Source organism: Aulostomus chinensis, chromosome 6, assembly GCF_037954235.1.
Source record: "Aulostomus chinensis isolate RoL2024-O1b breed Wild chromosome 6, RoL_Achi_v1.0, whole genome shotgun sequence".
Taxonomy (NCBI): Eukaryota; Metazoa; Chordata; class Actinopteri; order Syngnathiformes; family Aulostomidae; genus Aulostomus; species Aulostomus chinensis.
In genome coordinates this window covers 19,865,302-19,934,817 of record NC_141325.1, presented here as the reverse complement: position 1 = coordinate 19,934,817, position 69,516 = coordinate 19,865,302, and the positions used below count along the sequence as shown (strand labels likewise).

Here is a 69,516-nt window from a genome sequence, read left to right as displayed (position 1 = left end):
AGGCTGAACGTTGATGCAAAGGGTGCTGATGGTCGGCGGAGTGATTGGTGAAATTTTCCAGTTGATTTGAGAGAAGAGGGCGGAGTTATTGGCCAATAATCCCCTATAAGGGTAAGGGTTTAGGGTTAGGGTTAGGGTTAGGGTTAGGGTTAAGAACTTTGCAACCGTAAGGTGAAGGAGGCTGAAAGTTCTTGCATAGGGTTCTGATGGTAGGTGGAGTGATTGGTGAATTTTTCAGGTTGATTGGAGAAAAGGGGGCGGAGTTATTGGCGAATACATCCCTATTAGGGTTAGGGTTAGGGTTAGGAACTTTGGAACCGTAAGGTGTAGGAGGGTGAAAGTTGTTACATAGAGTTCTGATGGTCGCCAGAGTGATTGGTGAAATTTTCAGGTTGATTGGAGAAAAGGGGGCGGAGTTATAAGCGAAAAAGCCCCTATTAGGGTTAGGATTTAGGGTTAGGGTTAGGGTTAGGGTTAGGAACTTTGGAACCGTAAGGTGTAGGGAGCTGTAAGTTAGTGCATAGGGTTCTGAAGGTCGACGGAGTGATTGGTAAAAATTTCCATTTGATTGGAGAAAAGGGGGGGGGGGGTTATTGGCGAATAAGCCCCTATTAGGGTTAGGTTTAGGGTTAGGAACTTTGGAACCGTAAGGTGTAGGAGGCTGAAAGTTTTTACATAGGGTTCTGATGGTAGGCGGAGTGATTGGTGAAATTTTCAGGTTGATTGGAAAAAAGGGGCGGAGTTATTGGCCAAAAAAACTCTATAAGGGTTAGGGTTTAGGATTAGGGTTAAGGTTAGGAACTTTGGAACCGTAAGGTGTAGGAGGGTGAAAGTTGGTGCATAGGGTTCTGATGGTCGGTGGAGTGATTGGTGAAATTTTCAGGTTGATTGGAGAAAAGGGGGTGGAATTATTGGCGAATAACCCCCTATTAGGGTTAGGGTTAGGGTTAGGGTTTAGGGTTAGGGTTAGGTTTACGGTTAGGGTTAAGAACTTTGGAACCGTAAGGTGTAGGAGGCTGAACGTTGGTGCATAGGGTTATGATTATTGCCAGAGAGATTGGTAAAATTTTCAGGTTGATTGGAGAAAAGGGGGTGGAGTTATAAGCGAAAAAGCCCCTATTAGGGTTAGGATTTAGGGTTAGGGTTAGGGTTAGGGTTAGGGTAGGAACCTTGGAACCGTAAGATGTAGGAAGCTGTAAGTTAGTGCATAGGGTTCTGATGGTCGACAGAGTGATTGGTAAAAATTTCCATTTGATTGGAGAAAAGGGGGCGGAGTTATTGGAGAATAAGCCCTTATTATGGTTAGGGTTTAGGGTTAGGGTTAGGGTTAGGTTTAGGGTTAGGAACTTTGGAACCGTAAGGTGTAGGAGGCTGAAAGTTGATGCATAGGGTGCTGATGGTCGGCGGACTGATTGGTGACATTTTTTCAGTTGATTGGAAAAAAGTGGGCGGAGTTATGGGCCTATCAGCCCCTATAAGGGTAAGGGTTTAGTGTTAGGGTTAGAGTTAGGGTTAGGGTTAAGAACTTTGGAACCGTAAGGTGTAGGAAGCTGAAAGTTTTTGCATAGGGTTCTGATAGTAGGTGGAGTGATTGGTGAATTTTTCAGGTTGATTGGAGAAATGGGGGCGGAGTTATTAGCGAATAAGCCCCTTTTAGGGTTAGGGTTAGGGTTAGGACCTTTGGAACCGTAAGGTGTAGGAGGGTGAAAGTTGTTGCACAGAGTTCTGATGGTCGCCAGAGTGATTGGTGAAATTTTCAGGTTGATTGGAGAAAATGGGGCGGAGCTATTGGTGAATAGGCCCCTATTAGGGTTAGGGTTTAGGGTTAGAGGAAGGGGAAGTTTCCATTCCGTTAAGGAGAGGAAAAGCACGGGCTCGTCACATACCGTAAAGGTCCTCTGTTTAATCCCTTTTTTTTAATATGAATAATAACAAGAGGAGGTCATATGGAATCCTTGATCATGTTAGGAACAGAGAAGATCTTTGATCATCCGTCTAGGCTGGCCTTGGAATCGATCCTACGATTCTTGAACTGGTGGCAAGAGTCATAACCTCTCTGCCACCAGTGGATCTCAAATAGTAGGTGAAAAGGTGTATTTTGTAACTCTATTAAAAAAAATTTAAAAATTAAGTGAACTTTCATGATTAAAAACAATACTAAAATAAGGGGGGTCGTCCCATCAACATTAAAATCAAATGTCCCGTCTTTCATTCAGACCGAGAGGATGGATGGTCTCTAGCTTTTGTATTAAAGCTGATTCCTTTGCTCTCCTCCCGCGGAGTGATAGGGATGCGGTGGACAGTGCCCCCAAGAGGACCAGGTTGGTAACCCCATGCACTCTGAAGTGGCAATGGAGGAGAGCTGTCTCGGTTTCTTTACGGATGCAGTATAAGTGTTGATAAAATCTGTCTTTCAGTTTATTTTTTGTTTGTCCCACATATAATTTTTGGCAATGTTTGCACAAAATGATGTATACCAAATTGGATGAATCTAATTGTAATGTGTCATCCAATGGGGTTCCTTTTTTACTATGTGGGTTGTAAATAAAATTGTATCTTCTAAAATGTATATGGTTTGTCTCCCTTTCGTTAGTCAATCCTGCATGGACGAGAAGGTCTTTAAGATTTTTGTTTCTACGGTAAGCATTGATCATAGAAAACTGTGCAAAAAAAGGCATGTCATCTTGGAGTTGAATAAAATTCCGTCTCATTTTATTGGTTAAAATCACAGAGGAGGAGGAAAAAGGAGTTACGAGGGGAATAATCCCATTTTCGGTAGGTTGGGAAGCAGGGGCAGTTATTCTACCTATTGTTTCCCTTTTTATTTCCCTCAGGAAGGACCTACTGTAGCCCCTCTGACGTAAAGCCTTAAAAAGAGTGGTTATGGCTTTTTCAACGTCCTCCTGGTCTGTGCACAAACGGCGGAATCTTATCAATTGGGACTTGACAATGCCTTTAAAAGTATGTCGGGGATGAAAACTGTGTTTATGTAAAAGTGCGTGTGTATCTGTAGCTTTAAAATATACTCGAGTTGCCAGATTCCAATGGTTGTTGTGCTTTTTAAAAAGAATCGTTGTATCTAAAAATTGGAGTTCCTCCGTCTGTATACTAGCCTTCAATTTAATCGTGTTGTGATGTTCATCGAGGATGTTAAAAAAATGATTAAACTCCTCACGCGAATGACTCCAGATCCCGAATATGTCATCCAAATATCTTAGGTAGGGGATGGGGAGTTTTGAGCATTTCAGGAATGCCGTCCTCTCCCATTCCGCCATGTATATATTGGCATAAGCGGGTGCAAACTTCTTCCCCATTGCTGTCCCATGGACCTGAAGGTAAGAGGAAGAGTTGAAAATGAAGTCATTTCTCTTAAGACTAATTTCCAGCAGTTCCAGGAGAGCATCATCTGGACGAGAGGGATCCGGGGATCTTGAAAGAACCTCCCTAACTGCATGGAGTCCTAGGGTGGTATCTATATTAGTATATAGTGAGTCAACATCAATTGAGAAGAGTAGTGTGTCAGGAGGAACTTCGATTGACCTGATTTTTTCTAAAAAGTCATATGTATCTTTAATGTAGCTGCCATGTTTCTGCGAAAGAGGATTTATGTGGGAGTCGATGTATTCCGCGATCCGGTAGGATTCGCTCCCACAGTCAGAGACGATGGGTCTGCCAGGTGGAATCTGATGTGGAACTGTCCAGGTCTCCGGGTCTTTATGTATTTTTGGTAGGAGGTAGAATTTCCTCGGACGTGGGAGGGCTGGACCTTTGAGGTAAGTTTTTTGTTTGTGTGAAATGAATTTCCGTTTATATAGGTCATCTATGATGCAGTGTAACTGATGTTGGGTTTCTGTTTGCAGGGGTTTCTCCAAAGGTTTATAATGCAGAGTGTTCTTAAGGTGTCTGTCAGCTTCAATGAGGTACTGTGTTTTGTCCTGTATTACTATCTTAGAACCCTTGTCCGCCGGTTTAATAATTAGGTCAAGGTTCTGTCGTAGTTGTTCGAGAGCTTCTTTTTCCAGAGATGTTAAATTGGATTCTGATTCTTCTTTTAGGTGGAATTTCTCCAGAATCAGATTATCTTGCTCTATCAACTTTTCCAGTTCCGGTGGACTGTTGGTACCAGAGGGTTCCCAGAATGAGGGCTCAGTAAACCTTGGTCCCTGACTGGAGACAGCATCTCTAAAATGATACCTTAATTTTAGTCGTCTATGGAAATCGTAGAGACTGCGGCGTAGGTCATTTTTATTAATGTGAGTTGGTGTCGGAATAAAAAAAAGACCTTTTTCTAGAATGCTGCGTTCAGCGTTGTTCAGGACATATGAGAGGGAGAGATTCAGGATATTGCTATCCACAGGGTCGGGAAATCCCGTACGCTCCCTCAGCAGTTTAACTGGTCTAGCCAGTTCATAAGGATAGCATCTGCTGTGGATGCTGTCCAATGTACCTGGTCTGACTTAACCTTAAAATCACTGTCTGGGATGCCGTGTAGAGTTCTGCATTTTTTCTTTAAAAACTGGTTTAATTGAGTTACCCTGTCATGAATTTTTCTATTTTGATTTTTAGAGATCTGGATCAACGGGAAGAATATTTCCGCATGTGGGAAGATGTCCTTTGCCGCTGAATAAAGCTGGTGAAATTGTTTTCTAATTGTGTCCAACAGTTGTTCCCTCAATATATTATTGAGACCTACAGCCAAGATGATTTTATGGGTGTTCGGGTGTGTTGGTAGTTTTCTAATGATGGCTGTTAAATGATGAGCCTGTGCCCCAGGAAAGCTGTCAATTTGAAGATCTGGATTGTTAAAATGGGGGATTCTCGAAAGATTTGAGTCCCCCACAATTAAAAAAGGTGACTCCACTTCCAAGTTCCATGTGGAGATTTTATGGAATGTTTTCTCGTGGTAAATGGGTCTTTTTCTGTGAGCGGAGTGGACCGGTGTCGCAGATGAGGACAGGTTGGAATTTTCCGAGCTATTTGTAGGGACCATGAACTCCCCTCGGTCAGAGAAGTTGGGGTTTAAATTGGATTTCCGATCTCCCGAAACCTGAGGCAGAAGGTTGACTGTCGTCTCCAAGGTAAGTAACCGTTCTTTATCTTCAACCCGTTCTTCGTATCTCATGTTTGTTCCAGAATTTGGATTTGTTTTAAGGGGAACGGAAGGAGGGTCCCCCGAGGTGAGGGCGTCGTCAATTACCGTCAATGGAGTGGTAATTAACGGTAAGTAAGTTCCTGTACAATCCTTATTCAGTTCGGTGTTAATTAGGTGAGAATTAAAAACAGGTTGTCGTATTTGGGGGGAACGGGAACCTTTGTCTTTCCGTCGGGTTTGTTCCGGTTCTATTCGCGTTGTGATAGTCTTTTCGGTATTCGGAGGGGTCGCAGGAGACACAGGTGTGGAGGAGGGGGGATGGTCCATGCGGTGTCACTGTATCTGAGCAGGAACAGGAAAGGACGTCTTCAAGCAAGACCGCGACATTAGAAAATGGCGTGGTTGGTGAGGGCTGTGTTATTTTGTTATTATTGTTGTTTCTCTCTCCTAGTGGGGTCCACGGAGATAGCCCTCTCCAAAACTTTCCTTCCTGTCCCCTGTGCAGACCCGGAGAGGTTGGACCTTGGTCCATGTGGACATCCGCCGTGATGGTCATCGTCCTTTTCGGGGTTCCATCCTGGTCTGGAAGAGGTGAGTGTTTTGTATACTCTTCCGCAAGACCCCCTAAATTAAGGGAGGGAATTCGGAGGGTTTCTCCTTTCCATCGAGCGATCTTCTGATGTCGGGGATCTCGTCGTGGTTTTGGAGAGCTGTCCTGTGGTAAGTGATGGATAGTATGAGGAAAGACTGTTAGGGGGTTAGGATCTGGTCGAGGAACAGGGGATTGATCCAGTCTTCTCTGAGGGTTAGGGTTAAGTGAAGGGGCCAGGGATTGATCCAGTCCTCTCTGGGGGTTAGGGTTAGGCTTGAAAGTAGGGGTAAGGTTAGGGTTAGAAACAGGTAAAGGGACAGGGGATTGGTCCAATCCTCCCTGAGGGTTAGGATTAGGTAAAGAATCGGGAATCAGGTTAAGGTTAGGGTTATATGAGGGGAAAGGGGGTTGATCCAGTCCTCTCTGATGGTTAAGATTAGATGAAAGGACGAAGGATTGACCCAGTTCTCTCCGAGGGTTAGGTTTAGGCAAGGGGTAAGGGTTAGGGTTAGGTAAAGGGACCAGGGATTGGTCCAGTCCTTCCTGAGGGTTAGGTTTAGGCAAGGGGTTAGGATTAGGGTTAGGGTCAGGTAAAGGGGTCAGGGGTTGACCCAGTCCTCCCTGAGGGTTAGGTTTAGGCAAGGGGTTAGGATTAGGGTTAGGGTTAGGAAAAGGGGTCAGGGGTTGATCCAGTCTTCCCTGAGGGTTAGGTTTAGGCAAGGGGTAGGGGTTAGGGTTAGGTACAGGGGTCAGGGGTTGATCCAGTTCTCCCTGAGGGTTAGGGTTAGGCAAGGGGTTAGGGTTAGGGTCACATAGAGGGGTCAGGGGTTGACCCAGTTCTCCCTGAGGGTTAGGGTTAGGGAAAGGGACCAGGGATTGGCCTAGTCTCCCCTGAGGGTTAGGGTTAGGCAAGGGGTCCGAGGTGAGGTTAGGGTTAGGGAAAAGGATAAGGATAGGTGGTAGGGTGGGAGATCCATGTCCTGTCCCATTACAGTTGGGGTTCGGGTTAGGTAAGAGGGTAGAGGGTTGTTCCGAGATCTGAGAGGAGGAGGCAGAAGAAGTCCTGGGTAAAGGATTTCTATGAGATCGCTGGGTTTCCCTGTTCTCCCTTCTGTAGGAGGGAGATTGGTCCGACAAGTGAAATTCTTTTCCATGTATCTTTGGATGGGTGAAAGCCGCCAAGACCCCTCCACAAGGTTGAGCCGCAGATGGTAACGGAGGCCAGTTCTCTCGGTCCAGGTCTGGGTTATTAGAGTGTGGAGGTTCCACTTGAATCAACTTATTGAACTCCACTCTTGTTTCAGGCCGCAGGCGTTTCTTATATCTTATAGTTCCAAAAAACCAAGCTTTCTCCGCTGATTGAAGATCGAAGTCAGGTGGCTTCGATAGTATATTTGAGATTATTGTGTCATAGTGATTTTGTAATATTTTCATGTTATTGAACATCCATTGGTTGGTGTTCTGTTTAATCTGTTGTGTTGTGTATTCATTTGGGGAAGCTGGTTTAATGAATGAGGTAAGTTTATTCACCTGTCTCATCATGCCTCTTGGAAAAGAATTATTTGTCAGGGATTCCTGGATGATGTGATTATGATGGATTGCCTGGATCAACTTGAAATATATCCTGGTAGTAGTATTGTCAGTAGGCTCATTGTGATCCATTCTTTGACCATTTTTTTCGGAAGTCCTATGACTCCGGGGTTTTTTTTTATTGTTATGTTTTGGTCTCATCCTAAAATATGAGGGAAAGGGAGATAAAAAGAGAAAACTCTATCTTAAAATATAAGGGAAAGGGAGATAAAAAAAGAAAACTCTGGGATAAAAATATGATAGAAAAAAATTAATTTTCAAATTTAACCCTCAGTCTTGTAGGTCCTTAATTAAAATCTCTCATCAAGGGGTAGATCTTCCTGGGAAAAACTGAAAGGAAGACTGAGAGGCAGACAAGTCGTTGTGAAAAACCCGGACTACCCTTGTGCTCTAAATGAATTTCACACACTGTGTTTCCAACTCAATAATCACACCACTGCAAATTGATAATTGCTTATGTGTTTCTTTCACTGCAAACCACACTTGTGTAATTTTCAAAATAAGAGGGCCAGAGAACTGCCCAGGCGTAAAGACGCTGTCCACTTCTGTCCAACTAAAAGATTTCTCGAATGTCTCCCCAAGAAGGAGTTAAAAATCAAGGGGTCTTTTTTTGATGAAAAAAAATGGCTACAGCAACAATAGTTGACCAAACTACTAGCCTTAAAAAAGGCTTTTTGTAGTTTTCTAGTCTTGAAAAAGACTTTGTTTTTGGTCAAAGTTAAAGTGCTGTTGTGTGAGGGTTAAAAAAAGAATTTTTTTTCTTTTTGTAGGGTTAAAAGAAAGAAATAAAATAAGTGCTAGTTTGTGCTCCTCCTAACGTTTCGCCTTACTTCAGGCTTCTTCAGAGGAAAAAGAGCAACAAAGTTGGGTTAGGGTTAGGGTTAGGGTTAGGGTTAGGGTTAGGAACTTTGGAACCGTAAGGTGTAGGAGGGTGAAAGTTGTTGCACAGAGTTCTGATGGTCGCCAGAGTGATTGGTGAAATTTTCAGGTTGATTGGAGAAAATGGGGCGGAGCTATTGGTGAAAAGGCCCCTATTAGGGTTAGGGTTTAGGGTTAGAGTTAGGGTTAGGGTTAGGGTTAGGAACTTTGGCACCGTAAGTTGTAAGAGGCTGAAAGTTGATGCAAAGGGTTCTGATTGTAGGCGGAGTGATTGGTGAATTTTTCAGGTTGATTGGAGAAATGGGGGCGGAGTTATAAGCGAAAAAGCCCCTATTAGGGTTAGGATTTAGGGTTAGGGTTAGGGTTAGGGTTAGGAACTTTGGAACCGTAAGGTGTAGGAGGCTGTAAGTAAGTGAATAGGGTTCTGATAGTAGGTGGAGTGATTGGTGAAATTTTCCAGTTGATTGGAGAAAAGGGGGCGGAGTTATTGGCAAATAAGCCCCTATTAGGGTTAGGGTTTAGGGTTAGGGTTACGGTAAGGAACTTTGGAACCGTAAGGTTTAGGAGGCTGAAAGCTGAGGCATAGGGTTCTGATGGTAGGCGGAGTGATTGGTGAAATTTTCAGGTTGATTGGAAAAAAGGGGCGGAGTTATTGGCCAAAAAAACTCTATAAGGGTTAGGGTTTAGGATTAGGGTTAAGGTTAGGAACTTTGGAACCGTAAGGTGTAGGAGGGTGAAAGTTGGTGCATAGGGTTCTGATGGTCGGTGGAGTGATTGGTGAAATTTTCAGGTTGATTGGAGAAAAGGGGGTGGAATTATTGGCGAATAACCCCCTATTAGGGTTAGGGTTAGGGTTAGGGTTTAGGGTTAGGGTTAGGTTTACGGTTAGGGTTAGGAACTTTGGGTTAGGGTTAGGCTGAAAGCTGAGGCATAGGGTTCTGATGGTCGGCAGAGTGATTGGTGAAATTTTCAGGTTAATTGGAGAAAAGGGGGCGGAGTTATAAGCGAATAAGACCCTATTAGGGTTAGGGTTTAGGGTTAGGGTTAGGGTTAGGAACTTTTGAACAGTAAGGTGTAGGAGGATGAAAATTGTTGCGTAGGGTTCTGATAGTAGGCTGAGTGATTGGTGAAATTTTCATGTTGATTGGAGAAAAGGGGGCGGAGTTAAAAGCGAATAAGTCCCTATTGGCGTTAGGGTTTGGGGTTAGGGTTTTGGGTTAGGGTTAGGGTTAGGGTTAGGAACTTTGGAACCGTAAGGTGTAGGAGGCTGAAAGTTGGTGCATAGGGTTCTGATGGTCCGCGGAGTGATTGTTGAAATTTTCCAGTTTATTGGAGAAAAGGGGGCGGAGTTATTTTGCGAATAGGCCCCTAAAAGGGTTAGGGTTTAGGGTTTAGGGTTAGGGTTAGGGTTAGGGTTAGGAACTTTTGAACAGTAAGGTGTAGGAGGATGAAAATTGTTGCGTAGGGTTCTGATAGTAGGCGGAGTGATTGATGAAATTTTCGGGTTGATTGGAGAAAAAGGCGCGAAGTTATTGGCGAATAAGCCCTTATTAGGGTTAGGTTTAGGTTTAGGAACTTTGGAACCGTAAGGTGTTGGAGGCTGAAAGTTGATGCATAGTTTTCTGACTGTCGCCAGAGAGATTGGTAAAATTTTCAGGTTGATTGGAGAAAAGGGGGCAAAGTTACAAGCGAAAAAGCCCCTATTAGGGTTAGGATATAGGGTTAGGGTTAGAGTTAGGGTTAGGGTTAGGAACTTTGGAACCGTAAGGTGTAGGAGACTGAAAGTTTGTGCATTGGGTTCTGATAGTCGGCGGAGTGATTGGTGAAATTTTTAGTTCATTGGAGAAAAGGGGGCGGAGTTATAAGGGAATAAGCCCCTATTAGGGTTAGGGTTTAGGGTTGGGGTTTTGGGTGAGGGTTAGGGTTAGGGTTACGAACTTTGGAACCGTAAGGTGTAGGAGGCTGAAAGTTGGTGCATAGGGTTATGATGGTGGGTGGAGTGATTTGTGAAATTTTCCAGTTGATTGGAGAAAAGTGGGAAGAGTTATTGGCGAATAAGCCCCTACTAGGGTTAGGGTTTAGGTTTAGGGTTAGGTTTAGGGTAAGGGTTAGGAACATTGGAACCGTAAGGTGTAGTAGGCTGAAAGTTGGTGCATAGGGTTCTGATGGTAGGCGGAGTGATTGGTGATATTTTCAAGTTGATTGGAAAAAAGGGGCGGAGTTATTGTTGAATAAGCAACTTTTAGGGTTGGGGTTAGGGTTAGGAACTTTGGAACTGTAAGGTGCAGGAGGCTGAAAGTTAGTGCATAGGGTTCTGGATGGTCGGTGGAGTGCTTGGTGAAATTTTCCAGTTGATTGGAGAAAAGGGGACGGAGTTATTGGCGAAAAAGCCCCTATTAGGGTTAGGGTTAGGTTTAGGGTTAGGGTTAGGAACTTTGGAACCGTGAGGTGTAGGAGGCTGAAAGATGGGGCATAGGTTTCTGATTGTCGCCAGTGAGATTGGTAAAATTTTCAGGTTGATTGGAGAAAAGGGGGCGGAGGTATAAGCAAAAAAGCCCCTATTAGGGTTAGGATTTAGGGTTAGGGTTAAGGTTAGGGTTAGGGTTAGGAACTTTGGAACCGTAAGGTGTAGGAAGCAATAAGTTAGTGCATAGGGTTCTGATGGTCGACGGAGTGATTGGTAAAAATTTCCATTTGATTGGAGAAAGGGGGCGGAGTCATTGGCGAATAAGCCCCTATTAGGGTTAGGATTTAGGGTTAGGGTTAGGGTTAGATTTAGGGTTAGGAACTTTGGAACCGTAAGGTGTAGGAGGCTGAACGTTGATGCATAGGGTGCTGATGGTCGGCGGAGTGATTGGTGAAATTTTCCAGTTGATTGGAGAGAAGAGGGCGGAGTTATTGGCCAATAAGCCCCTATAAGGGTAAGGTTTTAGGTTTAGGGTTAGGGTTAGGGTTAGGGTTTGCAACTTTGGAACCGTAAGGTGTAGGAATCTGAAAGTTCTTGCATATGGTTCTGATGATAGGTGGAGTGATTGGTGAAATTCTCAGGTTGATTGGAAAAAAGGGGGCGGAGTTATTAGCCAATAAGCCTCTATAAGGGTTAGGGTTTAGGATTAGGGTTAGGGTTAGGAACTTTGGAACCGTAAGGTGTAGGAGGGTGAAAGTTGTTGCATAGAGTTCTGATGGTCGGTGGAGTGATTGGTGAAATTTTCCACTTAATTAGAGAAAAGTGGGCAGAGTTATTGGCGAATAAGCCCCTATTAGGGTTAGGGTTTAGGGTTAGGGTTAGGGTAAGGGTTAGGGTTAGGTTTAGGGTCAGGGTTAGGAAGTTTGGAACCGTAAGGTGTAGGATGCTGAAAGTTGTTGCATAGGGTTCTGATGGTCGCCAGAATGATTGGTGAAATTTTCAGGTTGATTGGAGAAAATGGGGCGGAGTTATTGGTGAATAAGCCCCTATTAGGGTTATGGTTTAGGGTTAGGGTTAGGAACATTTGAACCGTAAGGTGTAGGAGGCTGTAAGGTAGTGCATAGGGTTCTGATGGTCGCCGGAGTGATTGGTGAAATTTTCCAGTTGATTGGAGAAAAGGGGGCGGAGTTATTGGTCTCTCAGCCTTTATAAGGGTTAGGGTTTAGGGTTAGGGTTAGGTTTAGGGTTAGAAACCTTAGAACCGTAAGGTGTAGGAGGCTGAAAGTTACTGCATAGGGTTCTGATGGTCGGCGGAGTGATTGGTAAAATTTTCCAGTTGATTGGAAAAAAGGGGGCGGAGTTATTTTGAGAATAGTCCCCTATAAGGGTTAGCGTTCAGGGTTTAGGGTTAGGGTTTGGGTTACGGTTAGGAACTTTTGAACAGTAAGGTGTAGGAGGATGAAAATTGTTGCGTAAGGTTCTGATAGTAGGCGGAGTGATTGGTGAAATTTTCAGGTTGATTGGAAAAAAAGGCGCGGAGTTATTGGCGAATAAGCCCTTATTAGGGTTAGGTTTAGGTTTAGGAACTTTGGAACCTTAAGGTGTAAGAGGATGAAAGCTGAGGCATAGGGTTCTGATGGTCGGCAGAGTGATTGGTGAAATTTTCAGGTTAATTGGAGAAAAGGGGGCGGAGTTATAAGCGAATAAGACCCTATTAGGGTTAGGGTTTAGGGTTAGGGTTTTGGGTTAGGGTTAGGGTTAGGAACTTTGGAACCGTAAGGTGTAGGAGGCTGAAAGTTGGTGCATAGGGTCTGATGGTCGGTGGAGTGATTGGTAAAAATTTCCAGTTGATTGGAGAAAAGGGGGTGGAGTTATTGGCGAATAAGCCCCTATTAGTGTGAGGGTGAAGATGAGGAACTTTGGAACCGTAAGATGTAGGAGGCTGAAAGTTGGTGCATAGGGTCTAATGGTCGGTGGAGTGATTGGTGATATTTTCCGGTTGATTGGAGAAAATGGGGCGGAGTTATTGGTGAATAAGCCCCTATTAGGGTTATGGTTTAGGGTTAGGGTTAGGAACATTGGAACCGTAAGGTGTAGGAGGCTGTAAGGTAGTGCATAGGGTTCTGATGGTCGGCGGAGTGATTGGTGAAATTTTCCAGTTGATTGGAGAAAAGGGGGCGGAGTTATTGGTCTCTCAGCCTTTATAAGGGTTAGGGTTTAGGGTTAGGGTTAGGTTTAGGGTTAGAAACTTTAGAACCGTAAGGTGTAGGAGGCTGAAAGTTACTGCATAGGGTTCTGATGGTCGGCGGAGTGATTGGTAAAATTTTCCAGTTGATTGGAAAAAAGGGGGCGGAGTTATTTTGCGAATAGTCCCCTATAAGGGAAAGCGTTCAGGGTTTAAGGTTAGGGTTTGGGTTACGGTTAGGAACTTTTGAACAGTAAGGTGTAGGAGGATGAAAATTGTTGCGTAGGGTTCTGATAGTAGGCGGAGTGATTGGTGAAATTTTCAGGTTGATTGGAAAAAAAGGCGCGGAGTTATTGGCGAATAAGCCCTTATTAGGGTTAGGTTTAGGTTTAGGAACTTTGGAACCTTAAGGTGTAAGAGGATGAAAGTTGGTGCATAGGGTTCTGATGATCGCCAGAGTGATTGGTTAAATTTTCAGGTTGATTGGAGAAAAGGGGGCGGAGTTATAAGCGAATAAGACCCTATTAGGGTGAGGGTTTAGGGTTAGGGTTTTGGGTTAGGGTTAGGGTTAGGAACTTTGGAACCGTAAGGTGTAGGAGGCTGAAAGTTGGTGCATAGGGTCTGATGGTCGGTGGAGTGATTGGTAAAAATTTCCAGTTGATTGGAGAAAAGGGGGTGGAGTAATTGGCGAATAAGCCCCTATTAGTGTGAGGGTGAAGATTAGGAACTTTGGAACCGTAAGATGTAGGAGGCTGAAAGTTGGTGCATAGGGTCTAATGGTTGGTGGAGTGATTGGTGATATTTTCCGGTTGATTGGAGAAAATGGGGTGGAGTTATTGGCCTATAAGCCTCTATAAGGGTTAGGGTTTAAGGTTAGGGTTAGTGTTAGGGTTGGGAACTTTGGGACCGTAAGGTGTAGGAGGCTGAAAGTTGGTGCATATAGTTCTGATTTTCGGCAGAGTGATTGGTGAAATTTTCAGGTTGATTGGAGAAAAGGGGGCGGAGTTATTTTCGAATAAGCCCCTTTTAGCGTTAGGGTTAGGGTTAGGAACTTTGGAACTGTAAGGTGTAGGAGGCTGAAAGTTGGTGCATAGGGTTCTGATGGTCGGTAGAGTGATTGGTTAAATTTTCAGGTTGATTGGAGAAAAGGGGGATGAGTTATAAGTGAATAAGACCCTAATAGGGTTAGGGTTTAGGGTTAGGGTTTTGGGTTTGGTTTATGGTTAGGAACTTTGGAACCGTAAGGTGTAGGAGGCTGAAAGTTGGAGCATAGGGTCTGATGGTCGGTGGTGTGATTGGTAAAAATTTCCAGTTGATTGGAGAAAAGGGGGTGGAGTTATTGGCGAATAAGCCCCTATTAGTGTTAGGGTGAGGATTAGGAACTGTGGAACCGTAAGATGTAGGAGGCTGAAAGTTGGTGCATAGGGTCTGATGGTCGGTGGAGTGATTGGTGATATTTTCCGGTTGATTGGAGAAAATGGGGTGGAGTTATTGGCCTATAAGCCTCTATAAGGGTTAGGGTTTATAGTGTTAGGGTTAGGAACTTTGGGACCGTAAGGTGTAGGAGGCTGAAAGTTGGTGCATAGGGTCTGATGGTCGGTGGAGTGATTGGTGATATTTTCCGGTTGATTGGAGAAAATGGGGTGGATTTATTGGCCTATAAGCCTCTATAAGGGTTAGGGTTTAGGGTTAGGTTTAGTGTTAGGGTTAGGAACTTTGGGACCGTAAGGTGTAGGAGGCTGAAATTTGGTGCATATAGTTCTGATTTTCGGCAGAGTGATTGGTGAAATTTTCAGGTTGATTGGAGAAAAGGGGGCGGAGTTATTTTCGAATAAGCCCCTTTTAGCGTTAGGGTTAGGATTAGGAACTTTGGAACTGTAAGGTGTAGGAGACTGAAAGTTGGTGCATAGGATTCTGATTGTTGGTGGAGTGATTGGTGAAATTTTCCAGTTGATTGGAGAAAAGGGGGCGGAGTGATTGGCCAATAAGCCCCTATAAGGGTTAGGGTTTAGTGTTAGGAACTTTGTAACCGTAAGGTGTAGGTGGATGAAATTTTGTGCATAGGGTTCTGATAGTCAGCGGAGTGATTGGTGAAAATTTCCAATTGATTGAGAAAAGGGGGCGGAGTTATTGGCGACTAAGCCCTGTTAGGGTTAGGGTTAGGAACTTTGAAACAGTAAGGTGTAGGAGAATGAAAGCTGGTGCATAGGGTTCTGATGGTCGCCAGAGTGATTGGTGAAACTTTCAGTTTAATTGGAGAAAAGGGGGCGGAGTTATAAGCGAATAAGCCCCTATTAGGGTTAGGGTTTAGGGTTGGGAAATTTAGAACCGTAATGTCTAGGACGCTGAAAGTTGGTGCATAGGGTTCTGATGGTCACCAGAGTGATTGGTGAAATTTTCAGGTTGATTGAAGAAAAGGGGACGGAGTTATAAGCTAATAAGCCCCTATTAGGGTTAGGCTTTAGGTTTAGGGTTTAGGGTTAGGGTTAGGGTAAGAAATAGGTTTTGAGTCAGGGTTAGGAAGTTTGGGACCGTAAGGTGTAGGAGGCTGAAAGTTGTTGCATAGGGTTCTGATGGTAGGCGGAGTGATTGGTGAAACTTTCAGGTTGATTGGAGAAAAGGGGGCGGAGAAATTAGCGAATAAGCCCTTATTAGGGTTAGGGTTAGGGTTAGGGTTTAGCGTTAGGGTTAGGTTTAGGGTTAGGGTTAGGAACTTTGGAACCGTAAGTTGTAGGAGGCTGAACGTTGGTGCATAGGGTTCTGATTATCACCAGAGAGATTGGTAAAATTTTCAGGTTGATTGGAGAAAAGGGGGTTGAGTTATCAGCGAAAAAGCCGCTATTAGGGTTAGGATTTAGGGTTAGGGTTAGGAACTTTGGAACCGTAAGGTGTAGGAAGCTGTAAGTTAGTGCATAGGGTTCTGATGGTCGACAGAGTGATTGGTAAAAATTTCCATTTGTTTGGAGAAAAGGGGGCGGAGTTATTGGCGAATAAGCCCCTATTAGGGTTAGGGTTTAGGATTAGGGTTAGGTTTAGGGTCAGGGTTAGGAAGTTTGGAACCGTAAGGTGTAGGATGCTGAAAGTTGTTGCATAGGGTTCTGATTGACGCCAGAGTGATTGGTGAAATTTTCAGGTTGATTGGAGAAAATGGGTCGGAGTTTTTGGTGAATAAGCCCCTATTAGGGTTATGGTTTAGGGTTAGGGTTTAGGGTTAGGGTTAGGTTTAGGGTTAGGGTTAGGAACTTTGGAACCGTAAGGTGTAGGAGGCTGACCGTTGGTGCATAGGGTTCTGATTATCGCCAGAGAGATTGGTAAAATTTTCAGGTTGATTGGAGAAAAGGGGGCGGAGTTATAAGCGAAAAAGCCCCTATTAGGGTTAGGATTTAGGGTTAGGGTTAGGGTTAGGGTTAGGGTTAGGAACTTTGGAACCGTAAGGTGTAGGAAGCTGTAAGTTAGTGCATAGGGTTCTGATGGTCAACAGAGTGATTGGTAAAAATTTCCATTTGATTGGAGAAAAGGGGGCGGAGTTATTGGCGAATAAGCCCCTATTAGGGTTTGGGTTTAGGGTTACGGTTACGGTTAGGTTTAGGGTTAAGAACTTTGGAACCGTAAGGTGTAGGAGGCTGTAAGGTAGTGCATAGGGTTCTGATGGTCGGCTGAGTGATTGGTGAAATTTTCCAGTTGATTGGAGAAAAGGGGGCGGAGTTATTGGCCTATAAGCCTCTATTAGGGTTAGGGTTTAGGGTTAGGGTTAGGGTTAGGGTTAGAAACTTTGGAACCGTAAGGTGTAGGAGGCTGAAAGTTAGTGCATAGGGTTCTGATGGTCGGCGAAGTGATTGGTAAAATTTTCCAGTTGATTGGAAAAAAGGGGGCGGAGTTATTTTGCGAATAGGCCCCTATCAGGGTTAGCGTTTAGGGTTTAGGGTTAGGGTTAGGGTTAGGGTTAGGAACTCTGGAACCGTAAGGTGTAGGAGGCTGAAAGTTGGTGCATAGGGTCTGATGGTCGGTGGAGTGATTGCTAAAAATTTCCAGTTGATTGGAGAAAAGGGGGTGGAGTTATTTTGCGAATAGGCCCCTATAAGGGTTAGCGTTTAGGGTTTAGGGTTAGGGTTAGGGTTAGGGTTAGGGTTAGGAACTCTGGAACCGTAAGGTGTAGGAGGCTGAAAGTTGGTGCACAGGGTCTGATGGTCGGTGGAGTGATTGCTAAAAATTTCCAGTTGATTGGAAAAAAGGGGGCGGAGTTATAAGCGAAAAAGTCCCTATTAGTGTAAGGATTTAGGGTTAGGGTTAGGGTTAGGGTTAGGGTTAGTGTTAGGAACTTTGGAACCGTAAGGTGTAGGAGGCTGTAAGTAATTGCATAGGGTTCTGATGGTCGGCGGAGTGATCGGTAAAAATTTCCATTTGATTGGAGAAAAGGTGGTGGAGTTATTGGCGAATAGGCCCCTATTAGGGTTAGGGTTTAGGGTTAGGGTTAGGGTTTAGGGTTAGGAACAGTAAGGTGTAGGAGGATGAAAATTGTTGCATAGGGTTCTGATGGTAGGCGGAGTGATTGGTAATATTTTCAGGTTGATTGGAGAAAAAGGCGAGGAGTTATGGGCGAATAAGCACCGATTAGGGTTAGGTTTAGGGTTAGGAACTTTGGAACCGTAAGGTGTAGGAGGCTGAAAGTTGGTACATAGGGTTCTGATTGTCTGCAGAGGGATTGGTGAAATTTTCAGGTTGATTAGAGAAAAGGGGGCGGAGTTATTTTCGAATAAGCCCCTTTTAGGGTTTAGGGTTAGGGTTAGGAACTTTGGAACTGTAAGGTGTAGGAGGCTGAAAGTTGGTGCATGGGGTTCTGATGGTCGGTAGAGTGATTGGTTAAATTTTCAGGTTGATTGGAGAAAAGGGGGATGAGTTATAAGCGAATAAGACCCTATTAGGGTTAGGGTTTAGGGTTAGGGTTTTGGGTTAGGGTTAGGGTTAGGGTTAGGAACTTTGGAACCGTAAGGTGTAGGAGGCTGAAAGTTGGTGCATAGGGTCTGATGGTCGGTGTAGTGATTGGTAAAAATTTCCAGTTGATTGGAGAAAAGGGGGTGGAGTTATTGGCGAATAAGCCCCTATTAGTGTTAGGGTTAGGATTAGGAACTTTGGGACCGTAAGGTGTAGGAGGCTGAAAGTTTGTGCATATAGTTCTGATTTTCGGCAGAGTGATTGGTGAAATTTTCAGGTTGATTGGAGAAAAGGGGGCGGAGTTATTTTTGAATGAGCCCCTTTTAGCATTAGGGTTAGGGTTAGAAACTTTGGAACTGTAAGGTGTAGGAGGCTGAAAGTTGTTGCATAGGATTCTGATGGTCGGTGGAGTGATTGGTGAAATTTTCCAGTTGATTGGAGAAAAGGGGGCGGAGTGATTGGCCAATAAGCCCCTATAAGGGTTAGGGTTTAGTGTTAGGAACTTTGGAACCGTAAGGTGTAGGTGGCTGAAATTTGGTGCATAGGGTTTTGATAGTCGGTGGAGTGATTGGTGAAAATTTGCAATTGATTGAGAAAAGGGGGCGGAGTTATTGGCGACTAAGCCCTGTTAGGGTTAGGAACTTTGAAACAGTAAGGTGTAGGAGAATGAAAGCTGGTGCATAGGGTTCTGATGGTCGCCAGAGTGATTGGTGAAACTTTCAGTTTGATTGGAGAAAAGGGGGCGGAGTTATAAGAGAATAAGCCCCTATTAGGGTTAGGGTTTAGGGTTAGGAACTTTAGAACTGTAATGTGTAGGACGCTGAAAGTTGGTGCATAGGGTTCTGATGGTCACCAGAGTGATTGGTGAAATTTTCAGGTTGATTGAAGAAAAGGGGACAGAGTTATAAGCTAATAAGCCCCTATTAGGTTTAGGGTTTAGGGTTAGGGTTAGGGTTAGGGTTAGGGTGAGGTTTAGGGTTAGGAGCTTTGGAACCGTAAGATGTAGGAGGCTGTAAGGTAGTGCATAGGGGGCAGATGGTCGGCGGAGTGAATGGTGAAATTTTCCAGCTGATTGGAGAAAAGGGGGCGGGGTTATTTGCCTATAAGCCTCTAAAAGGGTTAGGGTTTAGGGTTAGGGTTAGGTTTAGGGTTAGGAACTTTGGAACCGTAAGATGTAGGAGGCTGTAAGGTAGTGCATAGGGGGCAGATGGTCGGCGGAGTGAATGGTGAAATTTTCCAGCTGATTGGAGAAAAGGGGGCGGGGTTATTGGCCTATAAGCCTCTATAAGGGTAAGGGTTTAGGGTTAGGGTTAGGTTTAGGGTTAGGAACTTTGGAACCGTAAGGTGTAGGAGGCTGAAAGTAGGTGCGTAGGGTCTGATGGTCGGTGGAGTGATTGTTAAAAATTTCCAGTAGATTGGAGAAAAGGGGGTGGAGTTACTGGCGAATAAGCCCCTATTAGTGTTAGGGTTAGGATTAGGAACTTTGGAACCGTAAGGTGTAGGAGGCTGAAAGTTGGTGCATAGGGTCTGATGGTCTGAAATAAGAATAAGCCCCTATTAGGATTATGGTTTAGGGTTAGGGTTAGGGTTAGGGTTAGGAACTTTGGAACCGGAAGGTGTAGGAGGCTGTAAGGTAGTGCATAGGGTGCTGATGGTCGGCGGAGTGATTGGTGAAAATTTCCAGTTGATTGGAGAAAAGGGGGCGGAGTTATTGGCCTATAAGCCTCTATAGGTGTTAGGGTTAGGGTTAGGAACTTTGGAACCGTAAGGTGTAGGAGGCTGAAAGTTGGTGCACAGGGTTCTGATGGTCACCAGAGTGACTGGTGAAATTTTCAGGTTGATTGAAGAAAAGGTGACGGAGTTATAAGCAAATAAGCCCCTATTAGGGTTAGGCTTTACGTTTAGGGTTTAGGGTTAGGGTTAGGGTTAGGGTGAGGTTTAGGGTTAGGAGCTTTGGAACCATAAGGTTTAGGAGGCTGAAAGTTGGTGCATAGGGTTCTGATTTTTGGCGGAGTGATTGGTGAAATTTTCCAGTTGATTGGAGAAAATGGGCGGAGTTATTGGCGAATAAGCCCATATTACAGTTAGGGTTTAGGGTTAGGGTTAGGGTTAGGGTTAGGTTTAGGGTCAGGGTTAGGAAGTTTTGAACCGTAAGGTGTAGGAGGCTGAAAGTTGTTGCATAGGGTTCTGATGGTAGGCAGAGTGATTGGTGAAACTTTCAGGTTGATTGGAGAAAAGGGGGCGGAGTAATTGGCGAATAAGCCCTTATTAGGGTTAGGGTTAGGGTTAGGGTTTAGGGTTAGGGTTAGGTTTAGGGTTAGGGTTAGGAACTTTGGAACCGTAAGGTGTAGGAGGCTGAAAGTTGATGCATAGGGTGCTGATGGTCGGCGGACTGATTGGTGAAATTTTCCAGTTGATTGGAAAAAACTGGGCGGAGTTATGGGCCAAAAAGCCCCTATAAGGCAAGGGTTTAGTGTTAGGGTTAGGGTTAAGAACTTTAGAACCATAAGGTGTAGGAGGCTGAAAGATTTTGCATAGGGTTCTGATCGTAGGTGGAGTGATTGGTGAATTTTTTCAGGTTGATTGTAGAAATGGGGGCGGAGTTATTGGCGAAAAAGCCCCTATTAGGGTTAGGGTTAGGGTAAGGAACTTTGGAAACGTAAGGTGTAGGAGGGTGAAAGTTGTTGCACAGAGTTCTGATGGTTGCCAGAGTGATTGGTGAAATTTTCAGGTTGATTGGAGAAAATGGGGCGGAGTTATTGGTTAATAGGTTCCTATTAGGGTTAGGGTTTAGGGTTAGAGTTAGGGTTAGCGTTAGGGTTAGGAACTTTGGAACCGTAAGTTGTAGGAGGCTGAAAGTTGGTGCAAAGGGTTCTGATTGTAGGCGGAGTGATTGGTGAATTTTTCAGGTTGATTGGAGAAATGGGGGCGGAGTTATAAGCGAAAAAGCCCCTATTAGGTTTAGAAATTAGGGTTAGGGTTAGGGTTAGGCACTTTGGAACCGTAAGGTGTAGGAGGCTGTAAGTAAGTGAATAGGGTTCTGACGGTCGGCATAGTGATTTGTAAAAAATTCCATTTGATTGGAGAAAAGGGGGCGGAGTTATTTTGCGAATAAGCCCCTATTAGGGTTAAGGTTTAGGGTTAGGGTTAGGGTTAGGAACTTTGGAACCGTAAGGTTTAGGAGGCTGAAAGCTGGTGCATAGGGTTGTGATGGTCGGCAGAGTGATTGGTGAAATTTTCAGGTTGATTGGAGTTAAGGGGGCGGAGTTATAAGCGAATAAGACCCTATTAGGGTTAGGGTTTTGGGTTAGGGTTAGGGTTAGGTTTAGGGTTAGGAACTTTTGAACAGTAAGGTGTAGGAGGATGAAAATTGTTGCGTAGGGTTCTGATAGTAGGCGGAGTGATTGATGAAATTTTCGGGTTGATTGGCTAAAAGGGGTCGGAGTCATTAGCAAATAAGCCCCTATTAGGGTTAGGGTTTAGGTTTAGGAACTTTGGAACCGTCATGTGTCGGACGCTGAAAGTTGGTGCATAGGGTTCTGATGGTAACCAGAGTGATTGGTAAAAATTTCCATTTGATTGGAGTAAAGGTGGTGGAGTTATTGGCGAATTAGCCCCTATTAGGGTTAGGGTTTAGGGTTAGGGTTAGGGTTAGGAACAGTAAGGTGTAGGAGGATGAAAATTGTTGCATAGGGTTCTGATGGTAGGCGGAGTGATTGGTGAAATTTTCAGGTTGATTGGAGAAAAAGGCGTGGAGTTATGGGCAAATAAGCACCGATTAGGGTTAGGTTTAGGGTTAGGAACTTTGGAACCGTAAGGTGTAGGAGACTGAAAGTATTTGCATAGGGTTCTGATCGTCGGAGGAGAGATTGGTGAAATTTTATAGTTTATTGGAAAAAAGGGGGCGAAGTTATTGGCGAATAAGCGCCTATAAGGGTTAGGGTTTAGGGTTAGGGTTAAGGGTTAGGGTTAGGGTTAGGGTTTGGAACTTTGGAACCGTAAGGTGTAGCGGGCTGAAAGTTGATGCACAGGATTCTGATTATCGGCGCAGTGATTGCTGAATATTTCTAGTTGATTGGAGAAAAGGGGGCGGAGTTATTGGCGAATAAGCCCCTATTAGGGTTAGGGTTAGGGTTAGGGTTTGGAACTTTGGAACCGTAAGGTGTAGCGGGCTGAAAGTTGGTGCACAGGGTTCTGATGGTCGGCTGAGTGATTGGTGAAATTTTCCAGTTGATTGGAGAAAAGTGGGCGGAGTTATTGGCGAATAAGCCCCTATTAGGGTTAGGGTTTAGTGTGAGTGTTAGGGTTAGGGTTAGGGTTTGGAACTTTGAAACCGTAAGGTGTAGTGGGCTGAAAGTTGGTGCACAGGGTTCTGATGGTTGGCTGAGTGATTGGTGAAATTTTCCAGTTGATTTGAGAAAAGTGGGTGGAGTTATTGGCGAATAAGCCCCTATTAGGGTTAGGGTTAGGGTTAGGGTTTGCAACTTTGGAACCGTAAGGTGTAGCGGGCTGAAAGTTGATGCACAGGATTCTGATTATCGGCGCAGTGATGGCTGAATATTTCCAGTTGATTGGAGAAAAGGGGCTAAATTATTGGCGAATAAGCCCCTATTAGGGTTAGGGTTAGGGTAAGTGTTTAGGGTTAGGGTTAGGGTTTGGAACTTTGGAACCGTAAGGTGTAGGAGGCAGAAAGTTGGTGCACAGGGTTCTGATAGTCGGCAGAGTGATTGGTGAAATTTTAGAGTTGATTGGAAAAAAGGGGGAGAAGTTATTCGCGAATAAGCCCCTATTAGGGTTAAGGTTTAGGGTTAGTGTTAGGGTTAGGGTTAGGGTTTGCAACTTTGGAACCGTAAGGTGTAGCGGGCTGAAAGTTGATGCACAGGATTCTGATTATCGGCGCAGTGATGGCTGAATATTTCCAGTTGATTGGAGAAAAGGGGCTAAATTATTGGCGAATAAGCCCCTATTAGGGTTAGGGTTAGGGTAAGTGTTTAGGGTTAGGGTTAGGGTTTGGAACTTTGGAACCGTAAGGTGTAGGAGGCAGAAAGTTGGTGCACAGGGTTCTGATAGTCGGCAGAGTGATTGGTGAAATTTTAGAGTTGATTGGAAAAAAGGGGGAGAAGTTATTCGCGAATAAGCCCCTATTAGGGTTAAGGTTTAGGGTTAGGGTTAGGGTTAGGGTTAGGGTTTGCAACTTTGCCACCCTAAGGTGTAGGAGGCTGAAAGTTGTTGCACAAGGTTCTGATTGTCGGCGGAGTGATTGGTGAAATTTTCTAGTTGATTGGAGAAAAGGGGGCGGAGTTATTGGCGAATAAGCCCCTATTAGGGTCAGGGTTTAGGGTTAGGGTTAGGGTTTGGAACTTTGGAACCGTAGGGTGTAGCGGGCTGAAAATTGGTGCACAGGGTTCTGATGGTCGGCTGAGTGATTGGTGAAATTTTAGAGTTGATTGGAAAAAGGGGGAGAAGTTATTCGCGAATAAGCCCCTATTAGGGTTAGGGTTTAGGATTAGGGTTAAGGTAAGGGTTAGGGTTTGGAACCTTGGAACCGTAAGGTGTTGGAGGCTAGAAGTTTGTACACAGGGTTCTGATGGTCGGTGGAGTGATTGGTGAAATTTTCCAGTTCATTGGAGAAAAGGGGGCGGAGTTATTGGCGTATAAGCCCCTATTAGGGTTAGGAACTTTGGAACCGTAAGGTGTAGGAGGCTGAAAGTTGGTGCACAGGGTTCTGATGGTCGGCGGAGTGATTGGTGAAATTTTAGAGTTGATTGGAGAAAAGGGGGCGGAGTTATTGTCGAATAAGCCCCTATTAGGGTTAGGGTTTAGGGATAGGGTTTAGGGTTAGGGTTAAGGTAAGGGTTAGGGTTTGGAACTTTGGAACCGTAAGGTGTTGGAGGCTAAAAGTTTGTACACAGGGTTCTGATGGTCGGTGGAGTGATTGGTGAAATTTTCCAGTTCATTGGAGAAAAGGGGGCGGAGTTATTGGCGAATAAGTCCCTATTAGGGTTAGGGTTTAGGGTTAGGGTTTAGGGTGAGGGTTAGGGTTAGGGTTTGGAACTTTGGAACCGTAGGGTGTAGCGGGCTCAAAATTGGTGCACAGGGTTGTGATTGTCGGCTGAGTGATTGGTAAATTTTTCCAGTTTATTGGAGAAAAGTGGGCGGAGTTATTGGCGAATAAGTCCCTATTAGGGTTTGGGTTAGGGTAAGGGTTAGGGTTTGCAACTTTGGAACCGTAAGGTGTAGGAGGCTGAAAGTTGTTTCATAGGGTTCTGATTTTCGGCAGAGTGATTGGTGAAATTTTCTAGTTGATTGGAGAAAATAGGGCGGAGTTATTGGCGAATAAGCCCCTATTAGGGTTAGGGTTTAGGGTTAGGGTTAGGTTTAGGGTTTGGAACTTTAGAAACATAAGGTGTAGCGGGCTGAAAGATGGTGCACAGGGTTCTGATGGTCGGCGGAGTGATTGGTGAAATTTTCCAGTTGATTGGTGAAAAGGGGGCGGAGTTATTGGCGAATAAGCCCCTATTAGGGTTAGGGTTTAGGGTTAGGGTTTATGATTAGGGTTTAGGGTTAGGGTTAAGGTTAGGGTTAGGGTTTGGAACTTTGGAACCGTAAGGTGTTGGAGGCTAGAAGTTTGTACACAGGGTTCTGATGGTCGGTGGAGTGATTGGTGAAATTTTCCAGTTCATTGGAGAAAAGGGGGCGGAGTTATTGGCGTACAAGCCCCTATTAGGGTTAGGAACTTTGGAACCATAAGGTGTAGGAGGCTGAAAGTTGGTGCACAGGGTTCTGACGGTTGGCGGAGTGATTGGTGAAATTTTCCAGTTGATTGGAAAAAAGTAGGCGAAGTTATTGGCAAATAAGCCCCTTTTAGGGTTAGGGTTAGGGTTAGGGTTTGGAACTTTGGAACCGTAGGGTGTAGCGGGCTGAAAATTGGTGCACAGGGTTCTGATGGTCGGCTGAGTGATTGGTGAAATTTTCCAGTTGATTGGAGAAAAGTGGGCGGAGTTATTGGCGAATAAGCCCCTATTAGGGTTAGGGTTAGGGTTTAGGGTGAGGGTTAGGGTTAGGGTTAGGGTTTGGAACTTTGGAACCGTAAGGTGTAGGAAGCTGAAAGTTGTTGCACAGGGTTCTGATGGTCGGCGGAGTGATTGGTGAAATTTTACAGTTGATTGGAAAAGAGGAGGCGAAGTTATTGGCAAATAATCCCCTTTTAGGGTTAGGGTTACGGTTAGGGTTTGCAACTTATGAACCGTAAGGTTGAGGAGGCTGAAAGTTGTTGAATAGGGTTCTGGTCATCGGCGGAGTGATTGGTGGAATTTTCTCATTGATTGGAGAAAAGGGGGCGGAGTTATTGGCGAATAAGCCCCTATTAGGGTTAGGGTTAGGGTTTAGGGGTAGGGTTAGGGTTTGGAACTTTGAAACCGTAAGGTGTAGTGGGCTGAAAGTTGGTGCACAGGGTTCTTATGGTCGGCTGAGTGATTGGTGAAATTTTCCAGTTGATTGGAGAAAAGTGGGCGGAGTTATTGGCGAATAAGCCCCTATTAGTGTTAGGGTTAGGATTAGGGTTTGCAACTTTGGAACCGTAAGGTGTAGCGGGCTGAAAGTTGATGCACAGGATTCTGATTATCGGCGCAGTGATGGCTGAATATTTCCAGTTGATTGGAGAAAAGGGGCTGAATTATTGGCGAATAAGCCCCTATTAGGGTTAGGGTTAGGGTAAGTGTTTAGGGTTAGGGTTAGGGTTAGGGTTAGAGTTTGGAACTTTGGAACCGTAAGGTGTAGCGGGCTGAAAGTTGGTGCACAGGGTTCTGATGGTCGGCTGAGTGATTGGTGAAATTTTCTAAATGATTGGAGAAAAGTGGGCGGAGTTATTAGCGAATAATCCCTTTTTAGGGTTAGGGTTTAGGGTTAGGGTTTAGGGTGAGGGTTAGGGTTAGGGTTTGGAACTTTGGAACCGTAGGGTTAAGCGGGCTGAAAATTGGTGGACAGGGTTCTGATGGTCGGCGGAGTGATTGGTGAAATTTTCCAGTTGATTGGAGAAAAGGGGGCGGAGTTATTGGCGAATAAGCCCCTATTAGGGTTAGGGTTTAGGGTTAGGGTTTATGATTAGGTTTTAGGGTTAGGGTTAAGGTTAGGGTTAGGGTTTGGAACTTTGGAACCGTAAGGTGTCTGAGGCTAGAAGTTTGTACACAGGGTTCTGATGGTCGGTGGAGTGATTGGTGAAATTTTCCAGTTCATTGGAGAAAAGAGGGCGGAGTTACTGGCGTACAAGCCCCTATTAGGGTTAGGAACTTTGGAACCATAAGGTGTAGGAGGCTGAAAGTTGGTGCACAGGGTTCTGATGGTCGGCGGAGTGATTGGTGAAATTTTCCAGTTGATTGGAAAAAAGTAGGCGAAGTTATTGGCAAATAAGCCTCTTTTAGGGTTAGGGTTAGGGTTAGGGTTTTCAACTTGTAACCGTAAGGTGTAGGAGGCTGAAAGTTGTTGAATAGGGTTCTGGTATTCGGCGGAGTGATTGGTGGAATTACTCATTGATTGGAGAAAAGGGGGCGGCGTCATTGGCGAATAAGCCCCTATTAGGGTTAGGGTTAGGGTTAGGGTTTAGGGTGAGGGTTAGGGTTAGGGTTTGGAACTTTGTAACCGTAGGGTGTAGCGGGCTGAAAATTGGTGCACAGGGTTCTGATGGTCGGCTGAGTGATTGGTGAAATTTTCCAGTTGATTGGAGAAAAGTGGGCGGAGTTATTGGCGAATAAGCCCCTATTAGGGTTAGGGTTTAGGGTTAGGGTTTATGATTAGGGTTTAGGGTTAGGGTTAAGGTTAGGGTTAGGGTTTGGAACTTTGGAACCGTAAGGTGTTGGAGGCTAGAAGTTTGTACACAGGGTTCTGATGGTCGGTGGAGTGATTGGTGAAATTTTCCAGTTCATTGGAGAAAAGAGGGCGGAGTTATTGGCGTACAAGCCCCTATTAGGGTTAGGAACTTTGGAACCATAAGGTGTAGGAGGCTGAAAGTTGGTGCACAGGGTTCTGATGGTTGGCGGAGTGATTGGTGAAATTTTCCAGTTGATTGGAAAAAAGTAGGCGAAGTTATTGGCAAATAAGCCCCTTTTAGGGTTAGGGTTAGGGTTAGGGTTTGCAACTTGTAACCGTAAGGTGTAGGAGGCTGAAAGTTGTTGAATAGGGTTCTGGTATTCGGCGGAGTGATTGGTGGAATTACTCATTGATTGGAGAAAAGGGGGCGGCGTTATTGGTGAATAAGCCCCTATTCGGGTTAGGGTTAGGGTTTAGGGGTAGGGTTAGGGTTTGGAACTTTGAAACCGTAAGGTGTAGTGGGCTGAAAGTTGGTGCACAGGGTTCTTATGGTCGGCTGAGTGATTGGTGAAATTTTCCAGTTGATTGGAGAAAAGTGGGCGGAGTTATTGGCAAATAAGCCCCTTTTAGGGTTAGGGTTACGGTTAGGGTTTGCAACTTATGAACCGTAAGGTTTAGGAGGCTGAAAGTTGTTGAATAGGGTTCTGGTCATCGGCGGAGTGATTGGTGGAATTTTCTCATTGATTGGATAAAAGGGGGCGGAGTTATTGGCGAATAAGCCCCTATTAGGGTTAGGGTTAGGGTTTAGGGGTAGGGTTAGGGTTTGGAACTTTGAAACCGTAAGGTGTAGTGGGCTGAAAGTTGGTGCACAGGGTTCTTATGGTCGGCTGAGTGATTGGTGAAATTTTCCAGTTGATTGGAGAAAAGTGGGCGGAGTTATTAGCGAATAATCCCTTTTTAGGGTTAGGGTTAGGGTTTAGGGTGAGGGTTAGGGTTAGGGTTAGGGTTTGGAACTTTGGAACCGTAAGAAGGTGTAGGAGGCTGAAAGTTGGTGCACAGGGTTCTGATGGTCGGTGGAGTGGTTAGTGAAATTTTAGAGTTGATTGGATAAAAGCGGGCGGAGTTATTGGCGAATAAGCCCCTGTTAGGGTTTAGGGTTAGGGTTTAGGGTTAGGGTTTAGGGTTAGGGTTTAGGGTTAGGGTTAAGGTAAGGGTTAGGGTTTGGAACTTCGAAACCGTAAGGTGTTGGAGGCTAGAAGTTTGTACACAGGGTTCTGATGGTCGGTGGAGTGATTGGTGAAATTTTCCAGTTCATTGGAGAAAAGGGGGCGGAGTTATTGGTGAATAAGCCCCTATTAGGGTTAGGGTTTAGGGTTAGGGTTTATGATTAGGTTTTAGGGTTAGGGTTAAGGTTAGGGTTAGGGTTTGGAACTTTGGAACCGTAAGGTGTCTGAGGCTAGAAGTTTGTACACAGGGTTCTGATGGTCGGTGGAGTGATTGGTGAAATTTTCCAGTTCATTGGAGAAAAGGGGGCGGAGTTATTGGTGAATAAGCCCCTATTAGGGTTAGGGTTTAGGGTTAGGGTTAGGGTTAGGGTTTGCAACTTTGGAACCGTAGGGTGTAGCGGGCTGAAAGTTGTTTCATAGGGTTCTGATTTTCGGCTGAGTGATTGGTGAAATTTTCTCGTTGATTGGAGAAAAGGGGGCGGAGTTATTGGCGTACAAGCCCCTATTAGGGTTAGGATCTTTGGAACCATAAGGTGTAGGAGGCTGAAAGTTGGTGCACAGGGTTCTGATGGTCGGCGGAGTGATTGGTGAAATTTTCCAGTTGATTGGAAAAAAGCAGGCGAAGTTATTTGCAAAAAAGCCCCTTTTAGGGTTAGGGTTTGTAACTTATTAACCGTAAGGTGTAGGAGGCTGAAAGTTGTTGAATAGGGTTCTGGTATTCGGCGGAGTGATTGGTGGAATTACTCATTGATTGGAGAAAAGGGGGCGGCGTTATTGGCGAATAAGCCCCTATTAGGGTTAGGGTTAGGGTTTAGGGTTAGGGTTAGGGTTAGGTTTAGGGTTTGGAACTTTGGAACCGTAAGGTGTAGGAAGCTGAAAGTTGGTGCATAGGGTTCTGATGGTCGGTAGAGTGATTGGTTAAATTTTCAGGTTGATTGGAGAAAAGGGGGATGAGTTATAAGCGAATAAGACCCTATTAGGGTTAGGGTTTAGGGTTAGGGTTTTGGGTTATGGTTAGGGTTAGGGTTAGGAACTTTGGAACCGTAAGGTGTAGGAGGCTGAAAGTTGGTGCATAGGGTCTGATGGTTGGTGTAGTGATTGGTAAAAATTTCCAGTTGATTGGAGAAAAGGGGGTGGAGTTATTGGCGAATAAGCCCCTATTAGTGTTAGGGTTAGGATTAGGAACTTTGGAACCGTAAGGTGTAGGAGGCTGAGAGTTGGTTCATAGGGTCTGATGGTCGGTGGAGTGATTGGTGATATTTTCCGGTTGATTGGAGAAAATGGGGCGGAGTTATTGGCCTATAAGCCTCTATAAGGGTTAGGGTTTAGGGTTAGGGTTAGGGTTAGGGTTAGGAACTTTGGGAAAGTAAGGTGTAGGAGGCTGAAAGTTGGTGAATATAGTTCTGATTTTCGGCAGAGTGATTGGTGAAATTTTCCAGTTGATTGGAGAAAAGGGGGCGGAGTTATTTTCGAATAAGCCCTTTTTAGCATTAGGGTTAGGGTTAGAAACTTTGGAACTGTAAGGTGTAGGAGGCTGAAAGTTGTTGCATAGGATTCTGATGGTCGGTGGAGTGATTGGTGAAATTTTCCAGTTGATTGGAGAAAAGGGGGCGGAGTGATTGGCCAATAAGCCCCTATAAGGGTTAGGGTTTAGTGTTAGGAACTTTGGAACCGTAAGGTGTAGGTGGCTGAAATTTGGTGCATAGGGTTCTGATAGTCGGCGGAGTGATTGGTGAAAATTTGCAATTGATTGAGAAAAGGGGGCGGAGTTATTGGCGACTAAGCCCTGTTAGGGTTAGGGTTAGGAACTTTGAAACAGTAAGGTGTAGGAGAATGAAAGCTGGTGCATAGGGTTCTGATGGTCGCCAGAGTGATTGGTGAAACTTTCAGTTTGATTGGAGAAAAGGGGGCGGAGTTATAAGAGAATAAGCCCCTATTAGGGTTAGGGTTTAGGGTTAGGAACTTTAGAACCGTAATGTGTAGGACGCTGAAAGTTGGTGCATAGGGTTCTGATGGTCACCAGAGTGATTGGTGAAATTTTCAGGTTGATTGAAGAAAAGGGGACGGAGTTATAAGCTAATAAGCCCCTATTAGGTTTAGGGTTTAGGGTTAGGGTTAGGGTTAGGGTGAGGTTTAGGGTTAGGAGCTTTGGAACCGTAAGATGTAGGAGGCTGTAAGGTAGTGCATAGGGGGCTGATAGTCGGCGGAGTGATTGGTGAAATTTTCCAGCTGATTGGAGAAAAGGGGGCGGGGTTATTGGCCTGTAAGCCTCTATAAGGGTTAGGGTTTCGGGTTAGGGTTAGGTTTAGGGTTAGGAACTTTGGAACCGTAAGGTGTAGGAGGCTGAAAGTAGGTGCATGGGGTTCTGATGGTCGCCAGAGTGATTGGTTAAATTTTCAGGTTGATTGGAGAAAAGGGGGATGAGTTATAAGCGAATAAGACCCTATTAGGGTTAGGGTTAGGGTTTTGGGTTAGGGTTAGGGTTAGGAACTTTGGAACCGTAAGGTGTAGGAGGCTGAAAGTTGGTGCATAGGGTCTGATGGTTGGTGTAGTGATTGGTAAAAATTTCCAGTTGATTGGAGAAAAGGGGGTGGAGTTATTGGCGAATAAGCCCCTATTAGTGTTAGGGTTAGGATTAGGAACTTTGGAACCGTAAGGTGTAGGAGGCTGAGAGTTGGTTCATAGGGTCTGATGGTCGGTGGAGTGATTGGTGATATTTTCCGGTTGATTGGAGAAAATGGGGCGGAGTTATTGGCCTATAAGCCTCTATAAGGGTTAGGGTTTAGGGTTAGGGTTAGGGTTAGGGTTAGGGTTAGGAACTTTGGGAAAGTAAGGTGTAGGAGGCTGAAAGTTGGTGAATATAGTTCTGATTTTCGCCGGAGTGATTGGTGAATTTTGGTGTGGTGATTTTAATGTTGTTGTTTTTTTCTGTGTTCCAGAAGAGGCAATTGATGAAGAGAGCTTCAGCTACCTCGACCCCCCAACTATCACTACCTTGATCCCAAGAATAGGTGACAGGCTCAAGTTCATCAAGAAATACAATGAATTTGTAAGTTATGCAGTTGCACACATAGTCACCATATCCTAAATTATAATCAAGACAAAGCGATCAACATACAGCTTTCCTCTTTTGAATGCTTGACTTTTTTAGTGTATATACAAGTAATGGGATACGTTTGCTTTAGATGTAAAGCTCAAATTCCTGGGGGTGTGAAAAGTCTTCTTATTCATTTACGTGCAGTACACCATGTTAATCATGCTGCAAACTGCTTTCAGTGTTGTGAACTTGGCTGTGGTAGAACATTTAGCTACATGCGATCATTTAGAAGACACTTACAGCAGCATGAAAATGTTGAGGAGGTGCCTCCTGTACTCGCTCAAGATCCAGCCAGAATTCATTAATGCTGAAGACCAGCCAGCAGAGGAAGTTGAGGAGTGGGATGAGATTGAGCCAGAGGGTATTACAGATCGAGTAGCTACGTTCCTGGCTCGATTGAGGTCTGTTCCTTCACAAACCTGGTCTGGCATTCATTTCTTAGTTGAACAGACCTCTAGTTTAGTTTCTGACATTGTGGGTGGACTACAGTCAAAGACCATGGCAATTTTCAGTCGTTTAGGACATGATCAAAGGCCAGAGGTACAACAACTCATGTTTGAGTTCCAAGACTGTGCTGAGCCCTTCCGAGATCTGGAAACTGAATATAAACAAATGCAATATTTTGTGAAGTCTGGAGGGTTCATTGAACCTGTCGAGGAAAATTTTCCTGGGGATTCTTATGTCCAGAAAAGGGACTCTGCCACTGGCACTGTCAAACAAGTCGCGGTTCTTGACGTATTCCTCTTAAACTTCTTTTGGAAAAGGTCCTTCAAATGCCTGGCGTCTTACAGAAAATCCTTGATTGGCAGCAAAGAAAAGATGGTGGAGTTCTTAAGGATGTCTTTGATGGGGAGTACTGCAAAGCGCATCCACTCTTCATGAAAGAGACTTCTATCCCACTCCTTCTTTACAATGATGACTGTGAAACAATCAACCCCCTTGGATCGAAGACTGGAACACACAAGCTAGGCTTTATTTACTTTCAAATCAAGAGCCTACCACCAGATCTGCTCTCCAGTTTAAGGTCCCACTTCCTGCTTGCAGTATACAAGTCAGATGATGCCAAAACATATGGCATTGATGCTGTTCTGCGCCCCATTGTTGAAGAGCTGCAGTTGCTAGAGAAAGAAGGCCTCCCTCTTCAGACCCCTACATTTCAAGGTGTTGTGAAGTTCTCTGTTCTGCAAGTAGTCGGGGATAATTTGGGCTTAAATTCCATTCTTGGTTACTCTGAAAGTTTCGCGGCTAACCATATGTGCCGTTGGTGCAAAGTGCATAAACAAGTCTCAGCGCAGCAGACATTGGAAGATCCAGCACAACTGCGTAATGTTCACACCCATCAGGCAGATCTGCAACTTGCAAGCATTTCTCAAACAGGGTTGAAGAGAAACAGCGAGCTAAACAATCTTTCTTTTTATCATATCACTGACAATGTTGCACCAGACATTATGCATGACATTTTAGAAAAAGTAGGGCCTTACGAGATGAAACTCGTCTTGAACACTCTGATTGAGCAAAAACATGTCACACTTGACCAGATAAACTACAGGATCACAAGCTTTGATTACGGCTTTTGTGACAAGGCTAACAAGCCCTCTGTCATTACCAAAAATGACTTGAGAAACCCTGAGGCATCTATGCGACAGTCAGCAGCTCAAATGTGGTGCCTTATTAGGCTACTGCCAACCATGATTGGTGACCTGATCCCCGAGGGAAACAAGGAATGGGAGCTTCTCCTGATCTTGCTGCTGTGCATGGAGTTCATTTTCTCTCCCTCTATTACTGTCGCTGGAACACTGTTTTTGGCCAAGATCATTGAGGAGCATCACTCACTCTTCCTTGAACTTTTTCCAAATTTACACTTGCGTCCCAAGCACCACTTCATGGTTCATTATCCAAAAGTTATCAGAAAACTAGGACCCTTGGTGCATTTTTGGTCAATGCGATTTGATATATAAGTGACAAATAAAGGAAATCATTCATGTAGTTAGTTTTTCACAGTGTGACAACTAATTATATTATTTGTATGTGTTTGGCATTTTCAGACCATCAGCTGTGACAAAAACTGCCTTGGCTTCAGCTTTAATAAATTCTTTCCCCTGCTTAAAAGATGCAAGTGCCAGTGGTTTTGTGAGTATTTTGGGTGGCATTAAACCAAATGCATCCTAAAAGATTTTTTGTAATTTAAATGAAATGTTCAGGGACAAGTAGACATTTAGGCTCATTGACTTAAATGGGTATTTTTTTTATCTTGTAAGGATACGTGGTATACCCAGGGGCGCTCCAAGTACCCAGCCACTGGGTTTCTAGAGGAGAGGCTCAGTAACATAAGAAAGCGACTGCGGAGGTCAGACGGGCCCAGGCCACAGACATCTCCGTCTCCCTCTGTGCCAAGGACGAAAGTAATACCAGGTAATACAATGTCCGTGCCTGATCCTACCTTAGTGAGAGATCTTTTTCTGTGACAGTTGGTCCTTTCAGCTCTGATCCTGCTCCTCTTCTCTGTGGGGTTCCTCAAGGTTCAGTGCTGGCACTGACACTGTTTGCTATTTACATGCTCCCTCTGGATCATCTCATTAGCACTTTCCCGGGTGTCTCTTATCAGTGCTATGCTGATGACATCAAGCTTCATTTCTCCTTCAATCCTGAGAACATACAAAGCCTCAGCATCCTGCTGGAATGTCTGGCTGCCATTGAGGGCTGGATGTCCAAGAACCCCCATGCAACTCAATGCAGCGAAGACTGAGGTGTTGATTTTTGCTCCTGACAGTGTAGCAGCCAGGGTTCAGGAACATCTGGGCCCTCGAAAGGACAACGTCCAACCCAGTGTTTGGAACCTTGGTGTGCACTTTGACCAGTCGATGCATTTTGATCAACATATCAAGGCTCTTTGTATCAACAGCTTTTTCCACCTGAGGAACATCTCCAAGCTGCGGTCGATTGTTTCCCACCAGGAGCTGGAGATGGCTGTTCATGTATTTGTCTCTTCCAGGACTGACTGCTGCAGCTCTCTCTACACTTGTCTTAACCATTCTTCTCTCCACCGTCTGCAGCTGGTCCAGAATGCAGCAGCCAAACTGCTGACCAGGTCTAAGAAGTCTTGTCACATGACTCCCATCCTCGCTGACCTGCACTGGCTTCCTCTTTCCTTTAGAATCCAGTACAGGTTGCTGCTAATCACCTATAAGGCCCTCAACGGACTGGCTCCCAGCTATATTTGGGACCTCCTACATGACTTCGACCCCAGCCGCTCCCTTAGATCCTCTAACCAGGGGCTCCTGGCAGTACCGTGGGCGTGGTTAAGGACTAAGGGTGGGGGGGCATTGGAGGTTGTGGCCTAGTAAAGTCTATGTAGGGGAAACACTTAACATCACCGGGGACACATTGTATAATGTAATATAAATGTTTCTTGAATTTTATATTTTACAGCCTCTGCCATTTTGGAGGAGCGAGCGGTGCAGTGTACAGAGTGGCTGAAAAATAACACCCAGCCCCTCGCCCAGGTGGATGCATACATGGCGGATACTTGCACCTTCAGGGCGGCCTGGATACGGGCCGACCATTCAAAGACCATCGATGAGGTTCTGGCTGAGTTCCCCAGACTTCTGACCCCAGGCATGGTATGTCAAACCTCAGGGGGAGCGACACTTACGCACAGTAAGCTTTTCACATAGTTATTTATAAAATATTGTAAACACCTCGTATCATTTTCATTTCTCTTCACACATTCATTTCTCTGTATTCAAACTGCCATTTATTCATTAAAAGTATATACAAAGCAGCCTGCCACTCCTCTGAAGTAGACGAGCTAGTACATATTTATTCCTGTGCCCATTATCTAATGCAGTGGTTCCCAACCTTTTTTGTCTTATGTACCCCTTGAGCCTTTTTGTCACACCATGAGTACCCCTTCACTCATAGGTGTTCATGATTCTCCAAAAGTAGAACATAACACAACTGAATATTCAACGCAAATCATTTTATTTCATCTTCTTAAATTGAACATTTAATATTCAGGCATTATCTTCTTATTTAACTCAAATTAAACATGAAATTATGTTGCCTTCAAGGCAATAAAAATTATAAATATAAGAAACAAGATTATAGTAAACATTTGTATTATTAATACTGTATTATTAATACTAATAGATTATTATTATATTGTTATTAAAGAGAAATAATAAAGTTGAAATTAGAAAAAATAAGAATAAATAAAAATAAGTAATATGAATAAATAAATACAAAACAAATAATTAACCTGCCTTTGTTATATATAACTTTTATGACATTTACCACAAAAGGAGCTTCTTTGAATATGTCCCCTTTTAACAGGCATTTAAACTTTAAATATAAGGAACAAAACACTTAACAAGAATACTATTTAAACTCACAGTATCAGTTGTACTTTCTTTTCTTCAGTGACTTCAGTATTTTGTTTTCTTCAGTCTGAGAGATGACTGCTTTTCAGTCCTCTGAGCTTTAATGAGACACTTGAGCTTGCTTGTCTTTCATAAGCTTTGATAGTTCTGGGGGCAGTGTGGAAACAGCTGTTATCCGGCTGTTCTCCACATCCAGTCTATTCCTCTGCTTGGTTTTAATGTGTGTCAAAGCGGAGAAGGTCACCTAACACATAAGTGGAACCAAAAGGTAAAAGCTCAATCAGTACATGTTTTCCCAGCTCTGGATACTCCTTCTCCACATCACACCAGAACTCAGTCAATGTCTTCTCAGTATGTATCATTTTCAGTCCCTGATCAGATGATAAATCCATCAGATGCTCCTGCAGCCTTGCAGGAAGGTTGTTGCAGCTCTCACTCACAATAAATGGGTTCCTCACACAATCCAGTCTTTCTGACTTTTCTTCAGTGTCATGAAAATACTGTCCAAACTCCGTGCAGAGTTTGGACAGATCTGCTTGCACCAGTTTGACCACTGGAGCCCTGGCAACATCAGTGCTGGCAAGATGGGAATCAAGTAGTGGGAAACAGCTGACGTCTCCCTCATCACAGTTCTTCTCCCATAGTTTGAGCTTTTTTGTGAATCCTTTAACTTTGTCATACATTTTCAGGATGTGTGACTCCTTTCCCTGAAGCGACAGGTTGAGCTCGTTAAGTTTGGTAAACACATCAGCGAGATACGCCAGGCGCGTCACCCACTCAGCATCCTCGAACACCGCAGCAAGAGGATGCAGATGCTTTGTCAGAAACACAGAAACTTCTCTGCGCAGTTCATAAAGTCTCAGTAGTGTTTTCCCACGAGACAGCCAGTGGACGTCCGTGTGAAGCAATAGCTGGTCGTGCTCTGTGCCACTCTCATGACAAAGACTTTCAAACAGTCTGTGATTCAGTGGCCGGGATTGGATGAAATTTATCACCTTCACAGCATCATCCATAACAGCGCTTAAATCAGGGCTCATTCGCTTACTTGCCAGTGCTTCGTTGTGAATAATACAATGCATGCATTTAATGTCGGGATTCACCTTTTTTACGTGTCCAAAAAGTCCCTTCACACTTCCCGTCATTGCAGCTGCGCCATCAGTACAGATGCGACTGCAGGTTTTCCACTGTAGATTGTGTTCTTTGAAAAAGCTGTCTGTAATCTGGAACATTTCTTCCCCGTGTTCTTTCCTGGCAGCTTTTTGCAAAACAAAATATGCTTGTTTATGTCCTAATTTCAGCCATAACCGCTGCTGCAGGAAGAATGAGCTCTTCAACAATGGAGTGAGGCTTTTTTGATTTCACCATGAGCAGAAATACGGCGTAGGATGCCTCCAGTGCTTTGCTTGACACACTTGTGGCTTTTGTCATTACAGTCTGTCTTGATTTAAATTCCGACAGCTTACGTTTGAAAAATTCCTCAGTTTTACCGACACTTTCCGAGTGTTTGGTGCTCTGGTGTCGCTGTAAATGGGCTGGCTTCATGGAGTTATTCTCCAGGACTTCACCGCAAAAGTAGCACTGAGGCTGCGGTGGGTCCGCAGACGTCGAAGTGAATCCATATAAAATATAGTTTTCACTATACTGCTTTGGTTTAGGTTTGGAATCTTTCTTGCGTTTGTCGGCGGCTCTTTTCCCCCTCCTGGATCCACAGCAACTTGACGTTTCAGCCATTTATCCATGTTTACCTGCAGGTAAACAGGTTCCCGCTGTTTGATTTTGGTATGGCTGTGCCACAGGCTATTGTCTCCCCAGGGAAACAAGTCATAGCGCACACGTAACAGTTTATTGACGGACTTAAGAAATGACTACGAATATTTTTTATTATCGTGGAAATAAATTCTTAATTTTTCCACGTACCCCCTGCAATGTGCTCACGTACCCCTAGGGGTACACTTACCCCTGGTTGGGAAACACTGATCTAATGCAATGTTACAAGTCTAAAGTTAAAATTCAAAAATGCTAAAGCTTGGCATTGCCTCCAAGTTTACTTTTATTAACTAAGCATCTTTTTAAATATTCAAGCTCAGCCATTTTTTTTTTTTAATCAGCCCAAATTAGTCAATATTTTTTGTCCTCCATTTAAAAGTTGATTACTTTTTCGTCAGGAAAATGTATTTTTTTGTTACGGACAAGGAATATGTGAGTATATTGACATATTGTTTAAATGACCTTGTTTCTCAATTTGTCTCCATCTTTTAGATTGCACAGGAGTTTGCTATCCTTCACGTTGAGGCTGCCCCAAAGCTATTTGAGAAGTGGGTTCCTCTTTATGCAGACAAGATAATAAGTCTTGCCAAACGTGAAGGGAAACTCACCAATGCGGATGAACGGAGAGCTCAGGGTAAATTTATATGTTGTGCAAATATCTTATTTTATACCATGATTTTCTTGTAGCGGGCTGCACGGTGGTGCAGTGGTTAGCACTGTGGCCTCACAGCAAGAAGGTTCCGGGTTCGAGTCCCGGCTCAGGCACGGGATCTTTCTGTGTGGAGTTTGCATGTTCTCCCCGTGTCTGCGTGGGTTCTCTCCGGGTACTCCAGCTTCCTCCCACAGTCCAAAACATGCAATTGGGGACTAGGCTGATTGAATACTCTAAATTGACTGTAGGTATGAATGTGAGTGTGAATGGTTGTTCGTCTCTCTATGTTGGCCCTGTGATGGACTGGTGACCTGTCCAGGGTGTACCCCGCCTCTCGCCCGTTGACGCTGGGATAGGCTCCAGGCCCCCCGCGACCTTTAATGTGTAGGAATAAGCGGAAGATGACGATGGATGGATGGATGGATTTTCTTGTAACCTAATGACACTTAAAATTTTAACTTAACTTACAAAAACACTCAAACGTGAAAGTCACCTGTGTAAACTGCAGAAGAAAGGAAGAAGACAGAGGGGGATGCTCAAAGAGGATCGTTACATGCAAGTTAGCTTGATGGGATTTGGTTCTAATTATAGATGGATATGGATGGCAATTGCTACCAATTTGGAAGGCATTTTGACTTTTTTTTTATTGTATTACAGCTATTCAAGTCTATATTGACGCCCATAATTGTTCTCCTACAGATGCCAAGGGGGAAGTAGCCCTGTCGCTGCTGCCAACCATGCTCCCTCCGCCAGTGTATAAAAAAGGCAGACGACTGGTCCGGGCCAGCATTGATGAATCAAGAAGAGCATTCATGGATGTGCAACCTGTAAGTAATTCACCTTTGAGCATAAATCCAAACATAAATTCATTTAGAAACAACCCCAGTTGTTTTAAAAAGTTGGAAGGAAACATTCATCTTTATATAACAAAGGGCATGGTGAAAACGTTATATCCTTGGAATGAGTGCAACGTTAGATAATGTTACTCATTTCACAAAGCACAGTTCTTAAAAGATATAACTCACATAAGACTGCACATTTCGCATGATGTCATTGTTACAACATATATATATATATTTATATATATATATATATATATATTTTGCTTATTAAATAAGTCATGTGGATGAATCTTTGTTATTTACACTTATTAAAGTGCCTTGTGAAAGTATTCATACCCCTTGAACTTATATGCCATTTGTCGCACAAACTTAAATATTTTTCATTGGGGTTTTCAGTGATAAACACAAGGTAACACACATTTGAGAAGTGAAACAAAAATGACATGATAGTCAGTCCTCTGATACAGAGGGGGCTAAATACTTTGTTGAATCATCTTTAACTGCAGTTACATCTAAAAGTATTCTGGGGTGCATCTCTACCAACTTTGCATGTATACACACTGCATTTTTTGTCCATTCTTTTTTGCAAAAAAAAACATCTGTAAAAAGCAGATGCTGCCACCACCATGTTTCACACTGTGGATGGTGGGTCCAGGTTCATGGTGGTGGCAGCACCGTGTTGCTGGGGCTTTTCTCCAGCAGGGACAGGGAAGCTGCTCTGAGTTGATGGGAGAATGCATGGAGCTAAATATGAATCCTGAATCCTACTGAGTATCTTTAGCAAGATTTGAAAACTGCTGTTCACAGATGCTCTCCAATCTGACAGTGAGTAGATTGCTTTGCCCCAGTAGAGATACTTACCTTTTTAGGGCCTGAGCCAGAAGGTACTTCTGGCGAAGACCTTCTGGCGAAGACCCGATTATGTTTGCTCAGCAGAGCAACACATTAGCAGCACTAAAAACACTAAAAACACACACTAAACAGTGTCCCAGCCCCCCCCAACACCCATGAGGCAACTGGGTCAGACGGCCCGGAGCCAGTTTTCAAATACACACCCATTCAAAACCTGGTATGATACTGTTCTTGCTCTCAATGAGTGCGCGCTATATGCGCATCATGCGCATAATGTGCATCACGCGCATAATCTAATTTGACCCCCTGAACATGCATGAAATTCGCTGAAATTCGGCACAATTGACCGGTCTGGCTAAACATTCACTAATCACAAATCAAAACACCACAAAAGTCTATAGCGCCACCTAGGGAGCCACACAAAAAAAAGATAATTTTTTATAATTTCGAGCACTATAACTCCTCACACGAAACTTCTACAAACATGGGACCAACACCATTGCACTCGTCTCATCAAGACCAACAATTCATACACTCTGACCCCTCATCTATCTAAAACACAATGTCCACAAATTGGACAAATCTGTCAAACTCTGGACTTTTTTTACTCCCCGAACAAAATCTATCTCCTCCTAAACCGTAAATGGCATGGCTTCCAAACTTTCACACATTAATCACCCAACTGTGCTCTTCAAAAATCTTTAAAGGTTAATATACTACGCGCTCAGTTCCCATTTTATAAGCCGTCAAAGTGGGGGAGGCACGTTTCACGCTTACAATGGAAGTCTATGGGGAGACCGTGTCCTCTCAGGGTACATACAGTCAAACAAACGCTTGGCACATCTACACCATACATCCCACAGCTTTACAAAACACACCACTGCATTCCTGACAATAGTCCCTAAAAAAATATGGTATTATGTGTCACTCTTGACCAACGTATGCCGACTTATTCAGCTTTTCCACACTACAATTCTGTTGATCCTCCTCTGCTCTCCACTCTAGCACAGATCAAGGACAGAGAAGCGGGGGAGGGGTTCTTAAAGGGCCAGCTCTCAGCTCTGCTCTCACTCTCTGATCAGACTCAGGCTTCTAACTCCAAAACTACAAGGCCCAGAGATTGACCAAGACACCGTTGGATTGGGGCCAACGTCAAGGACGCGGCCGCAGGCCACGCAGGGGCTCAGGCCCTAACAACGCTGCTTGCAGCTTTAATTAGGGCCTGAGCCAGAAGGTACTTCAGACGTAGACCCTATTATGTTTCGAAGTCAGAGAGACATGAAGTCAGCGCTAAAAGCAGTAAAAACACACACTTAGAAGCATCACAGGCCTCTAAAAACATCACAGGAGGGTCCGGGGGGGGGGGGGACAGGGGGGTGAGGTCTCCCATTGAAACCAATGGTGGCAAAAATTATATCTGAAATTGTTAAGTTTTTTCTATTATTAGGGCCTGAGCCAGAAGGTACTTCTGGCGAAGACCCTATTATGTTTGCTCGGCAGAGCAACACATTAGCAGCACTAAAAACACTAAAAACACACACTAAACAGTGTCCCAGGCCCCCCCAACACCCATGAGGCAACTGGGTCAGACGGCCCGGAGCCAGTTTTCACATACACACCCATTCAAAACCTGGTATTATACTGTTCTTGCTCTCAATGAGTGCGCGCTATATGCGCATAATGCGCATAATCTAATTTGACCCTCTGAACATGCATGAAATTCGCTGAAATTCGGCACAATCGTTCGGTATGTCTCAACATTCACTAATCAAAAACAAAAACGCCACAAAAGTCTATAGCGCCACCTAGGGAGCCACACAAAAAAAAGATAATTTTTTTTAATTTCGCGCGCTATAACTCCTCACACAAAACTCCCACAAACATGGGACCAACACCGTTGGACTCGTCTCATCAAGACGAACAATTCTTACACTCTGACCCCTCACCTATCTCCAACAGAATGTCCACAAATTGGACAAAACTGTCAAAATCAGGACTTTTTTTACTCCCCGAACAAAACCTATCTCCTCCGAAACCGTAAATGCCAGGGCTTCCAAACTTTCACACATTACTCTCCCAACCGTGCTGATTAAAAGTTGTTCAAGGTTAATATACTACGCGCTCGGTTTGGATTTTATGAGCCGTCAAAGTGGGGGAGACACTTTTCGCCTTACAATGGTAGTCTAAGGGGAGAGCGTGTCCTCTCAGGGTACATACTCTCAAACAAATGCTTCTCACATCTACACCATACATTCCACAGCTTTTAAAAACACACCACTGTATTCCTGACAAAAATCCCTACAAAAATATGGTATTTTGTGTGACTTTTGACCAACGTATGCCGACTTATTCAGCTTTTACACACTACATTTCTCTGAATCCTCCACTCTCTCCACTCCAGCACAGATCAGACACAGTGCAGCGGGGGAGGGGTTCTTAATGGGCCAGCTGGCAGCTCTGCTCTCAGCTCTGCTCTCAGCTCTGACAGAGATGGCAGAGAGTGAGCAGAGAAGGGAGGGGCTCTTAAAGGGCCGGCTCTCAGCTCTGCTCTCACACTGTGCAGCGAACTGAGGCTCGTATCTCCGAAACTACAAGGCCTGGGGATTTGCCGATTACACCGTTGGATTGGGGCCGGTGTCAAGGACGCGGCCGTAGGCCACGCGGGGGCTCAGGCCCTAACAACGCTGCTTGCAGCTTTAATTAGGGCCTTAGCCAGTACCTGGCGAAGACCCTATTATGTTTCAAAGGCACACTCGTTATTCTTTCCGGTTCCGCCGCCAATAAAAACCTTAATTACACCCCCTGAACATGCATGCAATTCGCTGAATTTTTGCACACACGTCCGGTCTGGCGAAAATTTCGATATTCTGAAAAAAAAATTGGGACAAACTCTACAGCGCCACCTAGGGAGCCAAAACAAAAATTTAAAATTTGGAGCGCTGTAACTGCTTGCACGAATGTCCCACAGACACGGGACCAACACCGTTGCACTCGTCTCATCAAGACGAAAAATTCATACGCTCTGACCTCTCACCTATCTACAACACAATGTCCACAAATTGGACAAAACTGTCAAAATGAGGACTTTTGCTACTCCCCGAACAAAATCTATCTCCTCCTAAACTGTAAATGGCATCGCTTCCAAACTTTCACACATTACTCTCCCAACTGTGCTCTTCAAAAATCTTTAAAGGCTAATATACTTCGCGCTCGGTTCCCATTTTATAAGCCGTCAAATTTGGGGAGACACGTTTTACGTTACAATGGAAGTCAATGGGGAGGCCGTGTCCTGTCATGGTACATACTCTCGAACAAACGCTTCTCATGTCTACACTAAAACTCACACAGCTTCACAAAACACACCACTAGATTCCTCAGAAAAATCCCTACAAAAATATGGTATTACATTGCACTTTCAAGCAACATATGCTGAGTTCTTTGCTTTTCACACACTAAAAATGTACACTTTTCAGCTGCTCTCCCCTCTGCCACAGATGGCAGAGATTTGTTTACTGTAGTCATGGAAACCACAATTGGAGGGTCTCTGCCCTCATGTACATACTGTCAAACAAACACTTGTAGCTTCTAAACTAAAACACTCACACCTTCAAAAAACACACCATTGAATTCCTGACAAAAAACTCTACGAACTGGTGTCTTTACATTGCACTTTTGACCAACATATGCTGAGTTATGACTGGTTTTCACAGTAAAACTGGCTAAATCCTCCTCTGCTCTCCACTCTGACACAGATGGCAGAGAGCAGTTGTGAAGGTGCAGCTACAGCGACAGCTGTCAACTCTGACAGGATACAGAGAGGCTCTTCATAAACTCCATGCTCTCAAACACAAAGTTCACAACTCACAAATACACATCACACTGCTTCGTCACATCCATCTAAGTATGTTATTAAATTGCACTTTTAAGTAACATATGCAGAGTTATTTCCTTTTCACACACTAACATTTTCTAACTTCTGCTCTGCTCTCCACACTGAAACACATGGCAGACATTTGTTGGCAATTGTCATGGAAAGGGGTGAGCAAATCTTCCCCCATGGTACATACTCTCACAAATACGCTTACAACATCTAAAATACAACCCCCACACCTTCATAAAGCACACCATTTAATTTCTGACAAATAACTTTACGGAAATATGGTCTTACATTCCACATTTGACCAACATATGCTCTGTTATGACTGTTTTTCACAGTAAAACGGGCAAAATTCTCCTCTGCTCTCCACTCTGACACAGATTTGTTAACGCTTCTCATGCAAACCTCCACTCTGCACCTCTCCACTCTCACACAGATATCAGACAGCAGCGGGGGAGGTGCAGCAACAGTGACAGCTGTCACCTGTCATAGGATAGGGAGAGCCTACATCTTCATAAACTACATACTCTCAAACACAGACATCACACCTCACAAATGCACATCACGCTTCTTCAGAAACATATCCATCTAAGTATGGTATTACATTGCACTTTTAAGCAACATATGCAGAGTTACTTGCTTTTCACACACTAAAAACATTGAAATCCTGCTCTGCTATGCACACTGACACACGGCAGACGTTTGGCATCAGTTGTCATGGAAACCGAAAGCGGAGGATGTCTTCCCTCACGCCACATACTCTCAAAACAAAATTTCAACATCTTAAATACAACCCCCACACCTTCGTAAACCACACCATTGAATTCCTGACAAATAACTCTACGGAAATATGGTCTTACATTCAACTTTTGACCAACATATGCAGAGTTATGACTGTTTTTCACAGTAAAACTGCCAAAATCCTCCTCTGCTCTCCACTCTGTCAGACGGCAGAGAGAGAGCAGAGAAGGGAGGGGCTCTCAAACCGTAGCAACAAGGCTCTGTGAAGTCTCAGCCCTCTCCTCAATGGTCAGAACTGACAGCTCTCTACCAATCAGTTGCTGTGCTGCAATGCAACTCATGACGTGTCCTCATGCCACCTCTCTGCCAATCAGTTGCTGTGCCTCAGCGCACTCCGTGACGTCTCCTCATGGGAGCTGATAAAAGCTGACGGCTGCGGTTGCCATTTCCTCTTGCTCTCGGGACTGGAGTTAAGTGCTTGCTCGTGATTTGCATGACTTACTCTTAGTTTCAGCCATGTTACCATTAATTCGGTCTTTTCATTTGGTTCATCAATATGTATTTCCCCTACTTACATGTGCTCCGTGTATGCAGTAATGTTATTGTGCATTTACAACCCTAACCTCCGCACTCCGCCCGCTTGATGCGACAAAGCCGCGAGCTCGTCGTCGGCCATTTCGCATCACGGCAACTGGGCCGCTAGCTCCTGTCGGCCATTTCGCATCACGGCAGCTGGGCCGCTAGCTCGTCGTCGGCCATTTTAGATAATCTATCTACATCGATATGGTTTTGTGTATTTTTATCTGAGTAAATACATGTATATGTGTATGATTGCATGTATGTGTCTACATGTATGTGTGCATACATGTTTTTATTGCACATCTTTTGTACATCTACATCTTATCTCTACTTTTAATACCTAATAGTATATGTCACAATATTATTCATTGCATTCGTGCTATTATCTTGTAAAAACACCCTCATGTTTACTTTACAGATCTTGACTTGTCCCTTGCTGCTCTGCTGCTTTGTGCTACATCTACAACTCTTCTTCAGGAAAGCTCTGCTTTGAAAAATACACACATACACATAGTTACGTAATTTACTATAACACATATCTTCTGTCTAATTCACCACTTTTGCATTTGTTCACAAACTCACACACACACTCACTCTACATTTACTGATTGCTCATCTCCCACAACCAAGGTAAGTTGCACTTCTTTAATTCACCCACTTCTGACGATCACGTCCCTCCCGTTTGTGAGTACAACTACCATTCTGTACTCGTATGCTTTGTCTGTGAACGCTTAATTTCAACATTTCTCTTTTGTAGATGCCCCGTTCCAAGTCCCACCGGCTTGCCCAGGCGGCCAAGCAGAGGATGGCGCAGCGGGAGCCTTGGACCCCTGGGCCACCTGTCCCCGAGTTTGTTGCTCGTATGTATGAACTCTTATTGTAATACCTTGCTTCTTCCACTTAAACACTTACCACAAAAAACACAAAAAAATTCAACCATGGCCTCACATTCTTCTACGTCTCCATCCTAACAGGGCGCGGTACCGGACACCGCCATCGCGTGCGGAGATGGCCATCTTCACTCTACACCAACCACTCCGTGAAGTTGGTCACTCCTGCACAGTCTCCCGGCCAGAAGGTAATACTCTCTCTCGCTTGATATCGTTGCATGCATTTACACACACTCATTTGGTGACTCTTCTAAACATGTGCTTCTGTGACAGATGGTGTTCGTCCTCGGAGACTCCCACCTGCGCGCCATCGTCGACGGATTCGTGAGTATGCCGCAGGGTTCTCTCACTTTTGGCTTCTTATCCATTCCAGGTGGAGCCGCCTCTGACCTCCGGACGGAGGTCATGCATGCTGCCCTCCCCTGGACTTGGTGTGCGTGGGGGCCCCCAGCAACAACCTCACAGCCAGCAGGACTGTTGGTGAGGCGGCGTTGGACTTCCGTGCTCTTCTGACCACAGTCAGCAGTCTCTGGCCGACGGTGAGCTTCTCTTTGTCATATACTGTTACTATTATGTCTTCCCTCTTGCACAGTCACACTTGTTGCTTATGTCATTATTTACATTCACACTTAACATTTGTTTCATTTCACCCTTCAAGTTGTTAGTGATGGATTTCCCTCCACGCTTAACCATCGATCCGGCCTTGCAGGACCTGCTACGTCAGGAATACCGCCGTGTCACAGCACGCATGGGTATGCTACACTTTTCAGTATCTCCCTGTTCAATCAATTGTATACTTCTATTTAATGTACAGTACACCATTATAACAGATATTTCTGCTTTCCACATCTCTCAGGTATCCCATACGTGTCCATGGCGGAGCACCTCCCAGTCCATCGGTTGGAGCTGTGGTGTCACGACGGTGTAAGTACAGCACAATGTCATCAGTTACATATGTAAAATGCTCTACCTTCCCTCTTGTTCCATGCTATGTTACCCTACGCCATTAAAGTCTACTTTGTTTTTATATCTTTCAGGTCCACCTCAGCAACTCCGATGGCATGCCGGTTGTGGTGGACCTGCTGTGGAACGCCGCGGTCCGTCAGCTCGCCCCCCCTCCACCACAGCCCACCGTGTCACCCCGCACATCGCCGCGTGTGAGGGTGTCTCCTAGGGTGATCGTGACGGGACACGTTCCTGTGCCTCGTTGTCGTGACCCCTGGGAGTGGACCGTTGTTGGACGGGCATGCACGGTAATGTATTTCCCTACTATGTTATCCAAATGCTCATTAACACTTTTTCTCATGAACAACATCTAACATATATCCTCCTTCCCCTCTTTGCTCTCTGTTTGAAAGACTGGTACACCTCCGGCCCGACAGTCTCCCATCCCGTCCAACCCGGTGTGGTTCAGCAGTGACATGTTGGATGCCATGGAGAAGGTGTCACCTTCTTCTGGCTCTGGCTGCACTGCTGCTCCACCAGCTGGCCAGGTAACTTTACCACTCATTACATGTAATGTTTCAAGCCTACATGCCTATCAGATGTTCAAAAAAAAAAAAAAAATTCTCTCTTTCGTTCAGCCTTCCCCTGGGCACAGGAAGCGCCAGCGCCATCGTGTTGCCTCAAAGAGCAAAGGAGGAAAGCGACAGGTTGGTGTTTTGATCTTTTCTCGCAATAACTGCAATATAACTTCTACCTCCATTTGAACTTGAACATATAAATCAATTTACTTTTTTTGTACTGACTCTCCTTTTCTTTATTTAGGTGCTGGCAACACCACCTGCCCGTCTGACCGTGTCTGCCTCCAAGCCCCGTCCAGCAGCGCAGCAGGTTTGCCTTGCTTAAATTACATACAGTTTATTTCTTGTGGCTCATTCTAATCACCAACATTTCCTCTCCTACTTCAGTTACATTTAACATTGTCTTCTCATCCTCTATCAGGTGGAGGCGGCAGCCAAGGCGTGCCTGGAGGAGTCTGCGGTGCCACTGACTGCTGCTGTGGTGCCAGAGGGTCCGAGGAGGGAGGTTGCCACAGCTTGCCCGGCCTTGCTGACGGAATCGACGGTGCAGGAGCCAACGCTGACAACCACCAAAGCTAAGTCCGACTTTTCTATGTTCTCTTTGCATGACGTTAAAGCAGCTAATGTAGATTCCAATGGCAATGATGTGGCAATGGTGGCTCCTAATAGTCGAGGTATTAAGGTAGTTAAGGTTGTCAAGGGCTCATTTCACCAGGGACATGAGCAGTTTAAGTATGGAGGACTGCAGTGTATGGCTATTGCTTTGGTCAGCTTAGCCAAACACACTTTAAGCAGTGCGTTCTCCTGGAAAAGGGGTGATGTGGATCATGTCTTAATTGAAGGAGATCAGTTATATACCTGCTTGCGTGACAGTGGATCCTTTACACATCCCTCAAATCTGCTGTCTGTTCCTGATCTGCCACACCACTTGGAAGTTGATGGACAGATATGCAGCTTCCATTTTGGGGATGTACTGTTGGGTCTGCGTGATGGACTGGCCAGGACCTTCAGTCAGTACAGCACATGTCTTATGACACTGTGTGGAAACACCACTTCCATCATCCATCAGGATGGACAGTTTGCTGTTGTCGACAGTCACTCACAGAATTATAGTGGCTTGTCACATTGCCATGGTACAAGTGTGGTTCTGCATTTTGCATGTCTGGATGACCTCCATCACTATATCTGCTGTTTGGCTGAGAGTCTCAGTTCAAACCAGAAACTTTTTGAACTCTGTGGTGTTGTTGTGTGTCCAGATGTGATTCCACTTCCATCTGGATGGTCGTTGGATTAAGTATAGCAGTGCTGGTGACAATTTCTCCCCACAATGTATTTATGTGGAGAACATCCTGGACAGGCATTTTGAGAATGTGGTCTGTGTCTAAGCTGGGACAACAGACCTGTTATGCTTACTGTAAAGTTGGACAAGTGGAAAATTACACCTTGAGGACTAAGTTGCAAGTTCCGACTGACTGTGACACGGAACATGTAGAATGTCGTTTCCCTTTCGTTGTTTCTGACAAAGGTCTTGATACTGATCAGTTTCTGCAACTGAATACTGAGTCTAAAGTAACTGTGGACGCTGGGAGGTCTAAATTTTTGAAACTCAAAAAACAAAAACAGGACAAATTTAATAAATTGACGAGGGAGAAACATCTTTTGACGAACAAAAATAGGTATTGCAAAAATGCTCTCTACAGAGAGAGAAAAAAATTACAAAAGCTCAATAAATATCACACACATTTAGCATACAAAGACAGTGTAAAAGCTAAAAGTAGACTAAACTACCAACAGAATCCCCAGCATAGACAAAAAGTTAAGACAAGAAGTAAAGCTCTAAGTATACTCAAATATCAACAAAACATCCAGCACAGACTCGGTGTAATAGCCAAAAGTGTAGAAAAATATAGAGACAATCTCAAACATAGAAAAAATGTAAAATCCAGAAGTGTTGTTAAATATAGAGATGACATGAAACATAGGCAGAGCGTTAAAGCCAAAAGTGTTAACAAATACAGACAAAACATCAAGCATAGACAGACAGTTACAGCCAACCGGAAGAAAGTTCTAACGAAAAAGTATCATGGCAGTTCAGAATTTAAGAAACGAATTATTGCCAATGTTAAATTAAACAAGACAAAAAGAGCTGAAAAGTGTCAAGACTTTGCCTTTGTCATGGAACGATTCTTAGAAAGGGTTAGAGATGGCCCTGAGTTCATTTGTTGTGTCTGTCATCGGTTGTTGTTCAGAACTCAGGTGCAGGGTTGTAGTTACGAAATGTACGCTGGAAATTCTGCTAGAGTTGCCGTTGCTAACCGATGCATAAGTGACACGTATTTGCACAGGTGTTGTATTGATTGTGTTGTGCCTTGTGGGTTGGCAGCTTGTAGAGGGGAACTTTGGATCTGCCATACGTGTCACAGTAAAATTTCCAAAGGGCAGATTCCAGCTGAGTGTTGGGTCAACAACCTGACACCTGATCCCATTCCGCCGGAACTGGGATGCGTAAATAGCCTGGAGCAACACTTGATTGCGCTGCATATTCCGTTCATGAAAATGTTGGCATTGCCAAAAGGGGGGCAGAACGGAGTACATGGGCCGGTAACATGCGCTCCGGCTAATGTCGTGCAGACAACCCATGTGTTGCCTAGGAGTAGCATGGAAGGGTACCTGATGCAGGTCAAACTTAAACGCAAGTTGACCTACAAGGGCCATTATAGATATCAGTTTGTCAATAGTACACGAGTAAGACAGGCGCTGCACTTTTTAAAAAGGAATAATCCTTTTTACAAGGACATTGACTTCAATGAGGATTGGGTCAATGACTTTTGTCGCCAGGACGATGGCGAGACTGAGGAGGTTCAGTCTGACGGTGAGGACGGAGCTGTCGTAGATGGGGCAGAGTCTTGTGAGCAGAAGCAGGTCGTTTCAGAGGGTGCGGTGACAGCTCCGTCAGGTGGTCAAGACGACGTGATAGATGATTCAACAGAAATAATTCAAGATGAACTGTTGCATGACAGACAGCAGCACTGCATGTTTCTGGACACTTGTCTTATGCCTGTTGATATTGGTCAGGAAGCATTAGACCAGTATTTCGAGGACATAATCAACATGGCGCCTGCAGAAGGGAATAGTCCAGTTAGGCTGCTTTCTGACCACACGAACGAGGCCAATGTTTCCCCGTCTTGTTTCCTCTGGGTAGGAAAACATTTCACGACGGGCACTCGCAAGCGTTGACTCTGACGCGGTACTTCAACAACCGGATTATGCATGCGGATGGCCGCTATTCCGGCAACGTTGAGTACATTTTCTTCAGTCAGTACATGTCTGAGGCTGAGCAAGTGTCCTCGAAAGTTTCCGTGGCAGGGCGTAAGGGTAGGGCAGGTCACAAGTCCCAGAAGGTTAGCGCAGCGATGCTGATGAACGAGGACACTTTGAAGCAGATGTTGCAGGTCGACGAGGGCTTCAGATTTCTGAAGCCCATTCGGTTCTGTTAATGGCCTCCACGGGCATAGCTGCATACACTTTAAATGCAGCAACAATTCATCACTCGCTGAGTATTGGCACACACTCCAGCTTGCCCTACACACCCTTGGGAGAAGACAAACTGAACTCTCTAAGGTCCACATTTAGAGACCTACAAATTGTCATCATTGATGAGATTAGCATGGTTGATCACAATCTGTTGGCATACGTCCACGGCAGGTTGAGGCAGCTAAAACAGACCGGTGACTTTTCCCCATTTGGTAATGTTAGCGTCATAGCCGTCGGTGACTTCTACCAGTTGCCTCCCGTTAAAGGGAAGCCGCTGTACGCTGGTCAGGTTGGTGTGGACCTGTGGTGCCACTTAAGCATGGTGGAGCTGACTACTGTCGTCAGACAGAAGGACAGCTCCTTTGCTGAGATGTTGAACAGGCTTCGGGTGCGCTCCAAGAAAACCCCCATGTTAGACGGCGACGTCCAAATTTTGAAATCGCGAGAGACAGGGGAAGATAGCTCGGCCTTGCATATTTTCACCACAAATGTGCAAGTGGAAGAATTTAATTTGAACCAGTTGTTCCGCACGTGCCCAGATTATGTTGAAATTGACGCTAAAGACTTTATGCCGAACCGCAAAACCGGCAAATTGGAACCTGGAATAATTAGTAAGGGGCAGGGCACGTGTTTGGAATCTAAATTGTGTTTGGCCAAAAACGCCAGAGTTATGCTCTGTCGTAACGTCGACGTCCAGGACGGTCTGGTCAATGGCGCGTGTGGCACTGTCAGCTACATTGAATTTGGCCCCGACCCCACATTTCCTCTGAGAATTTACGTCAAGTTCGATGACGAAAACATTGGCAGACAGAGGAGGACAGAGCGTCCACACGCAGCAGTAGAATACAGGCATTCTACTGCTATTGAACCAGACAGGGAGAAGACCAGGAAGCGCGGTTGTGTGCGGGTGCAGTTTCCCCTCAGGCTAGCGTGGGCTTGTACAGTCCACAAAGTGCAGGGGTTGACTGTAGACCAGGCTGTTGTCAGTTTAAAGAAGGTATTTGCACCTGGGCAGGCGTATGTAGCTCTCAGTCGTGTTAGGGCCTTGTCGGGACTGATCATCAAGGACTTTGAAGAAAAAGCCATTTACTGCAAGGACACCTTTAAGGAGGCCATAGCTAGCATGCCTCCATTTTTGATTGAGCAGCCTTCATCAAATACACAGTTGGCGGTGTATTTGATGAACGTACAAAGTTTAAGTCGCCACCTGCTAGACTTGGTGTCCTGCACGCAGCATTTGCAGCTTAACTGCATTGCTGTCACAGAAACATGGCTCACTGCACAGTCCTCATTGGACTGTGTGCAAATTTCTGGCTACGATTTCTACAGTCATCCTCGGTCTCTGTGTTACAGCGCCGCTGACCCCACATTCTCCAAATTCCAGCAGTTGGAACGCGGTGGCGTCGGCCTGTATAGTTTAGCCCATTCGGACGTCGACATTCTGCAGGTACCCGATTTCAATCTGGAGTGCTTGGTGTGCCTGCACAAAAAATTCAGTATTTCCCTGGCCGTCATTTACCGTCCACCAGCGTATCCAAATTTGCTTTTCAAAGGCACTTGTCGGAGTTAACCAGTCAAGTAACCTCCCCACATTAACACTTGTCGGAGTCATGGGAGACTAGTCATGGGAGACTTTAATGAGAATATTTTGAAAGGGTCATCAATTTGTAAATTTATGGAAGAAAAAGGGTTCACCCAACACGTGACACAAGAGACCACAGAAAAGGGGACGCTAATTGACCACGTTTACGTTAAAACGTCACAGTACGATGTGGAATGTGCAGTCTGGCCAGCCTACTTCAGCGATCACGAAGGGATCCTGTGTAGGTTTTCTGTTTCAGATGATCAGGGGGAGTTAGATGACCTCGCCAGTTTGTTTAGTTTGGATGACTTTGAGGATTTCCAGGGCGATCCTGACCACCAGGATGACTGAGTGTCAAAGCTACATGGCTGTCCCAGGTCAAATACTAGCCTCATGTCAGCTCAGTTGGCTCTGTGTGTGCTGGTAGGACTAGTTGACTCGGACCTGTTGTTGATAGGAAGCCTGGCATGACTGTTGGCATTTGTTAGAATAGAAAGTCCCACTCCACCTCTCTGTGCCCTTTTTAACCTTTTTAACTTTTTAAACCTTTTTAACTTTGGCTATTTATTCTGTGCATGTCTTGACATGCACGGTTTTTAAGGTATTTATTCATGTATTTATTATTAACTTATTCCACTGTCACGCACTGCACTTACTGCAGTTTTGTAGTGACTATGAGTTGATAGTTTAGCTACACTAATCATGGTTCCACTCGTGCTGCGTGACAATCATGGGTCACAGCACGTTGTTGTAGTTGATATTTATAGTTGTTGTTTGTTATTTATAGTTGTTGTGAGTCACTGGCTGTCACATTATTGCTGTTGGTCTCTTATAAATGTTTTATCAATGTATCATGCATGTGTATTTTTGCCTGTTGTCTCTCCTCTCAGCCCCCTCCCTCTTTGTCTCTCTCTCTCTCTCTAACTCCCCTCTCCACCCCAGCCCCATCTCTCTCCCTCTCCCTTTCAACTCCAACCGGTCCAGGCAGGTGGCCGCCCACTTTGAGCCTGGTTCTGCCTGAGGTTTCTTCCTGTAAAAGGGAGTTTTTCCTCACCACCGTCGCCAAGTGCTTGCTCATGTGGGAATGTTGGGTTTCTTTCACTAAACTTGTAAATAGTTTGTTTATTGAACCCCAACGGGGAGAAATTTATTTTAAATTCTAAATCACTTTCATTAATTATGTTCACTGTATGTTGTAAAAGCATTTCTGTTTGACTTCAGATTTATAATTAACATTTTGTTACACATGCAGTGACTGTCTCTAATTTACCTTTTGTTCAAATTAATCAGTTAATAAATTCACGTTCACCACAGCTGATGTCTGTCTTTTATTGTCACAATAACAGTGTACATGGACAATGAATGTTGAACTTTCTAATCCACACAGTCAAATGTCCTGTTTTTAATGCTGTATTTTACCACATTCATGGTTGATGATACTCAGCAACTTAACTGGAAGAATCACAGTAAAGTGACAGCCAACAGGTAGCACAGACAATGATGAACACAAGGGTCAATATTGATGATGTCATTCAACACCTTCACTAGGAGAAGCACATCAAACTTAGACAAAGGTAGGACAGAAGATGACAGGCAGATGGATCAATACTGTCAGCTCAGCACTTGGAGTCACAACTGAAAAAGAGGGCCTTACATTTTACTATTGGCCAACGTATGGAGAGTTAATGACTGTTTTTCACAGTAAAACTGGCAAAATTCTCCTCTGCCCTTCAATCTAATACAGATGGTAGACATTTGTTTACTGTTGTCATGGAAACAAAGTGGAGCATCTCTGCCCTCATGGTACATACTATCAGACAAACACTTGTAGCTTCTAAATTAAAAGACCCACATCTTCAAAAAACACACCATTGAATTCCTGACAAAAAAACTCTATGCACTGATGTCTTTACATTGCACTTTTGACCAACATATGCTGAGTTATGACTGTTTCACAGTAAAACTGCCAAATCCTCCTCTGCTCTCCACTCTGACACAGATGGCAGAGAGCGAGCAGAGAAGGGAGGGGCTCTTAAAGGGCCAGCTCTCAGCTCTGCAGTCACACTGTGCAGCACACTGAGGCTCGTATCTCCTAAACTACAAGGCCTAGGGATTTGCCGATTACACCGTTGGATCCGGGCCGGCGATCCGGCCGCGGGTGCGTGGGGGCTCAGGCCCTAACAACGCTGCTTGCAGCTTTAATTTCTTTTATTTCTCATCATAGGTCGGAACCAACATGGTTGAATACCTTGAGCAGGTAAAGACAGTGAGATCCTGCCCCTATGTCCTCCTGCTGGAGAGTGGGACCCAGTACTCGCAAGCGTTTTCGATCATGTCAGGGAGGACGATTGAGGCCGAAACAGCAGTTGCAGCGGTTGATACGTGTTTTAAAAGTTTTTTTGTATTTGACTTGGACTATCCAAAAGAGTGCACACCAACATGGCAATTTCTACAGAGTATAATTTTTGATTTGGAAGGAATCGTTACACCAGCGGTTGGCTTTCTTGGGAGCCAGCTGCAATCACTGGCCTCCAGATAAGTTATAGTTATAGTATAGTTATATGTATATGTATAATATATATATATATAGATAGAGAGAGAGAGAGAGAGAGATAGAGATAGATAGAGATAGATAGAGATATATAGAGATATAGATATATAGAGATAGATATAGATATATAGAGAGAAATAGATATATAGAGAGATATAGATATATATAGAGATATAGAGATAGATATAGAGATAGATATAGAGATATAGAGATATATAGAGAGGTATAGATATATCTCGAGATATCTCGAGATATAGATATATATAGAGATAGTTCCTACAATTGTTTTAAGATTGTTTTTAGATACTTTTAATGTTTTTTATTAAAAGATGAAGTTACTGTCACCTTTTTTTAAGACAATTTAAGAAAGTTTGTTGACTAAAATATTTTTGTACTGTAAATTTTAAAAAGCGTTTCAAAATAGTTCATGTTTACTGTTCCCTATTTTTGAAAGTTTGTTCTTTAAAATATTTTGTGAATTTTGAATTTTAATAAATATTTTGTCTTAATTTTTTTTGTCAGAATATATTTAATCAATAAATAATGACCATAACAATATTATAAAATTATAATAAAATATTAATTATTAGAAATTCCCAACCCAAATGATTGAGTAGAAAGAACCCAGCAGTATAGTCAAATTGAGCCTGTGGTTGGGTAATAAGAACAACCCAAATGGGTTGTATAAACAACCCAACTGTTGGTTTAAGGAAACCAAACGAATTTGTTGGGTCAAAATAACCAAGCATGTGTTCTGTCCAATATTTAACCAGTGTTGGGTTAAAAAATAACCCACATTGGTTTGTTGTTAACTCAACATTTTTTAGAGAGTAAGCTAATAAGTCCCTATGAGGGTAAGGGTATAGGTTTAGGGTTTAGGGTTAGGGTTAGGGTTAGGGATAGGAACTTTGGAACTGTAAGGTGTAGGAGGCTGAAAGTTGGTGAAAAGGGTTCTGATTGTCGGCAGAGTGATTGGTGAAATTTTCCAGTTGATTGGAGAAAAGGGGGCGGAGTTATTGGCGAATAAGCCCCTATTAGGGTTGGGTTTAGGGTTTAGGGTTAGGGTTAGGGTTAGGGTTATGAACTTTGGAACCGTAAGGTGTAGGAGGCTAAAAGTAGGTGCGTAGTGTTCTGATGGTCGCCGGAGTGATTGGTGAAAATTTCCAGTTGATTGGAGAAAAGGGGGCGGAGTTATCAGCAAAAAAGCCCCTATGAGGGTTAGGGTTTAGGGTTAGGGTTAGAAACTTTGGAACCGTAAGGTGTAAAAGGCTAAAAGTACGTGCATAATGTTCTGATGGTCGCCAGAGTGATTGGTGAAAATTTCCAGTTGATTGGAATAAAGGGGGCGGAGTTATAAGCGAATAAGCCCCTATTAGGGTTAGGGTTTAGGTTTAGGGTTAAGAACTTTAGAACCGTAAGGTGTAGGAGGCTGAAATTCGCTGCATAGGGTTCTGATGGTAGGCGGAGTGATTGGTGAAATTTTACAGTTAATTGGAGAAAAGGGGGTGGAGTTATTGGCGAATAAGCCCCTATTAGGGTTTGGGTTTAGAGTTAGGGTTTAGGGTGAGGGTTAGGGTTTTGAACTTTGGAACCGTAAGGTGTAGGAGGCTGAAAGTTGGTGCACAGGGTTCTGATGGTCGGCGGAGTGATTGGTGACTGGTGAAATTTTCCAGTTGACTGGAGATAAGTGGGCGGAGTTATTGGCGAATAAGCCCCTATTGGGGTTCGGGTTTAGGGTTAGGGTTTAGGGTGAGGGTTAGGGTTTTGAACTTTGGAACCGTAAGGTGTAGGAGGCTGAAAGTTGGTGCACAGGGTTCTGATGGTCGGCGGAGTGATTGGTGAAATTTTATAGTTGATTGGAAAAAAGGAGGCAAAGTTATTGGCAAATAAGCCCCTTTTAGGGTTAGGGTTAGGGTTAGGGTTTGCAACTTATGAACCGTAAGGTGTAGGAGGCTGAAAGTTGTTGAATAGGGTTCTGATCGTTGGCGGAGTGATTGGTGGAATTTTCTCGTTGATTGGAGAAAAGGGGGCGGAGTTATTGGCGAATAAGCCCCTATTAGGGTTAGGGTTAGGGTTAGGGTTAGGGTTAGGGATAGGAACTTTGGAACCGTAAGGTGTAGGAGGCTAAAAGTTTGTGCATGGGGTTCTGATGGTCGGCGGAGTAATTGGTGAAATTTTCTGGTTGATTGGAGAAAAGGGGACGGAGTTATTGGCGAATAAGCCCCTATTAGGGTTAGGGTTAGGGTTAGGGTTTACGGTTAGGGTTAGGGTTAGGGTTTGGAACTTTGGAACCATAAGGTGTAGGAGGCTGAAAGTGTTTGCATAGGGTTCTGATTGTCGGAGGAGTGATTGGTGAAATTTTACAGTTAATTGGATGAAAGGGGGCGAAGTTATTGGCGAATAAGCGCCTATTAGGGTTAGGGTTTAGGGTTAGGGTTTAGGGTTAGGGTTAGGGTTAGGGTTAGGGTTTGGAACTTTGGAACCGTAAGGTGTAGGAGGCTGAAAGTTGGTGAAAAGGGTTCTGATGGTCGGCGGAGTGATTGGTGAAATTTTAGAGTTGATTGGAGAAAAGGGGGCGGAGTTATTGGCCAATAAGCCCCTATTAGGGTTAGGGTTAGGGTTAGGGTTAGGGTTTTGAACTTTGGAACCGTAAGGTGTAGCGGGCTGAAAGTTGGTGCACAGGGTTCTGATGGTCGGCTGAGTGACTGGTGAAATTTTCCAGTTGACTGGAGATAAGTGGGCGGAGTTATTGGCGAATAAGCCCCTATTAGGGTTCGGGTTTAGAGTTAGGGTTTAGGGTGAGGGTTAGGGTTTTGAACTTTGGAACCGTAAGGTGTAGGAGGCTGAAAGTTGGTGCACAGGGTTCTGATGGTCGGCGGAGTGATTGGTGAAATTTTATAGTTGATTGGAAAAAAGGAGGCGAAGTTATTGGCAAATAAGCCCCTTTTAGGGTTAGGGTTAGGGTTAGGGTTTGCAACTTATGAACCGTAAGGTGTAGGAGGCTGAAAGTTGTTGAATAGGGTTCTGATCGTTGGCGGAGTGATTGGTGGAATTTTCTGGTTGATTGGAGAAAAGGGGGCGGAGTTATTGGCGAATAAGCCCCTATTAGGGTTAGGGTTAGGGTTAGGGTTTACGGTTAGGGTTAGGGTTAGGGTTTGGAACTTTGGAACCATAAGGTGTAGGAGGCTGAAAGTTGGTGCACCGGGTTCTGATGGTCGGCGGAGTGATTGGTGAAATTTTAGAGTTGATTGGAGAAAAGGGGGCGGAGTTATTGGCCAATAAGCCCCTATTAGGGTTAGGGTTAGGGTTAGGGTTAGGGTTTTGAACTTTGGAACCGTAAGGTGTAGCGGGCTGAAAGTTGGTGCACAGGGTTCTGATGGTCGGCTGAGTGACTGGTGAAATTTTCCAGTTGACTGGAGATAAGTGGGCGGAGTTATTGGCGAATAAGCAACTATTAGGGTTCGGGTTTAGGGTTAGGGTTTAGGGTGAGGGTTAGGGTTTTGAACTTTGGAACCGTAAGGTGTAGGAGGCTGAAAGTTGGTGCACAGGGTTCTGATGGTCGGCGGAGTGATTGGTGAAATTTTATAGTTGATTGGAAAAAAGGAGGCAAAGTTATTGGCAAATAAGCCCCTTTTAGGGTTAGGGTTAGGGTTAGGGTTTGCAACTTATGAACCGTAAGGTGTAGGAGGCTGAAAGTTGTTGAATAGGGTTCTGATCGTTGGCGGAGTGATTGGTGGAATTTTCTCGTTGATTGGAGAAAAGGGGGCGGAGTTATTGGCGAATAAGCCCTTATTAGGGTTAGGGTTAGGGTTAGGGTTAGGGTTAGGGTTAGGGATAGGAACTTTGGAACCGTAAGGTGTAGGAGGCTAAAAGTTTGTGCATAGGGTTCTGATGGTCGGCGGAGTAATTGGTGAAATTTTCTGGTTGATTGGAGAAAAGGGGACGGAGTTATTGGCGAATAAGCCCCTATTAGGGTTAGGGTTAGGGTTAGGGTTTACGGTTAGGGTTAGGGTTAGGGTTTGGAACTTTGGAACCATAAGGTGTAGGAGGCTGAAAGTGTTTGCATAGGGTTCTGATTGTCGGAGGAGTGATTGGTGAAATTTTACAGTTAATTGGATGAAAGGGGGTGGAGTTATTGGCGAATAAGCCCCTATTAGGGTTTGGGTTTAGAGTTAGGGTTTAGGGTGAGGGTTAGGGTTTTGAACTTTGGAACCGTAAGGTGTAGGAGGCTGAAAGTTGGTGCACAGGGTTCTGATGGTCGGCGGAGTGATTGGTGACTGGTGAAATTTTCCAGTTGACTGGAGATAAGTGGGCGGAGTTATTGGCGAATAAGCCCCTATTGGGGTTCGGGTTTAGGGTTAGGGTTTAGGGTGAGGGTTAGGGTTTTGAACTTTGGAACCGTAAGGTGTAGGAGGCTGAAAGTTGGTGCACAGGGTTCTGATGGTCGGCGGAGTGATTGGTGAAATTTTATAGTTGATTGGAAAAAAGGAGGCAAAGTTATTGGCAAATAAGCCCCTTTTAGGGTTAGGGTTAGGGTTAGGGTTTGCAACTTATGAACCGTAAGGTGTAGGAGGCTGAAAGTTGTTGAATAGGGTTCTGATCGTTGGCGGAGTGATTGGTGGAATTTTCTCGTTGATTGGAGAAAAGGGGGCGGAGTTATTGGCGAATAAGCCCCTATTAGGGTTAGGGTTAGGGTTAGGGTTAGGGTTAGGGATAGGAACTTTGGAACCGTAAGGTGTAGGAGGCTAAAAGTTTGTGCATGGGGTTCTGATGGTCGGCGGAGTAATTGGTGAAATTTTCTGGTTGATTGGCGAAAAGGGGACGGAGTTATTGGCGAATAAGCCCCTATTAGGGTTAGGGTTAGGGTTAGGGTTTACGGTTAGGGTTAGGGTTAGGGTTTGGAACTTTGGAACCATAAGGTGTAGGAGGCTGAAAGTGTTTGCATAGGGTTCTGATTGTCGGAGGAGTGATTGGTGAAATTTTACAGTTAATTGGATGAAAGGGGGCGAAGTTATTGGCGAAAAAGCGCCTATTATGGTTAGGGTTTAGGGTTAGGGTTTAGGGTTAGGGTTAGGGTTAGGGTTAGGGTTTGGAACTTTGGAACCGTAAGGTGTAGGAGGCTGAAAGTTGGTGAAAAGGGTTCTGATGGTCGGCGGAGTGATTGGTGAAATTTTAGAGTTGATTGGAGAAAAGGGGGCGGAGTTATTGGCCAATAAGCCCCTATTAGGGTTAGGGTTAGGGTTAGGGTTAGGGTTTTGAACTGTGGAACCGTAAGGTGTAGCGGGCTGAAAGTTGGTGCACAGGGTTCTGATGGTCGGCTGAGTGACTGGTGAAATTTTCCAGTTGACTGGAGATAAGTGGGCGGAGTTATTGGCGAATAAGCCCCTATTAGGGTTCGGGTTTAGAGTTAGGGTTTAGGGTGAGGGTTAGGGTTTTGAACTTTGGAACCGTAAGGTGTAGGAGGCTGAAAGTTGGTGCACAGGGTTCTGATGGTCGGCGGAGTGATTGGTGAAATTTTATAGTTGATTGGAAAAAAGGAGGCGAAGTTATTGGCAAATAAGCCCCTTTTAGGGTTAGGGTTAGGGTTAGGGTTTGCAACTTATGAACCGTAAGGTGTAGGAGGCTGAAAGTTGTTGAATAGGGTTCTGATCGTTGGCGGAGTGATTGGTGGAATTTTCTGGTTGATTGGAGAAAAGGGGGCGGAGTTATTGGCGAATAAGCCCCTATTAGGGTTAGGGTTAGGGTTAGGGTTTACGGTTAGGGTTAGGGTTAGGGTTTGGAACTTTGGAACCATAAGGTGTAGGAGGCTGAAAGTTGGTGCACCGGGTTCTGATGGTCGGCGGAGTGATTGGTGAAATTTTAGAGTTGATTGGAGAAAAGGGGGCGGAGTTATTGGCCAATAAGCCCCTATTAGGGTTAGGGTTAGGGTTAGGGTTAGGGTTTTGAACTTTGGAACCGTAAGGTGTAGCGGGCTGAAAGTTGGTGCACAGGGTTCTGATGGTCGGCTGAGTGACTGGTGAAATTTTCCAGTTGACTGGAGATAAGTGGGCGGAGTTATTGGCGAATAAGCAACTATTAGGGTTCGGGTTTAGGGTTAGGGTTTAGGGTGAGGGTTAGGGTTTTGAACTTTGGAACCGTAAGGTGTAGGAGGCTGAAAGTTGGTGCACAGGGTTCTGATGGTCGGCGGAGTGATTGGTGAAATTTTATAGTTGATTGGAAAAAAGGAGGCAAAGTTATTGGCAAATAAGCCCCTTTTAGGGTTAGGGTTAGGGTTAGGGTTTACGGTTAGGGTTAGGGTTAGGGTTTGGAACTTTGGAACCATAAGGTGTAGGAGGCTGAAAGTGTTTGCATAGGGTTCTGATTGTCGGAGGAGTGATTGGTGAAATTTTACAGTTAATTGGATGAAAGGGGGCGAAGTTATTGGCGAATAAGCGCCTATTAGGGTTAGGGTTTAGGGTTAGGGTTTAGGGTTAGGGTTAGGGTTAGGGTTTGGAACTTTGGAACCGTAAGGTGTAGGAGGCTGAAAGTTGGTGCACCGGGTTCTGATGGTCGGCGGAGTGATTGGTGAAATTTTAGAGTTGATTGGAGAAAAGGGGGCGGAGTTATTGGCCAATAAGCCCCTATTAAGGTTAGGGTTAGGGTTAGGGTTAGGGTTTTGAACTTTGGAACCGTAAGGTGTAGCGGGCTGAAAGTTGGTGCACAGGGTTCTGATGGTCGGCTGAGTGACTGGTGAAATTTTCCAGTTGACTGAAGATAAGTGGGCGGAGTTATTGGCGAATAAGCCCCTATTAGGGTTCGGGTTTAGAGTTAGGGTTTAGGGTGAGGGTTAGGGTTTTGAACTTTGGAACCGTAAGGTGTAGGAGGCTGAAAGTTGGTGCACAGGGTTCTGATGGTCGGCGGAATGATTGGTGAAATTTTATAGTTGATTGGAAAAAAGGAGGCGAAGTTATTGGCAAATAAGCCCCTTTTAGGGTTAGGGTTAGGGTTAGGGTTTGCAACTTATGAACCGTAAGGTGTAGGAGGCTGAAAGTTGTTGAATAGGGTTCTGATCATTGGCGGAGTGATTGGTGGAATTTTCTGGTTGATTGGAGAAAAGGGGGCGGAGTTATTGGCGAATAAGCCCCTATTAGGGTTAGGGTTAGGGTTAGGGTTTACGGTTAGGGTTAGGGTTAGGGTTTGGAACTTTGGAACCATAAGGTGTAGGAGGCTGAAAGTTGGTGCACCGGGTTCTGATGGTCGGCGGAGTGATTGGTGAAATTTTAGAGTTGATTGGAGAAAAGGGGGCGGAGTTATTGGCCAATAAGCCCCTATTAGGGTTAGGGTTAGGGTTAGGGTTAGGGTTTTGAACTTTGGAACCGTAAGGTGTAGCGGGCTGAAAGTTGGTGCACAGGGTTCTGATGGTCGGCTGAGTGACTGGTGAAATTTTCCAGTTGACTGGAGATAAGTGGGCGGAGTTATTGGCGAATAAGCAACTATTAGGGTTCGGGTTTAGGGTTAGGGTTTAGGGTGAGGGTTAGGGTTTTGAACTTTGGAACCGTAAGGTGTAGGAGGCTGAAAGTTGGTGCACAGGGTTCTGATGGTCGGCGGAGTGATTGGTGAAATTTTATAGTTGATTGGAAAAAAGGAGGCAAAGTTATTGGCAAATAAGCCCCTTTTAGGGTTAGGGTTAGGGTTAGGGTTTGCAACTTATGAACCGTAAGGTGTAGGAGGCTGAAAGTTGTTGAATAGGGTTCTGATCGTTGGCGGAGTGATTGGTGGAATTTTCTCGTTGATTGGAGAAAAGGGGGCGGAGTTATTGGCGAATAAGCCCCTATTAGGGTTAGGGTTAGGGTTAGGGTTAGGGTTAGGGATAGGAACTTTGGAACCGTAAGGTGTAGGAGGCTAAAAGTTTGTGCATAGGGTTCTGATGGTCGGCTGAGTAATTGGTGAAATTTTCTGGTTGATTGGAGAAAAGGGGACGGAGTTATTGGCGAATAAGCCCCTATTAGGGTTAGGGTTAGGGTTAGGGTTTACGGTTAGGGTTAGGGTTAGGGTTTGGAACTTTGGAACCATAAGGTGTAGGAGGCTGAAAGTGTTTGCATAGGGTTCTGATTGTCGGAGGAGTGATTGGTGAAATTTTACAGTTAATTGGATGAAAGGGGGCGAAGTTATTGGCGAATAAGCGCCTATTAGGGTTAGGGTTTAGGGTTAGGGTTTAGGGTTAGGGTTAGGGTTAGGGTTAGGGTTTGGAACTTTGGAACCGTAAGGTGTAGGAGGCTGAAAGTTGGTGAAAAGGGTTCTGATGGTCGGCGGAGTGATTGGTGAAATTTTAGAGTTGATTGGAGAAAAGGGGTCGGAGTTATTGGCGAATAAGCCCCTATTAGGGTTAGGGTTAGGGTTAGGGTTAGGGTTTTGAACTTTGGAACCGTAAGGTGTAGCGGGCTGAAAGTTGGTGCACAGGGTTCTGATGGTCGGCTGAGTGACTGGTGAAATTTTCCAGTTGACTGGAGATAAGTGGGCGGAGTTATTGGCGAATAAGCCCCTATTAGGGTTCGGGTTTAGAGTTAGGGTTTAGGGTGAGGGTTAGGGTTTTGAACTTTGGAACCGTAAGGTGTAGCAGGCTGAAAGTTGGTGCACAGGGTTCTGATGGTCGGCGGAGTGATTGGTGAAATTTTATAGTTGATTGGAAAAAAGGAGGCGAAGTTATTGGCAAATAAGCCCCTTTTAGGGTTAGGGTTAGGGTTAGGGTTTGCAACTTATGAACCGTAAGGTGTAGGAGGCTGAAAGTTGTTGAATAGGGTTCTGATCGTTGGCGGAGTGATTGGTGGAATTTTCTCGTTGATTGGAGAACAGGGGGCGGAGTTATTGGCGAATAAGCCCCTATTAGGGTTAGGGTTAGGGTTAGGGTTTACGGTTAGGGTTAGGGTTAGGGTTTGGAACTTTGGAACCATAAGGTGTAGGAGGCTGAAAGTGTTTGCATAGGGTTCTGATTGTCGGAGGAGTGATTGGTGAAATTTTACAGTTAATTGGATGAAAGGGGGCGAAGTTATTGGCGAATAAGCGCCTATTAGGGTTAGGGTTTAGGGTTAGGGTTTAGGGTTAGGGTTAGGGTTAGGGTTAGGGTTTGGAACTTTGGAACCGTAAGGTGTAGGAGGCTGAAAGTTGGTGCACCGGGTTCTGATGGTCGGCGGAGTGATTGGTGAAATTTTAGAGTTGATTGGAGAAAAGGGGGCGGAGTTATTGGCCAATAAGCCCCTATTAAGGTTAGGGTTAGGGTTAGGGTTAGGGTTTTGAACTTTGGAACCGTAAGGTGTAGCGGGCTGAAAGTTGGTGCACAGGGTTCTGATGGTCGGCTGAGTGACTGGTGAAATTTTCCAGTTGACTGAAGATAAGTGGGCGGAGTTATTGGCGAATAAGCCCCTATTAGGGTTCGGGTTTAGAGTTAGGGTTTAGGGTGAGGGTTAGGGTTTTGAACTTTGGAACCGTAAGGTGTAGGAGGCTGAAAGTTGGTGCACAGGGTTCTGATGGTCGGCGGAATGATTGGTGAAATTTTATAGTTGATTGGAAAAAAGGAGGCGAAGTTATTGGCAAATAAGCCCCTTTTAGGGTTAGGGTTAGGGTTAGGGTTTGCAACTTATGAACCGTAAGGTGTAGGAGGCTGAAAGTTGTTGAATAGGGTTCTGATCATTGGCGGAGTGATTGGTGGAATTTTCTGGTTGATTGGAGAAAAGGGGGCGGAGTTATTGGCGAATAAGCCCCTATTAGGGTTAGGGTTAGGGTTAGGGTTTACGGTTAGGGTTAGGGTTAGGGTTTGGAACTTTGGAACCATAAGGTGTAGGAGGCTGAAAGTTGGTGCACCGGGTTCTGATGGTCGGCGGAGTGATTGGTGAAATTTTAGAGTTGATTGGAGAAAAGGGGGCGGAGTTATTGGCCAATAAGCCCCTATTAGGGTTAGGGTTAGGGTTAGGGTTAGGGTTTTGAACTTTGGAACCGTAAGGTGTAGCGGGCTGAAAGTTGGTGCACAGGGTTCTGATGGTCGGCTGAGTGACTGGTGAAATTTTCCAGTTGACTGGAGATAAGTGGGCGGAGTTATTGGCGAATAAGCAACTATTAGGGTTCGGGTTTAGGGTTAGGGTTTAGGGTGAGGGTTAGGGTTTTGAACTTTGGAACCGTAAGGTGTAGGAGGCTGAAAGTTGGTGCACAGGGTTCTGATGGTCGGCGGAGTGATTGGTGAAATTTTATAGTTGATTGGAAAAAAGGAGGCAAAGTTATTGGCAAATAAGCCCCTTTTAGGGTTAGGGTTAGGGTTAGGGTTTGCAACTTATGAACCGTAAGGTGTAGGAGGCTGAAAGTTGTTGAATAGGGTTCTGATCGTTGGCGGAGTGATTGGTGGAATTTTCTCGTTGATTGGAGAAAAGGGGGCGGAGTTATTGGCGAATAAGCCCCTATTAGGGTTAGGGTTAGGGTTAGGGTTAGGGTTAGGGTTAGGGATAGGAACTTTGGAACCGTAAGGTGTAGGAGGCTAAAAGTTTGTGCATAGGGTTCTGATGGTCGGCGGAGTAATTGGTGAAATTTTCTGGTTGATTGGAGAAAAGGGGACGGAGTTATTGGCGAATAAGCCCCTATTAGGGTTAGGGTTAGGGTTAGGGTTTACGGTTAGGGTTAGGGTTAGGGTTTGGAACTTTGGAACCATAAGGTGTAGGAGGCTGAAAGTGTTTGCATAGGGTTCTGATTGTCGGAGGAGTGATTGGTGAAATTTTACAGTTAATTGGATGAAAGGGGGCGAAGTTATTGGCGAATAAGCGCCTATTAGGGTTAGGGTTTAGGGTTAGGGTTTAGGGTTAGGGTTAGGGTTAGGGTTAGGGTTTGGAACTTTGGAACCGTAAGGTGTAGGAGGCTGAAAGTTGGTGAAAAGGGTTCTGATGGTCGGCGGAGTGATTGGTGAAATTTTAGAGTTGATTGGAGAAAAGGGGGCGGAGTTATTGGCCAATAAGCCCCTATTAGGGTTAGGGTTAGGGTTAGGGTTAGGGTTTTGAACTTTGGAACCGTAAGGTGTAGCGGGCTGAAAGTTGGTGCACAGGGTTCTGATGGTCGGCTGAGTGACTGGTGAAATTTTCCAGTTGACTGGAGATAAGTGGGCGGAGTTATTGGCGAATAAGCCCCTATTAGGGTTCGGGTTTAGAGTTAGGGTTTAGGGTGAGGGTTAGGGTTTTGAACTTTGGAACCGTAAGGTGTAGGAGGCTGAAAGTTGGTGCACAGGGTTCTGATGGTCGGCGGAGTGATTGGTGAAATTTTATAGTTGATTGGAAAAAAGGAGGCGAAGTTATTGGCAAATAAGCCCCTTTTAGGGTTAGGGTTAGGGTTAGGGTTTGCAACTTATGAACCGTAAGGTGTAGGAGGCTGAAAGTTGTTGAATAGGGTTCTGATCGTTGGCGGAGTGATTGGTGGAATTTTCTGGTTGATTGGAGAAAAGGGGGCGGAGTTATTGGCGAATAAGCCCCTATTAGGGTTAGGGTTAGGGTTAGGGTTTACGGTTAGGGTTAGGGTTAGGGTTTGGAACTTTGGAACCATAAGGTGTAGGAGGCTGAAAGTGTTTGCATAGGGTTCTGATTGTCGGAGGAGTGATTGGTGAAATTTTACAGTTAATTGGATGAAAGGGGGCGAAGTTATTGGCGAATAAGCGCCTATTAGGGTTAGGGTTAGGGTTTGGAACTTTGGAACCGTAAGGTGTAGGAGGCTGAAAGTTGGTGCACCGGGTTCTGATGGTCGGCGGAGTGATTGGTGAAATTTTAGAGTTGATTGGAGAAAAGGGGGCGGAGTTATTGGCCAATAAGCCCCTATTAGGGTTAGGGTTAGGGTTAGGGTTAGGGTTTTGAACTTTGGAACCGTAAGGTGTAGCGGGCTGAAAGTTGGTGCACAGGGTTCTGATGGTCGGCTGAGTGACTGGTGAAATTTTCCAGTTGACTGGAGATAAGTGGGCGGAGTTATTGGCGAATAAGCCCCTATTAGGGTTCGGGTTTAGAGTTAGGGTTTAGGGTGAGGGTTAGGGTTTTGAACTTTGGAACCGTAAGGTGTAGCAGGCTGAAAGTTGGTGCACAGGGTTTTGATGGTCGGCGGAGTGATTGGTGAAATTTTATAGTTGATTGGAAAAAAGGAGGCGAAGTTATTGGCAAATAAGCCCCTTTTAGGGTTAGGGTTAGGGTTAGGGTTTGCAACTTATGAACCGTAAGGTGTAGGAGGCTGAAAGTTGTTGAATAGGGTTCTGATCGTTGGCGGAGTGATTGGTGGAATTTTCTCGTTGATTGGAGAAAAGGGGGCGGAGTTATTGGCGAATAAGCCCCTATTAGGGTTAGGGTTAGGGTTAGGGTTTACGGTTAGGGTTAGGGTTAGGGTTTGGAACTTTGGAACCATAAGGTGTAGGAGGCTGAAAGTGTTTGCATAGGGTTCTGATTGTCGGAGGAGTGATTGGTGAAATTTTACAGTTAATTGGATGAAAGGGGGCGAAGTTATTGGCGAATAAGCGCCTATTAGGGTTAGGGTTTAGGGTTAGGGTTTAGGGTTAGGGTTAGGGTTAGGGTTAGGGTTTGGAACTTTGGAACCGTAAGGTGTAGGAGGCTGAAAGTTGGTGCACCGGGTTCTGATGGTCGGCGGAGTGATTGGTGAAATTTTAGAGTTGATTGGAGAAAAGGGGGCGGAGTTATTGGCCAATAAGCCCCTATTAAGGTTAGGGTTAGGGTTAGGGTTAGGGTTTTGAACTTTGGAACCGTAAGGTGTAGCGGGCTGAAAGTTGGTGCACAGGGTTCTGATGGTCGGCTGAGTGACTGGTGAAATTTTCCAGTTGACTGAAGATAAGTGGGCGGAGTTATTGGCGAATAAGCCCCTATTAGGGTTCGGGTTTAGAGTTAGGGTTTAGGGTGAGGGTTAGGGTTTTGAACTTTGGAACCGTAAGGTGTAGGAGGCTGAAAGTTGGTGCACAGGGTTCTGATGGTCGGCGGAATGATTGGTGAAATTTTATAGTTGATTGGAAAAAAGGAGGCGAAGTTATTGGCAAATAAGCCCCTTTTAGGGTTAGGGTTAGGGTTAGGGTTTGCAACTTATGAACCGTAAGGTGTAGGAGGCTGAAAGTTGTTGAATAGGGTTCTGATCATTGGCGGAGTGATTGGTGGAATTTTCTGGTTGATTGGAGAAAAGGGGGCGGAGTTATTGGCGAATAAGCCCCTATTAGGGTTAGGGTTAGGGTTAGGGTTTACGGTTAGGGTTAGGGTTAGGGTTTGGAACTTTGGAACCATAAGGTGTAGGAGGCTGAAAGTGTTTGCATAGGTTTCTGATTGTCGGAGGAGTGATTGGTGAAATTTTACAGTTAATTGGATGCAACGGGGCGAAGTTATTGGCGAATAAGCGCGTATTAGGGTTAGGGTTTAGGGTTAGGGTTTAGGGTTAGCGTTAGGGTTAGGGTTAGGGTTTGGAACTTTGGAACCGTAAGGTGTAGGAGGCTGAAAGTTGGTGCACCGGGTTCTGATGGTCGGCGGAGTGATTGGTGAAATTTTAGAGTTGATTGGAGAAAAGGGGGTGGAGTTATTGGCCAATAAGCCACTATTAGGGTTAGGGTTAGGGTTAGGGTTAGGGTTTTGAACTTTGGAACCGTAAGGTGTAGCGGGCTGAAAGTTGGTGCACAGGGTTCTGATGGTCGGCTGAGTGACTGGTGAAATTTTCCAGTTGACTGGAGATAAGTGGGCGGAGTTATTGGCGAATAAGCCCCTATTAGGGTTCGGGTTTAGAGTTAGGGTTTAGGGTGAGGGTTAGGGTTTTGAACTTTGGAACCGTAAGGTGTAGGAGGCTGAAAGTTGGTGCACAGGGTTCTGATGGTCGGCGGAGTGATTGGTGAAATTTTATAGTTGATTGGAAAAAAGGAGGCGAAGTTATTGGCAAATAAGCCCCTTTTAGGGTTAGGGTTAGGGTTAGGGTTTGCAACTTATGAACCGTAAGGTTTAGGAGGCTGAAAGTTGTTGAATAGGGTTCTGATCGTTGGCGGAGTGATTGGTGGAATTTTCTCGTTGATTGGAGAAAAGGGGGCGGAGTTATTGGCGAATAAGCCCCTATTAGGGTTAGGGTTTAGAGTTAGGGTTTAGGGTGAGGGTTAGGGTTTTGAACTTTGGAACCGTAAGGTGTAGCGGGCTGAAAGTTGGTGCACAGGGTTCTGATGGTCGGCGGAGTGATTGGTGAAATTTTCCAGTTGACTGGAGATAAGTGGGCGGAGTTATTGGCGAATAAGCCCCTATTAGGGTTAGGGTTTAGGGTTAGGGTTTAGGGTTAGGGTTAGGGTTAGGGTTAGGGTTTGGAACTTTGGAACCGTAAGGTGTAGGAGGCTGAAAGTTGGTGCACCGGGTTCTGATGGTCGGCGGAGTGATTGGTGAAATTTTAGAGTTGATTGGAGAAAAGGGGGCGGAGTTATTGGCCAATAAGCCCCTATTAGGGTTAGGGTTAGGGTTAGGGTTAGGGTTTTGAACTTTGGAACCGTAAGGTGTAGCGGGCTGAAAGTTGGTGCACAGGGTTCTGATGGTCGGCTGAGTGACTGGTGAAATTTTCCAGTTGACTGGAGATAAGTGGGCGGAGTTATTGGCGAATAAGCCCCTATTAGGGTTCCGGTTTAGAGTTAGGGTTTAGGGTGAGGGTTAGGGTTTTGAACTTTGGAACCGTAAGGTGTAGGAGGCTGAAAGTTGGTGCACAGGGTTCTGATGGTCGGCTGAGTGATTGGTGAAATTTTCCAGTTGACTGGAGATAAGTGGGCGGAGTTATTGGCGAATAAGCCCCTATTAAGGTTAGGGTTTACGGTTAGGGTTAGGGTTAGGTTTAGGGTTTGGAACTTTGGAACTGTAAGGTGTAGGAGCCTGAAAGTTGGTGCACAGGGATCTGATCATCGGCGGAGTGATGGGTGAAATTTTACAGTTGATTGGAAAAAAGGA

The 69,516-nt window shown here is 44.8% G+C and overlaps 2 protein-coding genes across 10 annotated transcripts; one reads left to right on the top strand and one right to left on the bottom strand.

Moving 5' to 3' along the window:
* Positions 1–35,339: 35,339 nt before the first annotated feature.
* LOC147260400 (zinc finger BED domain-containing protein 5-like) lies at positions 35,340–36,197 on the bottom strand. The gene is made up of 2 exons (XM_086205231.1): positions 35,836–36,197; positions 35,340–35,760 (listed from the first exon to the last, which is right to left on the bottom strand). Exons 1-2 carry the CDS (start codon positions 36,195–36,197, stop codon positions 35,400–35,402), a joined length of 723 nt encoding a protein of 240 aa, XP_086061357.1. The 3' UTR covers positions 35,340–35,399.
* Positions 36,198–40,313: 4,116 nt separating this feature from the next.
* LOC147260399 (uncharacterized) lies at positions 40,314–49,930 on the top strand. 9 transcript variants are annotated; one of them, XM_086206970.1, is made up of 12 exons: positions 40,314–40,531; positions 44,290–44,389; positions 44,913–45,354; positions 45,469–45,572; positions 45,658–45,923; positions 46,043–46,136; positions 46,241–46,308; positions 46,422–46,637; positions 46,743–46,877; positions 46,968–47,036; positions 47,152–47,217; positions 47,329–49,930. In XM_086206970.1, exons 6-12 carry the CDS (start codon positions 46,052–46,054, stop codon positions 48,199–48,201), a joined length of 1,512 nt encoding a protein of 503 aa, XP_086063096.1. In that variant the 5' UTR covers positions 40,314–40,531; positions 44,290–44,389; positions 44,913–45,354; positions 45,469–45,572; positions 45,658–45,923; positions 46,043–46,051; the 3' UTR covers positions 48,202–49,930. The 9 variants fall into 9 exon arrangements, with proteins under 9 accessions (XP_086063096.1, XP_086063097.1, XP_086063094.1 ...); XM_086206971.1 differs by lacking the exon at positions 44,290–44,389; XM_086206968.1 differs by having other exon boundaries at positions 44,290–45,354.
* Positions 49,931–69,516: the final 19,586 nt, after the last annotated feature.

Bases quoted from the DNA above. Each gene is read 5' to 3' on its own strand.
- LOC147260400 (XM_086205231.1), bottom strand. From the start codon at position 36,197: ATGGATGATGCTGTGAAGGTGATAAATTTCATCCAATCCCGGCCACTG. The intron at 35,761-35,835 runs GCTCAAACTATG...CCATCTTGCCAG, and splicing joins GTTAAAGGATTCACAAAAAA to CACTGATGTTGCCAGGGCTC.
- LOC147260399 (XM_086206971.1), top strand. From the start codon at position 46,052: ATGGATTTCCCTCCACGCTTAACCATCGATCCGGCCTTGCAGGACCTG. The intron at 46,309-46,421 runs GTAAGTACAGCA...TATATCTTTCAG, and splicing joins AGCTGTGGTGTCACGACGGT to GTCCACCTCAGCAACTCCGA. The intron at 47,037-47,151 runs GTTGGTGTTTTG...TTCTTTATTTAG, and splicing joins GCAAAGGAGGAAAGCGACAG to GTGCTGGCAACACCACCTGC.